The sequence below is a fragment of the Solea senegalensis genome, linkage group LG8 (assembly GCF_019176455.1).
Source record: "Solea senegalensis isolate Sse05_10M linkage group LG8, IFAPA_SoseM_1, whole genome shotgun sequence".
NCBI lineage: Eukaryota > Metazoa > Chordata > Actinopteri > Pleuronectiformes > Soleidae > Solea > Solea senegalensis.
The window spans coordinates 24,527,707-24,599,795 of NC_058028.1; the positions used below are offsets into that span (position 1 = coordinate 24,527,707).

At 39.6% G+C, this 72,089-nt stretch overlaps 2 protein-coding genes and 1 non-coding gene across 5 annotated transcripts in view; all 3 read left to right on the forward strand.

Moving 5' to 3' along the window:
- The first annotated feature begins 3,467 nt into the window (after positions 1-3,467).
- zbtb44 (zinc finger and BTB domain containing 44) lies at positions 3,468-18,901 on the forward strand. Of its 3 annotated transcripts, none has more exons than XM_044032023.1 (6): positions 3,468-4,017; positions 9,640-10,743; positions 11,481-11,595; positions 12,397-12,548; positions 14,322-14,622; positions 15,999-18,901. In XM_044032023.1, exons 2-6 carry the CDS (start codon positions 9,678-9,680, stop codon positions 16,423-16,425), a joined length of 2,061 nt encoding a protein of 686 aa, XP_043887958.1. In that variant the 5' UTR covers positions 3,468-4,017; positions 9,640-9,677; the 3' UTR covers positions 16,426-18,901. The 3 variants fall into 3 exon arrangements, with proteins under 3 accessions (XP_043887958.1, XP_043887959.1, XP_043887960.1); XM_044032024.1 differs by having other exon boundaries at positions 11,481-11,565; XM_044032025.1 differs by having other exon boundaries at positions 14,322-14,405; positions 15,999-16,094.
- Positions 18,902-52,320: 33,419 nt separating this feature from the next.
- On the forward strand, positions 52,321-52,392 carry trnae-uuc. Its single transcript has one exon. It is a non-coding gene; the product is annotated as a tRNA-Glu (tRNA).
- A 7,769-nt stretch (positions 52,393-60,161) lies between these two features.
- The window catches only part of lg8h11orf53 (linkage group 8 C11orf53 homolog), a 12,187-nt gene continuing 259 nt past the window's right edge, over positions 60,162-72,089 (forward strand). The window contains exons 1-5 of the mRNA XM_044032614.1: positions 60,162-60,224; positions 61,486-61,586; positions 69,153-69,192; positions 69,657-69,961; positions 71,173-72,089. The exon at positions 71,173-72,089 is cut by the window's right edge and continues 259 nt beyond it. Coding sequence (XP_043888549.1) covers positions 60,215-60,224; positions 61,486-61,586; positions 69,153-69,192; positions 69,657-69,961; positions 71,173-71,604 — 888 coding nt within the window. The 5' untranslated portion in view covers positions 60,162-60,214 and the 3' untranslated portion in view covers positions 71,605-72,089. The remainder of the gene's footprint in view (positions 60,225-61,485; positions 61,587-69,152; positions 69,193-69,656; positions 69,962-71,172) is intronic.

Consider the following 72,089-nt stretch of genomic DNA (forward strand, 5'->3'; position numbering starts at 1 on the left):
GAAGCTGATGCAGTTAGGGAGGAACCTCCGTACAACAGGCAACAACAGTAGCTTAATGTCCTATTTTTAATGTTGGTCTTATTCCATTCACAGCTGTCTGGGCTTGGTAAATGTGAAAATAATAATGGACCACAAATACCAGTAAGGTCATGAAATCATTGCAGAATTTGGTTTGGTTAAATGTATTTAACAATTTATTTTTAAAGTACAACACATCACACTATTTGTTACTTTCATAGCCATCAGACTTAAAGAAAATGGAAAAAGTGGATGATGTCTGGGATTTTACCACAACTGCTGCTATGTTTTTTAGAGGTCTGTCGTTGACATTTCGTGCTTACTTACATTAAAACAGCTCAGTGTACACTTAACACCTGATACTGTGAGGAAACAGGAACAGGATTCATGAATTTTTTTGGCATTGACCCCATTCTGACCTGATATTAGCATCTACAGTATCATGAGTGAGTGATCCGATCACATGCAGACTACACTACCAATACATCCTGAATGCATCCTCTGATCTGATCACAGAAACCATTTGGAAGTACTATGGTATTAGTGCAATGGCTAGTAGTATTGCCTCACAGCAAGAAGTTCTCCAGTTCAGATCATAGTAAGTTAAAAAAAAATTGAAGTGGACATCTACACCTTACCGCCTGGAGGTCTTTTGCCATGTTCCCATGTTTTGTGTGAGTGGTTGTCTCCGGGTTCTCTGACTTCCTCCAATAATCCATGAGAATCCATCAGACATGTCGATCTAAATGTATCATAGGTGTGAATGTGAGTGTAAATCTCTGTACGTGTTGGCCTTATGATGGACTGGAGATCTGCAGGGCAGGGTGAGCCACACCTTTCTTTTTGTGTCAGCTGGGATTGGTGCCAGCTCCCCCCCACAACCTTCAAGAGGATGAATTGATTGAAATGAATGAATGAGGAGGTGGTTTGAAGATGCATGTGGAGACATTCCTGAGATACATAAAAAGCAATCTGTCTTCAGGATGAATTGGTGCCATCCTCTTCAGCTGACATCATCTGATCCAAGGTGGTTTCATGGATTTTTTGCACCAATCTGTGCTCATATTATTATCAACTGCCATTAGACCATTGGTGCTAGAGACTTTTGATTCAATCTGGCACCTCATCTCTTTTTCCTCTGCCTCACTCTCTGTCACTTGCACAAGCATGTGCACACAGATAGAGAGGGAGAGAGAGAGAGAGAGAGAGACTGTAGACACATCTGTACAGTCGGACTCCTTAAAAACAAAAATGTGTTCTTGAAACATCAGTGTGCACTTGATTAAAGAGTGGGGACGCCAGATCCCATCATGTGTTCACAGGACATGCACTTTCAGGTGTTAACAGCCACACTTAAGGCTGTCCATACTGATCAGGACAATGTCAAAAGTGGGTCTGAATGACGCCATTATTGATCAAAATTCCAAAATAACCTTTCAACGTTATGTAAATCAAGTGATCATAGAGAGAACAGCATGTCAGCACCTTCGCTGAACTCTGTCTACAGCCTCACAGTTAAATCTGTATGGCCACAGGAGGCTTTGTTCAGAGAGTGGCTAAGAGACTTGGACAATAAAGGACACAAAACACATGTCAGTGTCAGAAGAGAATTTCAGAGATGGAAAAATTGTCTCGGGTCATCTGACTGTCACACATGAAACGAGTGCTCAGGACAGAGAGCTGTGATCCCAAAACGTGAGTATTTTAATAACATGCAGATGAAACTGAACAATCAACTATTTTCCAGTGCTCCTACCTGCTACCGATTTGAAGATTACACCAGTGGTTTTCCAACCTGTTTGGCTTCTTCTATTTTTTCACAAATGGTGTGTAGTCTGGGTCACATTTCAGACGTCTGTGGACTGTCAACAGTTCCAACAGCTAGTTCTTTTACCCCCCTCTTAACTTCTCACATGTTTTCATTTAAAAAAAGAAAAAAAAGTTCAAATATCTCACCAAAAACTCAAAGAATAGACTAAAAGGATGAGAAGTGAAAACAGATGTATGTTTTAGAATATTGCTTTTCTCCTTTTACTGTCAGCTCCTCAGATTTATCTGGTGTCCTGGTGTACAAAACAAAAGTGCAGTTAAAACTACCTCCACCGTCTTCACCTGCTGCCCACACTGTTTAATTCACTGAAACATCAGTCAGTTGGACAAACCATGCTTTCTGTTTCCATGAACTCCAAAAACAGATCCTATGTCTCACTGAATAAACCAAAATAGAAGCCACAAGTCTATACTCTAAATTACATACAGAGAGCAAATCCCTGATCCTCGGTACACACCTGCTTACATGGAGATACAGAGACAGGCAACAGACCTATGTACTTTTAAATATATTTTAAATGAGTTAAGGATTTGAATACTTCACACCCAGCCTCTCCCGATTACTCTGCTCTAACCCCACGTTTCTTCTCATCTCCCTCATCCTGGTCCACTTTCAGTGCTTGGCTATTTTGTGCCATTCCAGCTGTAGTTTTCCAAATATTTGTTCCTACCTGCAAGTTTTTGACCTTCTGCATGTTTTGGACACCGCTGGCTTCTTTTTGCTGATTGCTCCTCTGCCTGCTGATGGTTCCTCTTGCTCTAGTTACAATCTGCCCTTGCTTCTGTTACCTGTGAATAAAAAGGAAGCATCTGCGTTGTGCATTAGTGCATTATTTTCTGAGCTGTGGCACAAGCTGTTTTCAACTATTCTGATTCTATGGTGCTGTTACGTGGCACCTGATGTCTGATCCAGAACATTAACTATAAATAGAGGTGTAACAATTACTCAGTGATCAATATAGACATATATAAGCCCATGTGGTACAAACAGTTTTGTTAACTTTTTGTAAATATCTGTTATTTCTTCAACTGTGTCTACCTGATGTTTTTGTGTTGCTGTTCTGTTAACTCAGTATTATGTCACTTCGCACGGTGACCTGCAGAAGAGATTCCATTTATTGCTGGGAAAGTGGCCTTTTTTCAATAGGGGTTAAGTTGATTCTTGAAGTGTGGTTGTATGAGTCACTGCAAAGACACATTGTGAACGAATATTTTGTTCAGATTTACCAAAGTGACTCAGGCAGCAGTGGACCCGCAGCTCCCATGTCCCTAAAAAGTCAGCTTTTCTCTGGACTTTGGTGCAGGGAGCGACAGTTTTACCAAACTTCAGTGTCCTTGTAGAAAGGAAGGAACTTTCAAATGGTGAAATAAAATAGCAGACATTTTCTTAGAGTATTGTAGACTGGCACAGGTCAAGACTGAAGTCATTTTTAATAACAATATATATTCATGTATTGTATTTTGGTGGTTTTATAACTATAATTGTTATGTAATCAATAGACTATGCATATTGTCTACTGTGAGACTTGTGTGAGGTTTCAAATACATCCAACCAATACACTTTATTTAAAAAGTCCTTGTCTTTATTGTGTCTTTTATTTTGCAAAGTAAATCAAATCAAAGCTACATTTTGTGAAGTATGCACACAAGTTTCACCTCCATCATGTACATGTCAGGAGCTGACCTTTTCTAAATTTCAAGAGTCTAGATGGCTTAAGAGAGAGTAAAAACATCTGAAAAGGTTAGCAGGAGGTCACACATTTGCATGTGAATCAGTGTTGACAAAGTGAATTCATGAGAAAGTATCAGAGTTGTAGTGTTGTACTTCCTGTTTCTTCCAGTACAGTACAGTGAGGGATGCGCGTTGCATTGTGGGCATAAAAATAGAAGACAGAAAAGGCAGCTGGGAGCACAAAGGACTTAAAAAAACGACACTTCGGAAACTTAGAATGCCAGCGAGCGAGTTGTGAATTCATGCGAGGGTTACTTAGTGACTGCGTGCTTTGGCGGGTGGCAGCGTAACAACTGCCTGAGCAGCGTGAGGAGGAATGTGAGTGAGCGGTGCGGAGCAGCAGGGCGCACCGCTGTCTCCAACCGTCGCTGCCTTTTTGTCAGCTGAGCTGTTCGCATCCAGAGGCCCGGTCGTGACCGCAGGCCTAACCCAGCAAGGTAAAGCGCTTCCATACACACTGTCTCGTTACTCTAATCCCGCCGCCTGCGATTGTGTCACGCTGCATTGTTGTCGAAGCTGTCAGAGGAAAAAACAACCAATAACGCCGTGACGCTTTGGCTAGCGCTAGCTTGGTAGCTAATGGGAGCTAATGTGCTGCAGCTGCGGTGATGTCCACGGTCAAACCGGGGCCGTGGCAGAGTGGCTTTCAGAATAAATTACTTTGTTTACACTTGTTTTGAAAGTGTAAGTTCGCGTTTCTGTATATTATAAGAGTGTATGTACGTATCAATGAACCGAAGTGAAAAAATATAGACCAACATGTAGTGAACAGGTAAATAATGTCAAACAAGACAGATCTGTTGGTGGTGAAAACAAAAGATCCTTTTTCGCTACATTTTTAGCCACAGTGTATAATAATGAATTGTTGGTACAGCCAATTAGACAATGTTTTAATAAATTGATTTAAATAGATATACATCATTGAAGTGTTATGATATTTACCTTTCTTTTATTTTGACAGTTCAAACCGGATGTGCTTTTGGTGGTACTTGACGCTTTTAGCTCGCGTTTGCTTAGTCGTGATTGTTGCTAGAAACATGTTTGTAATGGAGCTTGATCATCAGATATCATGTAACACAGGCTTGTCTTCTCCTGTCTTCACACTGTGAACACTTTTTTGACATTCCAGTCTGGCGTTTGTTCCTGCACAGCGTCTGTGGTGTCTTTGTTAGGACGTGATGTAAACAGAATAAAAGTATAAGGGCTAAGAAGTACGAAGAAGCGTGATCAGTGTGTTAACCAACCCTCGTTGAATTTAAATAATTTTGAAAACTAAAAATAGTTAAAACCCTGTCAAAAGTCTGACTCGTAATCAATCAAAACACAGGAAACATTTATGTATCAGTTCTACATACAATAAAGTGATCCATGATAAAGAACAATTCTAATTTTAAAGAACAATTTTAATAGATGGCTCATTGTTTTTAAATCTTTTATTTTTTTATAAAATAAGTGTTGCCTCGTAGTGAAAGTTGAAGAAAACAATTAATTCTGGTTTTAAAATTCTGCATAGACAAATCAATAAACACTTGTTCACCAAGCATTTTGCAAATCTTAGGCAAAACATTCCAACATGTGTTTGCACAGTTCATAATTATGGTATTGCTACACATTGATCCTTATTGAACAACATTATATTGCAGTATATATTGTTGTTGAATTATTGCCCAGCCTTGGATACAAGTGAACGTTTTTCTGTTTGATTTTGTGGAATATTTCTCTGTTTAAAAGCATGAATTGTATCGGACAGTTTCTTGAACATTTACTCAAGGAGCATAACTTGGTCTTTAATAATGTTGATATATTTATCATGATTATATATGTATGTATGCATATGTTTTATGTCTCTTATCAGAAACTGCAGAAATGTGTCCTGCCTGTGATCTAAAGCTATATTACCAGTGGTCTATATCGATGTTTCAACAGTGGAGATGAACTGATTAACAGATTTTCCTGCCATATTTACAGTATGCTCATTAAAGTGACTGTGCTGTACTTATCAGAAGCATCTGCTGATTGTCCTGTAAGTGGTGGAGGTTTTGTGTTTTTTCTTTCTCAATTGTTTTGAACATGTACACCTAAAAAAAATAGACTCTTGGAAAAATAAATCCATATTCATTTTCCTGTATAAGTTGCCTTGCCGATTAACTTCACTTAAGAGTGAGCCAGCTATGAGATACAGGAAAACCAGAGATAAACCCAAAGATGGATGGAAAACCCACTAATCCCAATTTGTGATACAGGCTCCGGCTCTATTGCCATAATAAATATATCTGGTGGATTTGGATGTTTTTTTTTGTTGCTGACGCTTGGTTACATAACCAATGATTAATCAGTTGATCTTGTAGTGTATGAATTGGCCCAGGAAGGCCTTCAAATGGCTTACTTTTCTGACCCAAAGACGGAAAGAGAACACAGCAGGTTCTCAGTGTACAGTTTAGTGGAACATAAACATTAAAATGAGGACAACCTGCAACCAGGGAAAGGTTTTCAGATTCTATTTCTTGATGAATTTGTCATCAGAATAATAGTATTCAGTAGTTTCTGGTTATTGAGAAAAGAAAAGAGGAAAGGCAAGAGTCTGGGACTGAGAGTAGGGACTTTAAATATTGGGAAGATGACGGGAAAAGCTGGAGAGTTGAGTGACATGATGCAGAGAAGGACGGTGGGTGTGTGTCCAGGAGACCGGGTGGAAAGGTAGCAAGGTGAGACGCTTAGGTGCAGGTTTTAAGTTGTACTACTATGGTATTGATAGGAAGAGAAATGGAGTAGGGGTTATCCTAAAGGAGGAGTTTGTTAGGAATGTCCTGGAAGTGAAAAGAGTGTCAGATAGACTGATGAGTCTGAAGCTTGATATTAAAGGTGTGATGTTAAATGTTATTAGTGGCTATGCCCCACTGGTGGGATGTGAATTAGAGGAGAAGGAAACATTCTGGAGTGAGTTAGATGAAGTGATGCAGAATATCCCCAGAGGTGAGAGAGTGGTAATTGGTGCAGACTTCAATGGACTTGTTGATGCAGGAAATAGAGGTGATGAAGAAGTGATGGGCAGGTTTGGTATCCAAGACAGGAACACAGAGGGACAAATGGTGGTAGACTTTGCAAAAAGGATGGAAATGGCTGTAGTGAATACTTTTTTCCAGAAGAGGCATGAGCTGATAGGGTAATTTATAAGAGTGGAGGTAGGATAGACGATGTAATCTGAAGGAGATCAGTGACTGCAAAGTAGTGGTGGGTGAGAGTGTAGCAAGTCAGCATAGGATGTGGTTTGCAGGATGAATCTGGTGTCAAGGAAGACGAAGAGGACAAAGACAGAACAAAGAACAAAGTGGTGGAAGCTGAAAAGAGAGGACTGTTCTATGGTTTTGATTTGATTTGATTTGATTTGATTTGATTTGATTTGAAAGGGACCATGTGCAATTAAAAACATAAATGTCACCATTTGATGCATTACACCAGAGTTAGCCTTGGGCTAATTTACATCTGCAGTCCCTACCTAAAGATAAATACAACACAGGTAAAAACATCAAATATCACTCAGCAGTTTTCAGGGAGGAGTTGAGAAAGAATCTCAACTCAACTAATCAGGGAGACAGGTAGGAGAGTACTTGGTGTGTCGTCTGGAAGGACAGTAGATAAGGAGACTTGGTGGTGGAATGGGGAAGTGCAGGAGTATATAAAGAGAAAGAGATTAGAAAAGAAAAAGTGGGACACTGAGGAGACTGAAGAGAGCAGGCAGGAGTACAGGGAGATGCAGCACAAGGTAACGGTAGAGGTGGCAAAGGCCAAACAAAGGGCATATGATGACTTGTATGCTAGGTTGGAAAGTAAGTAGGGAGAGAATGATTTATACAGGTTGGCAAAACAGAGAGATAGAGATGGAAAAGACGTCCAGCAGGTTTGGGTGATTAAGGATAGAGAGGGACATGTGTTGACAGGTGCCACAGAAGTAATGGGAAGATGGAAAGAATACTTTGAAGAGCTAATGAATGAGGAAAATGAAAGAGAGCAAATGGTAGAAGAAGTGACAACTGTGAACCATGAAGTAGCAGAGATAAGTAAAGCTGGAGTTAGGGGGGCACTGAAGAGGATGAAGAATGGAAAGGCAGTTGGTTCTGTTGATATATCTGTGGAGGTATGGAAGTGTCTAGGAGAGGAGGCAGTAGAGTTTCTGGTTAGACTATTCACCAGGATCTTAGTGAGGGGATGCCTGAGGAATGGAGAAGAAGTTTGATGGTGCCCATTTTTAAGAATAAGCTGAGATGTTCAGAATTGCAGTAACTACAGAGGAATAATGAGCCATACAATGAAGCTATGGGAAAGAGTAGTGGAAACTAGACTGACAGCAGAAGTCGGCATTTGTGAGCAACAGTATGGTTTTGTGCCTAGAAAGAGTACTACAGTTGCAGTATTTGCTTTAAGAATGCTGGTAGAGAAATACAGAGAAGGTCAGAGGGAGCTGCATTGTGCCTTTGTAGATCTGGAAAAAGCCTATGACAGGGTGCCAAGAGAGGAACTATGGTACTGTATGAGGAAGTCTGGAGTGGCAGAGAAGTATGTTAGACTGGTACAGGACATGTATGCCAACTGTGAGACAGCGACGAGGTGTGCTGTAGGTGTGCCAGAGAAGTTCAAGGTGGAGGTGTGACTACATCAGGGTTCCCTTCTTGTTTGTGGTGGTGATGGACAGACTGACAGATTAGGTTAGACAGGAATCTCCATGGACTATGATGTTTGCAGATGACAGTGGTTTGGTCATGTACAGAGGAAGGATAGTGATTATATTGGTAGAAGAATGCTGGAATTGGACCTGCCAGGCAGGAGGTCTAGAGGAAGACTAAAGAGAAGGTTTATGGATGTAGTGAAAGAGGACATGAAGTTAGTTGGTGTGAGAGAGGGGGATACAGAGAACAGGGTGAGATGGAGGAGGTTGATTTGCTGTGGTGACCCCTGAAGGGAGCAGCCGAAAGGAAAAGAAGAAGAAGAGTATTTTCTGGTTATTCAGTTTATTATAACCTTACAAAGAAGCAAACAGAAGATGTCACGACATGGCCTTTTTAAGATGTAAGATTGTCATTAATCTGATCATCAGCCGAAGGACTTAGGATCAACAAGGACCAAGGATCAACAAATGATAATAATTTGAATTTGTTTTTATAATGTCACCTTGAGAAAATAAATCCTGAAAAAAAGATACCACCCCTTTCTCTGGTTCAGGTACTTAAAAAAACACCCTGATGTATCATGAAGATCCAAAATGGAGATCACGTAGATGGATAAAGCTCCTTCAGGAGACATTATAGCCCTATGAAAACCTCACAGTGAAATCAAAGCTCCTCTCTATTAGCCTGGTTTGCTGGTTCAGGTTAGGCACTCTCTCATTGCACCACCACAGCCTAGGTCTATAATTCACTTTGTCTTCACTGGGCCAACATACCCCAGGAGTATTTTCTCTTTCCTCGGTCTGTGTGTGTGTGAGACGGAGAATTCGCTCTCCCTCCGAGAGCCCCTTCTCATGAGCTTTTGTTTGATGGAAAATCTCATGCCTCAAAGAATCCACATGTCTCGCAGACAGCTGCTGAGCATCCTGTAGTGCACTGGCCTCCACATGCGTCTGGCTCGCATCGCTGCTCATCTGCTTTGATTGTTGTTACATAACTTGGCATTTTTTTCTCCATGCCCCCCCTTTACCTTTCCTTCCCTCCAGAGCTCAGAGAACACCTTAGGATTTCTGTCTACGTGCGCCCAAGGCCTTCCACAATGAAGTAGACTTTTATCACCTTTTTGAGACTGATATTGTTTGACAACTTGTTTTTTCTTTGTACTTGGCTGAATAGGAGTCCATTGTGATATCTGCTATTTCACACCTGTTTCTCTAATGCTGGTTTAGGTTGTGTCAGGTAATCATTGGACACTTAATGATTCTTTCATGTCTAGTACTTTACTGTATATAATAATGCCAAAGCACAACACAAATGTTTTTTCTTATCCTACCATGTCATATGGTATAGGTTTTTCAGACTCAACTTGACTATTTTTTTCTTCATCTCCCCTTGTAGGAACCATTTCCTGGACAAAGTCAAGAGGTGACTCCAACATGGGAGTCAAAACCTTCACCCACAGTTCGACCTCCCACAGCCAGGAGATGCTGGAGAAGCTGAATGACCTACGCAATCAGGGTCACTTATGTGATGTCACCATACGTGTCCAAGACAAGCTTTTCTTGGCCCACAAAGTGGTCCTCGCCTGCTGCAGTGAATTCTTCCGCTCCAAACTGGTGGGCCGGCCGGAGGAGGAGGACAAGTTTGTATTGGACCTTCATCATGTGACTGTTAGTGGCTTCTCTCCTCTTTTGGAATATGCGTACACATCGACCCTCTCCATCAGCACGGAAAATATCATAGACGTCCTGGCAGCAGCAAGTTATATGCAAATGTTTGCTGTGGCAAGCACATGCTCAGAGTTTATGAAGTCAAGTATTCTGTGGAGTCCGGGTAACAACAACAACAACAACAACTTGACGGCAGACAAACCACATGAGTCAGCACAAGAGAGTGCCTCATCACACTGTGCCCTTACGCACTTAGACGGCAGTGTGTCGCCCGTGTCGTCCGACTGCAGCGTGATGGAGAGAAACGTTCCCATATGCCGCGAATCACGACGGAAGCGCAAGAGCTTTGTAACTATGGCATCACCGGAGAGTCCACTCAAATGCACCACACAGGTCGTCACCACCTCGCCTCAGATCCCCAATCCGTCCCCTTCATTCTCAGACAGCACAGCCCAGCCAGTAGAGTCCTCCCTGGCCTTCCCATGGACTTTTCCATTCGGCATTGACCGGCGGTTCCATCCAGACAAATCAAAGCTGGTGGAGAGTCCTCGGTGTATAGAACAGGGCACTTCAGGAGCCTCAGAGGTGGTGGTTGGCCGGCGTCTCAGTGACTTCCTGACATGTGAGAGCTCTAAGGCTGTGTCGTCACCAGTGCCAGCAGAAGAGGAAGATGTGAGGGTGAAAGTGGAGCGCCTCAGTGATGAGGAGGCCCAAGAGGCAACTTCTCAGCCAGTAAGTGCCTCCCAGAGCTCACTGAGTGACCAGCAGACAGTGCCAGGGAGTGATCAGGTGCAAGAGGAGCTCCTCATCAGTCCACAGTCTTCCTCTATAGGTGGGTAATTGTTCTCTCATTTACTAATCAGCTGTGTTGAGAGTTATTTTTGCATGTTTCATGTTGTCTTAAAAAAATGTTCTCCCAAGTTTCTCTTGCCACATTCTTACATGAGTTCACTAAGACATTAACTGGAGATCACACTATGGAGCTGGAAGGAGAATCTCTGGACAATATTTGCCAAGACTTCTTGGGACATTAGCCATCATATACACAGCCCCTCCAGAAAATCTCCAGACAATCTCTGGAGAATATCCAGACTTCAGTGCATCTCAGGAAGCAGCTTTATAATTCACCCTTGGTCTAAACTTACATGAGTATATACAATATAATGAAAGAAAAATGACAGCGGTGTGTCAGTGTGACTCATTCTCACACTTTTACAGTTGTATCTGTATCCTGACCCAGTTATCCCTGTGTAGCGTTGTGGGACATGCAAACAAACCTTCGGTAGTGGGTTTCTATTAGTGGAAAATGTTCTTGTTCAGTAGCTCAAACGCTGTATCAAAATAGATGGAACATGGAAACATTGGTAATATGTTTTTCCATTAAGTGTTGAATAGCACAGTTGGTGCATTTGTGTCCAGCAGCATCAATCCATAAATGGGGGATTAGCCTTCAAAGTATTTGATTATTAGCCTAACTCCATCCACAATGACACACTCTCGGCTTTATTCCATAGTCAGACATTCAATAGACGCCTTCCATACGAATAATTTTCTTTTGTATCTTTTCAGGGTCGATGGATGAAGGAGTGTCTGAGGGATTGCCATCAATGCAGAGCACCTCTAATGCTGGAGGACATGTAGAGGATGATGAAAGGTATCATGATTTGTTGCAACTTGCAGCAAGGCAAGTCACAGGCAGCACATATAACACATGTAAAGACTTAAGGCTCATCCCTGTGTGTATCAGTCATACTTGTGTAGATAAAAGATTTAGTCATCATGTTGAAATGGCAGACATAAATCGTTAATATCTTGACATAGATATTTAGGTTTTTAAAAACAAATTGCCATTTACTGAGAAGTAATTTTTATGTGTCAAGAAGTGTCTTAATTAACATGGAGTGGATGCTATTAATTTATTCTGATACATCACCCATTTTCAAGCTAGAATGCCACAGCCCAGTTTAAAGTCTGATAATAAAATCTCATTGCCCTTTACTCCATGACTTTATGACTGCTGATAATTGATGCTGAATTACAAAATTGAAAGTAAAAACATATATATTTTCATGACCACTCGCAACCCACACTTTTTTCTTTCTTTCTTACGTTTTACCATAAATCTGCACCCAGACATGCACCTAAGGGCAGACATTTTCAAATTGTCCAGAGGAGCTAAATTTAAAGGTTGCAATTGTTACTCCGGACATTTTCCGGCACTTTTCCTGCCAGCCCCCTAGTCAAACGTCCATTGAAAAAAGTCTGCATTAGCTTATGTGAGAACACAGCAGGATTATCTCTGGAAAATACTCAGCCAGCGAGTGGGCGAGTATCCTGCTTCCTGTATGCTCAACACATGCCCAGAAATGTTCCTGCTGTTGTGAAGCGTCTGTGCCAGACAACCTCCTGCTGTGTTCTTCATAAAGGCAAACTGGAAAACGCTTAAGAAAAGCACATACAAATTTTCAAATCTTTTGTGTCTCAGGTTGGAAGGTATTCAGTATCCATATCACCTCTATATCAGCCCTTCAGCCCGACCTGGAACCAACGGCCCTGACCGGCCCTTTCAGTGTCCAACCTGCGGAGTCCGATTCACACGCATTCAAAATCTCAAGCAGCACATGCTCATACACTCCGGTAGGTGAAATGGAATAATTAAAACTTTGCTAATAAACACAAAAATATTTTATATGTGTATTGTATCCAACAGCAATTTATGAGTTGAGGAGCTAAAGTAATTTTTCTGCTAAAGATCAACAAGAAGTAGTATTGTGCAACTTTTGAAAAATAAAAACAAAAAAACAAGAACTACTAATTTATCATTGCAATCCGATTGCATATTTGGACATACTAAATCAAAATTCATGCAGCACAGAGACAGAGATTTTTTTTTATTATTCCACACATTTTCCCTCTGTATCAAAACCTAGTATATGAGTATGAACTTTTGTCTTTAGTCATATTACTAATGTCCCTCATCAGTTGCTCTTTAACTACTGGTCAGGGGTTCATATATTCATTTTTTTCAATTATTGCAAAAATACTCCAAAAAGGGGCACAAAGGGGTGGAAGAACAGTGCAAACCATATATAGGCTGTGTGTCTCACATGTGAGGACATTCAGAGGACATTTTTGAAAGTATGCCTGTTCTAAAATGTCTTAAATCCTTGTTTACTTTTGGATGATGTAGACACTGAACACATTATAATGTTGTCCTCATTTATGCACATAACAATTCTGCTGGATTTAATGTTGCATCTGTATTCATGTGTAGTGACACCTGACATGATGTGAGGTTATAAAAAGTGTCATAAATAGCATTTACTGCCTCATAGAGAAATTGAGTTGCATAGTCTTTTTCAACTTTGAAAAAAGCCAAAGACCTAATTCTTAGCCTGTACTTAGCAACAGCATTATGCAAGAGGCAGATTATAGATTTTAATCTCTATCAAAACATTGTCTGCCTGCAGTGGGAAAAACAACATGAATGATATCAAAACATTTTAATGTGCAGTTTGATTTACATTGTGGATAAATGAAAAGCAACATTTTATGTCAAAAGCTGTAATTCTAAAGCACCCGTGGATAATTGTGTTGTGTTTCGCAAGCCTGTTTATAAAAGGCCAGGCAGTTCGAAGTGCACACTCATGGGGACATGAAAATGTGCAGAAACCTTTCAGTTCAGTGCCAAAGCACACGTCTGCTATTTGGGAATAAATTATAAAATATTTCTGAGCAACTGAAAGATAACAGTAATTATGTACGTGTGTTCACTGCAGAAAACTTGCACTTGTCTGTCTGTCACCTACAACATAGCAAAACATGGGAAACTGTGAACGAAATACTTAAACATGAATGTACACTGTATTTGAGTATATAAAACTGAGGCACTATTAGCTGTGATTAGCTGATGCAACACCGTCAAAGCCTGAGAAATATGTAAACATGTATTTTGTTGTGTAAAATGTAGCCCGATAAAGCCATTTATCTGTGAATCTGTTTTGGTAGGCTGTTTGTGAGACACATAAACAAAGAAACTAAGAAAACTGCATTATAGATTCAGGACTTAGTTGCTTTTGGATCTGATAACAAATTGACTACACATTTACATTTTATGATTTTTTGTTTCAAATCCTTACCTATAACTGTTGTTATCAATAGCAATTTTGCTAACTGACATGTAAACATAAGGTTAAATGAAACTGGCTTCCTTTACTTTCCAACATCTTGTATGTAGCTCAGTGAGGAGTGGATGAGGCTCTTTGGTCCTGGGTTCCTGGGCATTCAGGAAAACACTGATTTGGAAAACAGTTGAGACTGACTGTGTGGTTAGACCAACACACACACACATACTTGTTTGCTGCTACTGTGCAGTCGAGCTAAGCATAGTTTTTTCTCCCCTTCCCTCAGGCATTAAGCCTTTCCAGTGTGACCGCTGTGGGAAAAAGTTCACACGGGCCTACTCCCTAAAGATGCATCGGCTGAAGCACGAAGGTAAACGCTGTTTCCGGTGCCAGATTTGTAGCGCCACATTCACGTCCTTCGGTGAATATAAGCACCACATGAGGGTCTCCCGACACATAATCCGCAAGCCGCGGATTTATGAGTGCAAAACGTGCGGCGCCATGTTCACCAACTCTGGCAATTTAATTGTACACCTGAGGAGTCTGAACCATGAGGCATCCGAACTAGCAAACTACTTCCAGAGCAGGTGAGGAGTTCGGGGACACTGAGCCCATTATTTACTCAGATCTCACCTGGATTAGATTTTAATACCTGAGGTTAGATTTGGTTGTGTACAATTGTTTTTAAGGTTAATGCAGGTGATGTGAATGCTCAGACCACGTGTATTTGGCTTAATTTATTGGTTAGTTTTAATGTCATTTACTTGAAGGAGTATTCAGACAGTTTGGGGAATATTCTTGGTTAATTAATTTCCTTTCCAAGAGAGGGATGTTTTGGTTGATGTTTGGTTCTCATGTGTCTATGATAGAATGTGTAGCTGCAGCAACAGCAGTGTTGAGACGACAGAGGGAGAAAGCCCAACTCTGTCCAAACATAACACTGCCTACCTGCTTTTTTTAAAGTTCTTCAAAGCAAAGCTCATATTTCATCCAATAACTGAAGAGAAAATGCCAGTTCATTACACACAGTTGTTCTGTATGTCTTGGCTGGATAAATTGATCTCCCCTTTTTTTCATAAACAAACAACAACATAATGGATTGTTACCTTTGGACAGACCCATACTAGGGCTAAAGGATTTGAGGAAAATGTGTGATTGCATCTTTTTTGGACAGATATTGCAATTGTGATTTGAGTTGAGATATGATGTGATGGAGATTTACAACACGTCACTATCAAATTAGTAACTCCACATCATATTGCAGGAACAGTTTCCAACATGTATGAGTTACGTTTTTTATATTTGGATAGAAGATGTAAAATAGTAAACAAAATATATAAAGAACAAAATAGTTAAAAGTTTTACTTTATCTATGTAATAGCTATGTTCTCTGTTCATGAAGTGCACCAGCTGCATTTGCTGAAGTAAAGGTGTTTAAATGTGTGGTCATACAAACCCCCAGAATGCACAACCTTTTTTTGATTGTTTTGTAGTGTGTGTGTGTGTGTTTTCTACATCTTTGAATGTCCCTTAACCCTTGTTTTTACCTGGTCCACAATGTCTGAACACAATGTCTTAGCGAAGTGTGTTGTTATTTCCTCCACTTTTGCACGTGGTGCACTCTAGTCCTCACAGGTCAGCAAACAGGACACTGACTCCTTAAAGTTTTATTGTGTCTGCATCCTTGCCTGAGATCATAACAGTATGGAAAATTCTCTGGCAATGCAGTTGCTCAGTCTCCCAGTCTTCACATAAAAAGAGATATTAACTGCACTGGTTTTTGTGTAGTTTGTATTTTTCTTGCTAAGTTGCTGTTTTCTAGATCAGTTTGTCAGATTCAGCCATTGTTTGTGCCACAGAGGATGGTGACACTTGATCTTAACATTTTATTCTGAACAAAGTCAGCACATGAAGTTTTAACACAAAGCACAGTGAACTCAACATGTCCTCTTCATCTTTGCAGTGATTTCCTCGTGCCCGACTACCTGAGCCAGGTGCAGGAGGAGGAGGAGGTGCTGGGAGTCCAGTATGAGCTGGAGGAGTCCCAGCATCACCCAGTCTACCCAGGCAGCACCTCCACCTCCAGCACCACCGCCGCCTCGTCCTCCTCCTCAGTCCAGACGCCCGTCATCTCCCAGGTCTCCTCCTCCACCCAGAATTGTGAGAGTTCCTCCGGCTTCCTGTCACCTGAGCCTCTGGAAGCCCCAGCCTCCCTCAAGATGGATGCTGATGGGACAGCAGCAGTTAGGGAGGAGACCAAGATGGACAATAGTGCAGATGGCAGTTCCCAAGGGGCTTTTGAAGAAGAGCAGCAGCAGCAGCAGCAGCAGCAGCAGCAACAGCAGCATCATGCCCAGGCCAAGGAGCTGGTTTCTATCACCATCGAATGATTCAAGTCTCGCACTTGCTCATCATGTCTTATTTCGCAGCCATGTCATATGGGGAATATCTGTTGGGAGTGCCATGATGGCTTACAGCGACGAGTCAGACACACGTTGAAGCGTGAACATATGGAGCCATCTGGACGCCATGACTTAAGTTACCTGAAAACTTCAGTTGCCTTAGTGTTGCTTTCCACATGCAACTCAGATGCACTTATTTGACCTAATGTTTTATTCCAAACCAAATCCAGCAAAGGAAAACATTATTTCATTATTGCTGTGCCAATATGATTCCTGATTGGTGACGTGAGATTTCAGTAGATTATAGACCCTGTCTTTAGTCCATCCCCAAATTGGAATTTCAAAGTAATGAGCAGCTTTTCGGAAGGTCATTTTTTTTCCCATATGACGTGAATGCAGTGCTAGCTTAAGTCATTTCTGTCTTAGCCAGTTTGAGGTCTGTTAAATCCAAGCCTTGCTCTATTTTTGGAAAGTGCCTGAGTTCCCATGTGTAACCCGTAGAGGAAGAAGAGCTCTCGTCTTTGCCAACGGCGACAAATCAAGTCTGCAAACTGAGCTAAAGGAGAAAAAAAAACCTACTTGTATTTTATTTGTAGTTTGTACGGGCAGAGACTCTGTTATTCCTTCAGTGCCGTTGCTATAGGCAAACTGTTCAATGTCAACATTATCTATATTGCAATAGCTTGTACTGTAGTTTTACTATTTGAATGCTGTGTAAGTTCGGTGTTGTGAAATACGTCAGGTGTGTGTATGTGCATTTTTTAATCAGTATCAAGACAAAAACATTTCATTTTTAAATGTTTCAAACTTGAAATTGTATTGACAGAGTATTCCCTTTTAGATGTTTGTGCAGTATAATTTTTCTGACCTATTACGTTTTTTTTTTAATGAACACTGTTTAAATCAAACTAAAAAAAACTTAGATCAGCACTGATGCATTTTGTTTCTTAATAACTTTAAAAGATCTGACCAAATTTGATGTAAAACATCATTATTCATTTGACTTTTCAAGGTTTTTTCATATCTACAGTTGTTGTAGCCACAGATGGGTTCTAAAAATGTAGCATTTCAGCCTAGTTTGAACGTAGGCCTGCTTGTCAAATTTCAATGTCAAACACACTTTGTTGTTGTTATTTGTGATATCCAATAAGAGTCTGGTTGTCCTGGTTAACCAAGGTACACTGCTGATGCTCTGAGGCGCTGCATGACTGTTGAAGTGATTTAGGTACATCACAATTGTCTTGGTCTTAAACAATTTATTTTTGTGATTACTCGAGATTAGTATCAATATCATTTTGTCCCAAAAGTGTGTATTTTTAACTACCAGCATTTCCTCATGCTATGTTTTCATAAACGGAAAACGCTACTCTGAGGAAATCTCCCTGACTAAAACGATTAGAAGTGACTGTTCTGCTGACAGGGAAGCAGGAAGGGGATACTGTACACATAGAATGTGATGACTTTTTTTCGGATGACAAAGACGTTGTGTTTTGTTTTGTTATAGTATTTCTTTGGAAGTAACAGTAGCGCGCTCGTATGTGAATGCAAATACTGTGAGACGTATCATTATAAATGACACATTTAAATATGCTGTGTAAGCAAAGGTCTTATCCATCACCCGTAGCTGTTGATGTTACTAATTTAATTTCCTTTTTTAGGTCAAACCTCCAACTCCCTGTTACCAGTGTTGTTTCTGTGTTGTGTTCTGTACTTGGACATGCTTGTGCCTGTATCTTGAGAGGATAATGATACTCGTGGTGATGATCCATGAGTTGAATGCTACTGACTGTGAATGGATGAAATCTTTTATTTTCTGTTGTCCCCTGAGAGAAGAACCAATGGCTCAAATTTAGGATTCTCGCAGCAGAATGTATGCCCTCACATCGAGGGTTGATTGTAAATGTAACGATGGATATTGCTGTGAGAAGGACATCAATGTGACACAAGAGCTATCGTAATAAGAGCTCGTGTTACCCTGTGCCATCCTGTCAGTCACTTTTTCAAAGTTGTGCCATTTGCCCCTTTTCTATGTGGGCACATATCAAGCTTTTTTCTTACAGGACCAAATGTCCTCTATCTCATTGGGGATTTGCCATGGCAATCAAAAACTGCACAGAATAAAATCAAGAGATAATCATTTCGAGTGGTCCACGCTATTTAGCAAAGGGGTCCTGCTGTTCCGGCCCTGAAAACACTGTATGATGTTGTGCTTTTAAGAGGCTAGCCTTAGTAAATGGACCTATAAACTCAAGTTGCACAATTTCACAATTTTGAAAAAAAAAAAGAAAAAAGAAAGGTTTTCTATTCTCCATTTGTACGTCATGCTTCTTTTGTCATCTGTTGCTTTGAGTGTCTGTATTCAAACGTTTTTATAATGAAATGCTGCTGTTTGTCGAAATGCAAAGTGCCCAAAATATTTTTGTGAACCAATGGTGTGCAATAAATGGACAGGTGGTGTTTTAAAGGTTTTACTTTTGTCTCTGGAGGACGGATTATATGTATATATATATATATACATATATATACATATATATATATATAGATAGATAGATCGATATACATATATAAAAAAGAATGTATCATTTAGTTTTGTTTCAAATGTGACTGAAGGTGAATCAAACGGGCGAGGAGCCCATTTGATCTGTGAAATAAGGAACAAGGCTTTGGGATCAGAAGACTGGTTCTTTTCAGCTCCTTCTTTCTTTTTTCTTTTCTAAGGTTGCATGTTCATATTGTTGTGTGAAGTGGAGAGCATGTCTCCAGGTGGTGATCTCTTCTGTCAAGGCCTTATTTGTCGATGGCTCCTCACCAAGCAGAGCTTTGATCAGTTGTTCAGCATGCTCTCTTCTCCTCTCTTCTGTACGCTTTCCCCTTTATGTGCAATGTTTCAAAGTATCTTGATTCTATACAGGACACGCCTTTTCAATGTACACTTGATGTTGTATATGTTTTCCAGTCCTTATGGTTTATTTAAAAGTTTAAAAATATAAGGAAAAAAAATCATGGTAGCTCTTAATAATGGCATATATTTTTGGTGACTTTTGTATGGGTGCTGTTTTATGGCATCTTTGGATATTCTTGTTAAATGTGAATAGAACAGCTTTGTCTTGGAGTATGGGGGGCCTTCGTAGTCTTCACTATGTGAGCGTCTGCAGTGTGTGTATATGTATATATATATATATACATTATATACACTTGTACTATGTTACGTATTCTTTATACTGTAGGCTACTTGATAACAACCTGCTTTGAGACAGATGTTGTATTTTGTGTCTTTGATACTGTATTTAAACTGTAGTTTGGAGAAAACTATACAAAAACATCCCAGATAGCAATGCAGCCTGCACATTGAATAGGGAGAACTGATGTTTGTGGTGTTGAGTGTTTTAACTGGATCATATTCCACGGTTGGCTTTTAAAAACTGACAAGACCACTCTGTATTTTTGAGTTTATGGTAGTTCTGAATCTTTACTAGTGTTCTGGCTTTGCAGTCCTGTTGTTATTAAAAAAAAGGAGTCATTTTTGTAAAAGTAGAACATGTAAATAAAACCAAAAGTTCCAAATATATCTAAAACTTGTGTGAAGTTGTTTTTTTGTCACTGTAATACATTTGAATTTATCCCTGTCACACACTAGTGATGGTTTTATAATGAAAGGAAACTGATCAAAACAACCTACATGTTAACATAAGAAACTCAATTATTTGTTAAGGTTTTAACACTTTTAAAACCTTGTGAAAACACACGTGGCTGATAGGTGCATGTGTGTGTAGTTTTTCTTGTCATAGAGCTCATAATATACAGAATGACATACAAATATGCTTTGAATTTACATGATTGTTATACTGGTACACTACCATCTTTCCTTATTTGTCATAATACTTCTGTAGTGACTGCGTACGTTTTTTTAAATATAAACAAATGCCTGTCACATACTGCCAAATTATTCATCGGATGTTGACATATTAGATCAATTCTTCTTTCTGTGCACTGCACACAGGAAATTATCCTTTTTTTCTTTCAAGACAGAAGGAGGCAACAGCAACTTTGTGCTACTAAAGTAACAGGTTGGATTATATTTGTCCCGTCGGCCCCTGCATACACACACACACACACACACTCCCTCACACAGGTTTGCACATATCAATGCTATGGGATTACATCCTTCAATAGTGCCATTTTCTAAGTGTACAAGCACAAGCAGGGAATGGACTAATGGCATATTACAACCGACTCGTCTTGGCACGGCACGGCACGGTTAAGTTGTGTTTCCACTAGCATAGTACCTGGTACCTTTTTCAGTACCTGCTCTGGCGAGGTTCCAATCGCGCTGAGGTGATACTAATATAGCTGGGTAAATATAGTAGATATAAGGAAATATAATTATCATCAGAACAACATTGTATGTCTGTGTTTTCCAGAGGTATGTTGAATATAATGTGTGACGTCGCCCGACTGCCGGCCACTGATTGGTCAAGAGTCAAGCCGAACAATGCCAAAAAAAGACCTTAAGACAATCTTAAAAATGTGGATTTATCTCCAACAATTACCAGGGAAATGTCTCAAATCTCAGTATTTAACAGAGGAGTCTGGTGTATTTAGCGACAGTACTGCTGTGTCTGTGGAGTCTGTGCTCGGAGGAAGTACTGAACGTACACATGCAGTAATAATTTGACACCCAATCACATTATCTGTGTGTTAACATGTATTTTAAACTTAGTCAGACTAACACAATAATTCGTTTTCTTCTGCTCTGTTTTGTACTGCTGAAAGTACAAATGTTACATTGTGTCCGTTTATGAAGACCAGACGCACAATAATAACATCAACAACGCAAATCGAACAAAAATAAAATGATGCACTGCAGCTTTCATTTTTTTTCGTATGAACTCCACAGACAGTGAAGGGATGGTAGGTTTTTGTGGGAACTAAATGTTCCTGTTCAGACCTGGTTTAACACATGTCTTGTGTGATCTAGTCACAAGTAAACAGTGTTAAGTACAAATGACAAGTATTGTGGTAAAACAGATTGCAACGTGTCCTTTTTATGACCGTTCATAGGTGTGTGTGTGTTTTTTTTGGCAGCTCTTGCCTTTATGAGATAGCACAGAAGTGAGGTGAGGGAAGAAAGAGACGGTGAGTTGAGACAAAGCTCCCCAGCCACATTCAAAGTAGGAACATTTGTGATTTATTGCATGGCAAGAGTCTTACATCCCCAAGGCACGAGGACACCTCAAAATCCCTCATTGTAACCATTTTCTGCCAGAATTTGGAGCAGTAAACCCCATCACAGATGTTCTGAGGCTTCTGTGAGGAATTAAAGTGGTCAAAACATCGTTATTATGCTCGTGAACATTCAGTGTTTTAATATCCTGCGCTCCATGCAGGCCGCAGGCCCAGTGTAAAGCAGAGTCACATGTGCATTGCACCCATCATCATTTATGCTCTCATAGGTTCTGTCAACACTAAGACTTCATCCATTCATCTGAAGTAAAGCATTTTCATGACCAAACATGAACAAATCACAACAATGGTGAAAAGTTAGAGCACAGATTACTTTTGTTGAACAATGAGCTGAAATTAAAACAGAAAGTGAGTTTTAATGGAGATTTTCAAATGTTCCCAGTGAATGCCTCTGGAGCAGAGTTGACGCATTTTCAAACAAAAACATAGTGTCGTTCAAAATAGTTGTGGCTCAGAGAAAGTGTTCATGCTGTTTATAGACAGCGGTCTTTATTTTGGCTTTTCTAGTCTCGACGATCACTCAAAGCTGCTTCACACTACCGTTGTGCCCTTCACTCATTCATTGGATTCATCTTTGTCTAGTTATCCTTCCTGCATCATTGTGTTTAGTCTGTGTGCTCCACAGTCCTTGCCACTTCAATTTGTCGGTCTGTAAGCATACCCGCATTAGTCCCTGTCTGTTTTTCCTTTTTTAAAGTAAAGACAGTTTGACTGGAAACGTACCTTTGTTTAGACCGGCTTCCAAATCCCCACTCCAGCCAACTGTAACAGTTCAGCAATGATCCATGAGTGATGTTCTCAGAACAAGTTGATCATTCAGATTTAAATGGGACTGTGGGAGGAAACCAGAGAACATGGGGAGAACCTGCAAACTCCAACACAGAAAGGCTTTGAGGCAACAGTGCTAGCCACTAATCCACCGTGTGTGTCTCCAGTGTTAACACTGTAGGTCGTTTTACCTTTATCTTTTAGGCTCGTGCACTTTTCTTTACATGACCCAAAATGAATGAAACCAGTTTTCTTGCTCCTTTTTTCTGTTTTCAAAGGGATGTATTTAATATATTATATTATATATTATATAGAATATTAATAATTGTATATACAATACAGTATATTATAATAATAATTATTATTACCATTATTATTAGTAATAACAATAATATAATAATATATATATATGAAAATAGATATATTTAGAATGAAATTTAAAACATGGCATTAACTTAAATGCTTTCCATTCACATTGAATAAAGTGCCATGAAGTATTGCCAAACTGCATTGTGGGTCCATTGCTTGGCTTTGCTCTGCAGCAGAAGTGGAGGAATGCTGCTGCTCTCCTAACTTCCCATAGCCGACCCCAGCAACAAGCATCAGGGACATCCACTGTCCAACATGAGAGCGTCGTGTACGCGTGAGTCAGCCATGAGAAGGATCCTGTTTCCTCACTACTTCTTTCTTTTTCTCTAATCTGAGCAGATAGATGGGGTCAGCAGTTTATTTGTAGAGCTGACTTTTATTTGGAACATGTAGATTGTGCGTGCACACACACTGAAGGTGAATCCTCTCCCCAAGACCGTTTGTCTTGGGGATAGTGGGTTGGACTGAGGCTTTGTTTCAGACCCAGATGTTCCCATAATCCGCGATCGATCTATAAAGCAGGTTCAACACACACTTTGGGGTTCAAGACATATTGTTCCAATTAATTTGTTAGACTTAATGGGCCAGGCTAATGTCGTACAAACCTTATTTATGAACTCCTTTTCAGTCATGGTCAGTCCTTTGTTGTTCACAGGCTCCTAACCCATGGAAAAAGTCTAGAAAGCATCACATTTTGGCAGAAATGCCTGTGGAAATTTTGAAAAGTAGATCACCATGATGCAAGTATATTGATATTGGCAGGTTTCAGTGAGGCTTTGTCACCTGAACAGGGCATCAATTTGTTTTGATCCAGAACCTACAAACCTGGCTTTGATTGCATTTAATTGATTCATAATCCAATACCGACAGGTGCTGGATTGTAGCCGCCTTGGCCTGAGATGGATGACGCTGTGCTGAGAGTAAGAAAACACGTACTCAATCACACATTTGCAGAGTTGCCTGATGTTAAAATAAAATCTAGTAGAATAAAAACTGTACAAACAGAAGCAACAACAGTCCTCTCTTCCTACTCTGTGATGTCCTGTAGGCTGTTCCCTGCCAGGAGTTCTAATTATGCTATTGTGAGGTTTTTCCACTCCACAGTCCCCACCAGGATGGTTACTGTGGAACTTCACACGCACAATAAGCCACAATAATGCACCTCTTGTTGGGGACATGACCACATTTAGAGACGTCAAAATACAGTTAAAAGAATCAGGAATAAAAAGCATTTTCTTCCTGTGTCAACATTTGCTCTGTTAACATTTCTTTTATATAAAACCACACTGGTTTTGTGTGGAAATCAGAATGTTCCGAGACACAATATCAGTTTAAGAGTTCTCTCCTGCTCCATATATTCTATAAATTGTTGTGTAGATGGTAGCCTGCTTTATAGGCTGCTTAATTATGGGTTTAAACATCCTTATGTCAGCAGAAATACTGCATACGCAGGGATTTTAAAGTCCAGTGTGGAACATTTAGGTGGTTTTTAAATGGCAGAATACTGTCCATAAGTGTGGGCAGTGTTCAGTTGGTCGGTATAAGTGAATAATCACTTGAAAATCATACTAGTTTGTTTTTTGTAGCCATATAATTATAATTAATTGTTGTGTATTAACGAAGCGGCCGGCAGTCTGTTGACGTCACCTTTTAGTCTCGGCTCAGCTCACTTGGAACCTCGTCAGAGCAGGTACCAAAAAAAGCACCAGGTACCAGGTACCAGGTACGGGAAAGCAAAAGAAAACCGAGGAGTGCTCGACCTATATGATGGAAAAACACCATTTATGTCTCAAGCTGGTTCCTGGAACGGGGGTCGTGCCGGGGACTGTGCTCAGCTGAATATGTGTCAGTGCCTCAACCACACTCACTGTATGTCTGTTGGCTTGTGATTTAGTCGCTGCTCCTGCTACTCCTGGTTTGCTTACAATATAAAATATAACTTATATAAACAGCCATAAGTCTATGGCTATTACTGTGTTTAGTCGTGTGAATCAGTTTTCCCTCTGCACATCTAAAATAAAGAGATAAAGGACATTTAATGATTATTAATTATTTTAAATTGGTTAATCACTGTTGTCTATTTGTATTCCTGTGTCACACAGCACACTGGATTAAAGAATATATGCATGTACATGAAAACAGCACCCAAGGAGGATGCTCTGCAGTTTAGTGGCACCACTGTCTCCCTAAGAAAACAAAGACTCAGCCAGGACCAAATATTTTTCTGCTAATCACGTGCTGTCACAGTGAGCAGCCTCTGAGGAATACATCTGTTTCTTCTTCTACGTTTGTCTTTTTTTCCCCCCTTGATTTGATGTCTGCTGCCGTCAAAGCGAACTACTTTCTTAATTTTCCCACAGTTAAAATAGTCTCTGTAAACACCGAAGGTCCCAGTTCTTGTGTTGTATTTCACAACATAATATAATACAGAGTATGCAAATATTTACAGATCGGAAAAGGCTTTTTTTGGTGCTTTTAGTTTGATATTTAATTCCAGTTCTGTCTTTTATACTAAATGCTGTAACATTTGGCTGAAAAGGATGAGTCACATTTGATGTGGCTTCATGGGACGGGACAAGTCCTGACATCTTGGGACGATGCCGTGTCCACCACAGTGGAAAAAGTGAGAGCTATGTCTTTTTAAAAATAGCCACTATAGTGACAAAGTCCAACATTTAAGCTGCTTGTTGATTGAACTGTGTTTAGACTTGTTCTCGCACGATGAAGTGAAATCCAAACTGTGTTCATAGTTTATAACATAATGCATATTTTCCTTTGTGTCCATACTTTGTTGCATCTGTCACTTCCAGTAAGTTTCCATACAAGGTTACAAACAATAACCTGTCCAATAAACATGAATGCCGTGCGAGCGAAGTCAAAACTGTTTGTTTTTCTTTTAGTCAGCAACAATTTTCATGGCCAGGCATGTATTTCAATACTCCAAGACCAACAATGACCTTCACCTGCTGAATATATCAATCACTCACTCACTCAATCAATCAATCAATCAATCAATCAGACATTTTTTGTAAGAATCAAATATCAAAGAGCTAATAGACAGCGATGAGGACACACTGGAGACTAAAACTACTTCATACCAGTGAGTGGACAGGAAAAACAAATAATGATAATGCATTCAAATAAAGTAAAATATAACACATAAGAAAGTGATAGAATATTATGAATAAATGAATAATCAGTTCGAGGGTGGTGGAAATTAAATGAGTGAGGTCATATTCCAATAAAGGCTTCAATAATAGAGAGAAATAAATATATAGGACAAGATGGAGGCGGATGATCCACGCTGACGACCCCTTAAAGGGAGAAGGTGAACGGAAGAAGAAGAGAGAAATAAATAAATAGGAAACTATGTCTCCTACAGCTGCCCCCTGTCAGTCAGTCAGTCATCATCTAACCGCTTTATCCTCCACCAGAGGGTCGCGGGGGGTGCTGTGCCAATCTCAGCTACATCGGGCGATAGGCGGGGTACACCCTGGACAGTTCGCCAGTCCATCGCAGGGCCACACACAGATAGAGACAAACAACCATTCACTCTCACACTCACTCCTATGGTCAATTTAGAGTGTCCAATTCACCTAATCCCCACATTGCATGTTTTTGGACTGTGGGAGGAAGCCGGAGAACCCGGAGAGAACCCACGCACGCACGGGGAGAACATGCAAACTCCATGCAGAAAGGCCCTTGTTCCAACAGGGGCTCGAACCCGGGTCTTCTCGCTGCAAGGCGAGAGTGCTAACCACTACAGCACCGTGTGGCACCAAAAAGAGCGCAGGTGTAGTTTGTAAAACTATAATAAAATGTAACCCGTTCAGCGGTTTTCTGCGTCGGCGCTGTACACACGCGAACGATGAGGCCACACAAGTGTTACGTGGTTTGTGTTCTGCACAGGACAGAATGTGAGGTATGTGGAAATATGATCTATTTTTAAACTTGGGGACATGTGGTCAGTTATAGAAAACAGGCAGAGCTGTTGTAGGTCGTAGAAGTCAAGGCTTTTTTTTTCAGCCTCAGTGGAAAAATTGGAGCATTTGGTGATGATGCTTTAACTCGTCCTGTGGATACAGGGGATGGGAATCGAGAACCGGTTCTTCCTCAGAACCGGTGTGCATTCAATCGATTCCTCAGAACCGATAGTATGCCTGCTTAATGAATGAATCCGCTTATCAGTTCCGCTCGTTGCAAATGCCTCAGAACACTGCAAACATGGCGCAAACATGGCGGCGAGGCAGAAGCGCGGTTATATTTCGCGCGACAAGACGACAAGACGACACACTGCTACTTAGCGACGAGTCAGAGTCCGGCTGGCTCAGCGGCTGCAGCAAGTTGTTCTCGTGCACCTCGAGCTTCTCCGTTCACTGAGGCAGGGAAGAATAAAATGACCGAATGTCACCGAGCAGTCTGTGTTTTTAGTTTTTATGGCACATAATGACAGACAAACATTTATTTATTTTGTCTGGAACAATTAATGTGAACATCGGAGAGTAAAGAGAGTTAATACAAACAAACACATTTGTACTTATTCCCTCACCAAATGAGAATCCATTAGAAAATCGATAAGGAATCGGATCGATAAGCAATATGGATAATGGAATCGGAGTTGTTACTCGTCCCCACTGGTGACAGACTGGAGTTAAACTGGTCAAATATCCAAAAAAAGGTGAATTCATATCTCTTCTAAAGCAGTGACCATGTGTGTTGCATGAATCAGTTTTGTAGCTCATATTATTGGAAAGACACAGATCGGTGGAGGACACTGGGTTGAGCGGTTTGAAGACAGACAAGCTGAAATCAATCAGTTCCATCATTCAGAGCCCGAGTGTTTGGGCAGTTACCAACATGTTACTTTTTGACTGACAGCAGTGTTACATTCCAATCCAGCCACTTCTTCTTCTGCCCTATGACCTTATATGTCGTTTGTTGCAGTTGGTGCAGCACCAGTGAGGTAGTGACAGTGTCTGTCTTATTTCGTTGATTGATTGTGTTGCTCTTTGTTGACTTTTTTGGTCCAAAAAGAACAAGAAGGTTTTTCATCAGCTGAAACCCAGTCATCGCCTATCAAAGACAAAGGTGCAGCGTGTCTGGAGACGATCGAAGACAGTTGGATGAGCACATACAGTTTCACCCACAATGCTTTGCCTCTATTACAACCCTGTTGCATAACACTGGGTTCTTTCTTTGTTCCTCATAAACTTTTACAGCCGAGCCAGAAGTCTGCAGAGAGCATTACTGCACATGCCTTTATGTCTTGTTTACATTTCCGACTTATCTGTTGGACGTGCGTGGTCGGAGCGGGATTTTAGTCAGACCGGATACAGAGGTCTGAGAGGAGAGTGATAATGCTGCTCTGAGCCGTCCTGCCAGGAAAAATAAAACACTCTGCATGACTAATACACGTCATACATTCCTAATCAATGGAGAGGTTGGAATATTCCACAAATCAAATCCTTGCCAGATTCATTAGGCTTTTGTATCCACAGAAAATAATAGACATATAAAACTCTATTTCAAAAGTGACCCCGGGACCTGGGTAATGTTACTGCACCCACTCATGCCGCTGACATCTTGCAGTTATCCGTTATTTTTCCAAGACCCGAGCACAGTGATGACAGCCATCTGAAAATGTTGATTTCTCCCTTTTCCACAGCTCAGCTGTCCTTCAGTAGCTCCGCGCTACCAAATACCTGCTAATAGCAGCCGCGAGAAAACGTCTTCATCCACCTACAACATTACTCTGTCAGTTTCCATTCATCTTTTAATGAGCTTCTCAGCACTTTGCGTGATGTTTGATTCTTTCCACTACGGCTCTGACTTTATTCTGTTCTATGGTTTTGGAAAAGTCTCGTTTTTGGCCAGACTCAGAACACCCAGCCTTCATTCCAGTGTAAATTCCTCTGAGTCACATGATGTCCCTGAGTGTTGCTGGAAAAAGAGGAGGTAAACATGTGAGAGGGCCGTCCAGAGGAGCTTGTAATAAAGCAGTAGTTAATATCTGGCCCAGCTGAAGTGCACACGTTGCTCTTTTCAATACACAAAGCACACACTGCGGCTTTTTAACTGCTTTTGATTGACTGGGGCAAAATCCCTGCCCACACATGCCGATGATGCACGTTGCCATGGTAACCAAATGATTCCTATGGTATTTTGCTGATACAGATCTATTAGTGAGATGGATTTATTTGTCATCTCGTGCTTAAAACCTCATATTTGCTGTGGTCGCTGCGATGAATCCGTCACATGTTTGTTTTCACTGACCCACAACAAACCACACTAATGCACAATGACACCTTTTCGTCACAGTTTTAAACATGACGGCATTCTTCTTCTTTCGGTCAGCCCCAGCAGGCTGCACACTAAGAGGTGCAATGCTGCCCCCCACAGTCCAAACCTCCCAATTACATCCCGAAGTCCGTAATCACAGAATTTGTTCTTCCTCCGTATATTCAACATGGTTGGCCAGGAGGAAAGGATTTGGGCTGATTTTTGCCAGTTCAAATCCTGGGAAGGGTCAGTGGCAGGGGTGCCCAAGAGCAAGGCACCCAATCCCCTGGGCACAGATCGGTGCTGCCCACCACGAAGCTTGTGTGTGTAATTCTTCACCACATTTCAAGTCCATCAACACAAACATATTTCCACTTTTTCTTACCACTGCTTCCACAAACTACTTCTACTGTGATACAGCAGATTTGCAAAAGCTTTCAATAACAGTTGCATGTTGGTAAGTATGAAAATACATGTACTTTCATGAAAATGAAACCAGGACACCCAGGACACGGCTTCACACGGAGGATGCTTTTAAAAAATAACATGCAGAATATAGAAAAGCATACAGCTAATTTATTTCTTTTATTTCTTTTATTATCTTGTTTTTATAATGTAGCACTTTGAGGTTTGTTGTTCAAATGTAAAGTGCAATACAAATAAAATCTATTGTTATTATTATTATTATGAAAATGTTTCAGATTTTTTGATGTTAAAAGGCTTGAGAAATCTGTTTCAGCACATATTTATCTGCTCACCTCACATTTTCGATCAGTACCAGTGAGCCAATCGGTCACTTACATAAAAAAAATAAACTTCAATAACCTTTAATGCAACATGACTGCAACCCTGACATCTTATTTAAACCCTGGTAACTGAACTTCCCGCCTTCAAAAAACAATCACAAAAGCATTTGGTTTATTTCGACTTCAACTTATGCAACACCGAAACTATTTGAAAACAATGAGTTTTGAGTCTTTGTGTGCACTGTGTTGTAACTGTCTCTGTGCATCAGGCAAAAAGATTTCCATGTGTTTTTGCAGGAGTCTGTACAGAAAGGAGCAGTTTATCTTCAGCAGTGTTTAGTCACAGCTGAGATGATCTGACTGCAGTGATCTTCTCTGACTAAAAACAGTCCACTCACTACACTCTCGCTTTCATTGATCATGTCCATTTCTGTTTTTCTTTCTCAATTTATTCAATTTCAAGCCGACACTTTTTGGCTTAAACTTGTCATTATGTTGTTAAAGCTGATTACACAGTGTAATGCCAATAGAAAAACGACACCGTGCCCATTTATATTGATCACGATAAGTCCTTCTTTCACTCTGTTTTTCTACCAGAGAGGGGTTTCCATGGAAACATGTCGACTTGATTTATGGCACAAAGGGAGTGTGTTCTTTTGTGTACAAACCAAAGAAGAGAAAAGTGTGTGTAAATACTGTTTTTCTCTCAGTGGTGATTATGACACAACTCAGCACCGTTGTGCAGGAAGTGCTCTGGACATGGAAGTTGTCCGTTTCCTCTATAAACACAACTATTGTGTCCCTGCAGGTTGCAGGTGTCATTCGTCTTTGGTCTTTTGTTTCAGAGGTCGCTGCAGTGAAGATGCAGGTCATCGTCTACTGATTTATCCTCCACATGAGGGCTGCCGGACCGCTGGTGTCAATCCCAAGCAGATATAGGGCGGAATGGTACACCCCGGACTGAAAATGCATGGACACACAGCAAGAACATGCAAACTTCACACAGAAAGGCCCCGGGGGAACACCGGGACACAAACCAGCAACCTTCTTGCTGTGAGGCAATCGTGTTAGCCATGTTAGCCACTATGTGGAACTGCCATAATAATCATGGCTGTCAAAAAGAAACACAGTGTAGATGTAAAAGGGGCAATAGAGGGCAGTTGCCTTGGACATTATCAGCACCACATTGGAGAAAGGTGAGGAGAAAGAAGTTGTATGGATACTGTACAGTGGTCAGAAAATGGTGGTCCGTGGGCCAAAACTGGTCAACCAGCATCAACATCTGGCCCAGTACATGAATAATGAAAAAAAAACAAAAAACAAACATGCTTTTCTCCATGTCGTGCATAATTCAGAGCCTTTATTCTAAAACAAAGATCAACTGTATCACTAAGTTAGTTTTTATTAATCCCCTTAGGGAAGGTATTCCTCTGCATTTTGACCCATCCTAGAATTAGGAGCAGTGGGCTGCCACACTGAGTAGCGCCCGGGGAGCATTGGGGGTTGGGGGATTTGAACCTGCGACCCTGTGGTTACAAGTCAAGTTCCCTTTCCACTTGGCCACGGGCTGCCCTAAAGTGTGACACTGGTAACAAAAAGACAAGAAATAAGAAGATACCAGAGAGTTTACATAATATTGTGTACAAACTGATAAAGAGCGTTTTTCTTCTGCTAGTGGCTCCATTAAAGCGTACGTATATGAGGGCACTGTCTTCTGCTCAGTGCCACACACACACACACACACACACATTAGTGTGAAATTTGCTTTTCTACATGTTTGTTGAACAGAAAGTTTGATACTGAAACCAAAGCCGGGGAACAAACAGCAATGTTCCCCGGCTTTGGTCCACACTAAAGCGCACATACTTGTATTTGTTACCTTTCATATCATGAACACTAGTTTATGCCAGGTTAAGGTCAGGGTTAGACATTAACTGGTTCTGTTAGAGATAACACTTTGTGTTGTTTGTCCAAACGAATGGAAGTCGATGCAGTGTCCCAACAAGAATAGCGTCATAAACCTGTGTGTGGGATATTTTCTTAATCACTTTAATGAAAACCGCTTGGATCCCAGTGTTGAGAAACCATGTAATGAAGGAAATATAATAATGTCTGTATTTGTGATACATTTCCGTGTTATTTTTCTGTCTTTCTTTTCACCACTGTCTAATTTTACGTTAAGGATAAACCGCGCGATTGTCGGTACCTGCCATGCTCGATGTGGACAAATGAGTGCTTGATTGTGTTTTTCATTCCGATCCTGTTGTGTCTTTTATAGGTCCATGTGTCGAAGACAACCAAACTTCCCAGACCGAGCTGAAAACAGACATGGATGGCGTCGTAATTGGCGACAGGCGCAGTGACATCATGGCTGTGCTGAGGGGGATTTCAGCTTCAGATGACACGCTGTGTGCCACTACTGCTACATCTCATCTCCGCTCTGCACATGTTTGGCAATCTAAGTGTCTTCAATATCACATTTCTTTGGATGTGATGTTCTCACACGGCGTTTTCAGGATTTCTAATAGCTTTGCTTGGTGCTAGCATAGCCCTACTCTGTACTTATGCGAGCTTAGAACTCTCCATTCTTGTGGGATCTGTCAGATTGCATTAATTTCTGCTGTCGCTCTGTAAAGTTTGGTTAGAGCAGGACATAAATCTGCTCATCAGCTTTCTAGGAAAAGCATGTGTGTTTTCAGTGACCTGTGGAGCTTTCCTTTGTTTACTGGCAGGGTTTTCCCTGCAGTGTCTTCCCTCAGACTGCTGCCTTATATGGTCTCTTATCTCCTGGCTGTGGGCTCGTCATCGCCTGCCTGACTGCTTTTCACTTCACGCTCTACATACACAGTCAAAGCGTTAACATTCGAGCACCGCAGAGCTTCGTCTGGCTGCACACGCTGAAGAATAACACCGCGGTGCCTAGTGGTTCCAGAAGCCTGGACACAGTCAGAGGAGTAACGCGGAAATTGCTGCTTTGAAGTGAGGCCGTGTTGTGACGTCTCCGGGTGTTCGTTTGCGAGATAGTCACCAGGCATTTGCCACACACTCTCCTCGGAAAACGGTTCTGCAGGCATGAGTCAACCTTGGCAACGGCTTTACGAGGCTCCATGTGTCTCCAAAGTTTAAGACATGTCAATCCGATCGAATTATTTCTCTAATTGTTATGAGCTTATACCAAAGACCATGAATATGGTCAGCATTATTTGTTATAACAGCGTGTCCTGGGGTAGACATGACTGTCTGAACCTAATTTGTTATCAAACCTCACTTTCAGGAAAGTGAACTGAGGGCAGCTGGGCAAGGATGTAACTGAAGACGGGTCCCTTCCCGTCCACGAGGCTTCTTCGTGATTGTCATAATTGGTCCATGTTGGAGTTGGTTTCTGTTCATTTGGACTCTGGTTCATGCTGCTTTTGGATCAACATGTTGAATATAAATGTCGGTTCCCTTCACCAAATGTTCTGGATCTTATTTTCTGTTCTGCCCACCATTTTCATCAAAGACTCTTTTTTTTATTTGCACCATCAGCTCTGCATTTTGGTCATTTGTTTATTGAAAACTTGACATCTTCAGTTCTTACTGAGGCCCCGATCACACCTGGTACTAACGTCTGTATCTAATCACATCTGGACAGCTAAAAGTTGTGCAAGCAGTTCCTGAATATTGCGTCAAGACTGAAGGTGACTTAGCTTTGGGGTCTAGAACTCCCTGTACCAGTACCTGAGGCACCAGAATCACTTAACTTCATCACTTTATATAAAACACATTTGTTTCCAAGAGCACTGTGTTATTGCAATCTTGTGGTTTTTTTTTTTAATCTTCATTTTTATTGCCTGATTTTACTAAATCCACTTGTTTTAGCCAGTTTGAAGCTCCTTGTAACTTTGTTTTGAAAAGTGTTTTACACATAAAGTTAACTACTATACTACTATGGTCCATCTATACTGATAGATAGATGGACCAATCTTCTGGTTTTATACATTATACATTATAAAAGAAAAAAGAAATCTACATTATAAACTACATTAAAAATTCTGTCACTAATTTTATCAAACATGTGGGTTAAAGCTGCCGTTAATTTTAACCTGTGTTAAATATCTCTATATTCTGACAGTTAAAGTTAAAGTTAGTTTTTATTAATCCCCTTAGGGAAAGTATTCCTCTGCATTTTGACCCATCCTAGAATTAGGAGCAGTGGGTTATCTTGGATCCATATTGTCTGTATGAGTCACTCAGTCTCAGGTTGTGACAGTAAATCTAGGATAAACTTTTCTATTATTCCACAAGCTTTCATCCAGTCAGAGGCCAGAATTCCTGCTCATCGTGTTCATTAGGGGATGTAGGGAGGGCAATGCTGATGGAAAGGAAGTAAGCCAAAAGACGACATCACTGACAGCAGCTTTAATGTTGTTGTGGAGTTGTGTACAATTTGAATCAATAAAAAAAGACAGAAACTATTTCCTCAGCAAGTCATGGAACTATGGTAGCCTTCACATACCAGAGAGGATACTGACGTCAACAATGGCGTAGAGTTAAATACTATTTTCTCAACACTTTTTCACAACTACACCAGTCTTTCACTCACTCTTTGCCACGTTCTCCTGCCTCTGTATATATTGGGCATAAGTGGAGTTGTTTGTGTTAAAACACAATATACAAACAGTTATATATACATTTTGTATTATACTTTTGAAAACATGGTGACACAAGCATGACCTTTGTCTAAAGTACATAAACAAGGCTTATTCTAAGAACCAAACGATTATTATTTTCAAGTGATATACACTAATACAAACATACTTATAGGTTGTATATTATGTTATTATATATATGTGAGACACTGAAACCAGTCAGTGTGAACCATCACAGTATTGTGAGAAGTAAGAGACTCATGAAGTGAGTTGTGTGTCTTACTGTGGAAACAGATGTTGTGATGGTTTTACCAGTCGCTGATAATTCATTCAAACCACCTGTCATTTCCTGCTCCCTTTACAACTGGGTGGCAAAAGAGTGTATTTATTAAGCACTAGAAATGACTAATAATTTACAGTGAGCCTAAACATTCAACCTTTGTTGACCTTTGAGCTCCTGTTTAATGTGCAGTCATGTGCAGTGATACATAAACGCTAACCCCATTTACCCAGTATGGTACCATTTATCCACTGTGTAGAGGAAGCCCTTTCCAGTAAAAGCCCCTCCCTCCCACCAACCTGCACCGGAGTATCACTTACACTAAAGAACAGAGCTGACATTCATAAAGAGTCATTTTATGGCCCGGCACTCTGCGTATCCCATTAATGCTAATGCTTCTAAACAGAATGGTGATCACTGCAGGTGGCGCTGAGGAGAGCCAGCCTGAGCTCTATCACATGCCCCGAGCAGCAGCACAGAGTCAAAAAAAAGCATTACACTGGTCTTTGTCCGTCATTTATCCCGGGTTCCCAGAGAGGTTTTTAAATAGTGTCAACTTTTGCCAGAATCTTTTTAAACAGAGCACACAGTCCTACTTAGAACAGCAATATTATATTTAACAGGTACCAAGGAGTAGGAGTGGAGCGGGAGTGAAAGCTGAAAGCTTTACCATTATTAGTATGTCCGATATTTAAATTCATGTTTGTCAGTGCATCATTTTAGCTCTTTTTAGCTCCCAATAAATCTTGTAATAAAAGCGTATGAATGTGGCATTGTTGTTATTTGACTTTTACAACTAAAACCAATTATGTAAATTTAAATTTGTGAACAAAACCAGTATTTTGGATAAAATGAATAACATTGTCTCTATTGGGGCTGTAAAATGTCTATTATTGTGAGCAGAAATCTCATGTATTCAGTCACATCTTGGCAAGTAAAAGACATGATTAAAAAAATGATTTTGTGGATGCTCAGCATCGACAACATCGATTTATTTCATTTGCTAGCCAGCAGCTGTGGCATCAGAGCCAAAATGAAATTGAAGAACAAAAATAAAAGTCACATATGAAAGGAAATGAAAACTTCCACTCCATCCACTCCTGATTCCTGTTATAACCGGCCCCGAGTTTCCATTTGTCTGCGTGAATAATGTAAAGTTATGTAAGCAGGAGGAGGAAAGGCTTTGGGCGATGGAGAAATATAAAAGTTTCTGTTTCTCCCCTGCAACACAAACAAGGCATCCAAACACACCTGGATATGAAGTGTTGTTTCCCCTGCAGGGACGCTCTTTAGGTGGCAGTGAGTCACATATTCCTGCTATGTAACATGATGAGTCTGCTACGTCTGTGCAGGGTCACTGATCAATACCAGTAAGTCAGTGATTGCTTGGCCAGGTGTTGAGATTTCCATCTCTCAAACAAAAACATCTGCATCAGTTTTCGGGGACAGTATAATGTACCTATTATACTGTAGTCCACTAAGACATGCAGTGTGAGTTATGGGTCCTGTCTCTGAAGAGTGTGAGTCAAATTTGCACGACATTATAAAGCCACAAAAGCCTTGTCATGAGCACGTCCAAGTGCATGAATGTTCCAAAAAGCATCTGATTTTGATTAGCTTTTCTGAACCTTAACTAACAACAATAGACTTTGTGTCTACAGGTGGCGAATCACAATTTGGACCTGAATCCTAAGCACACAGTGGAACAATTTAACTACAAACAGCACTAATATATATATATATATGTATATAATCTGGCTAATTGCTGCTTGTTATTAGCCTGACTGATAAAATGAGACGACGAGAATCTCAATAAACTCTCTCAACTCAGAACAACCATGGATCAGAGGAGACTTTTATAGGCAGTAGGTCATTTTGTGCTTAAAAACCTTTGATTGTAAACGCAGAAAATCTGAAAAAGTCTTGACAAACTGAATCCATTTTTGTGAATGAGGGAGGTGGAGAGATTGGTGTGTTGATAAAAGGTAAATGCATGTGAATGAATGAAATAGAGACAGATGTAGAGAAGTAAGGATGGTGTTTAGAAATAACGTAATTTGTCATACAAATGAGAATCAAATCAAAGACAAATCAAATGGGACATGAGGCACACATCCCGCTGTCGACGTAAATGCTCATAAATGCACATTTTCTTCAACTGAATTTTTGAAAATTCCAGTTAAAAATTGTGATTCTTTTAATAAAAACATTGCTATTGATCCTGATCTGTTAAGGGGGAGCTGCATTTTGAGGACTTAAAAGAAAAACAGCAAGAAATAACTTGTAGAGTGGCCATTTCACAGCCCATTTTCAATTCTGAAAATCTCAATACACAACTCTGATCAACATGAACAAGAATTTCCATCTTAAAAAATGGCATTTAAACTTTTAGTCACAGAGTGAGGTAACTTCCCACACGGCTTACTGCAACTGACGATGACTAACTTCCACCTTAGTAGAGTCATCAGACCAGTGTATAGTTTATCTGGTCTTGTAACTACAAAATGCAGTGTCCATCATTCGGAAAGCCGGCTTTTTAGAAAACATAATTGCCAGAACTAGTTAAATAAAACATTATGTGTAATAAAACGCAAAGATCAATGGATCTCTTTTATCTACTGAACTCATCACAGGCCCAGCAGCTGCTGCACCTGTCAGTCAGAACCACATGTGAGTGATGAAGTCACATCATTGTCAGGTGGGTGCGTATTTGAGTAGCCACTGCTCTTTTAAAACATTACATTACATTCCCCACCTTTTAGTGTTTTGCTTACATGGTGTTTTATAATTAATGATATTCTTTTTTGATTAATGTGTTACTTTAAAATCACAAGTATTCAAAGAGCTTTGTCTGACAAAAAGAACAAAAGAGGCTAGAAAGAAGACAGAGTGAAGGCAACGTCATTAAATTGAATATTTAAATCAGTACATATATGGGGTAGATAGGTAATAGGTAATAAATATAAACATAATATAAAAAGAAACATACAAATATAGCTATTTTTCATGAAGGTATTTTATATTCACCTCCTTCAATCAATCAATCAATCAATCAATCAATCAATCAAACAACGAGAGATGGATAAATAATTGATGTATTATTTTATTACGTTAACGTCTTTCTGTGGAACATCAACCGAGAATGAGTCGGCCGTCATTTTATAGGCAGTAAACAGTTTCAAGTTCTCAAAAACACAAACAACAACAACAACTTAAGACAATAAAATTCTTAATAGTCTATTTTACGAGAGAGGGCACCCACTGGGGAAGCTGTGAGTGTGTGTGAGTGTGTGTGTGTGTGTGCGTGGGGATCTAACTGATGACTCACAACAGAGTTATTCAACGTAATTTCCAAGAAAGTGTTATTCTTGTAACAATACTGGGACGAGGTTCTTGGCTGCTCTCCGCTCAAAATCCTATTTGTGATCTATTGTTTTCAGCTGTTGCTAAGGACACTATCTGTGCTTCACAGGGAATCTATCATAGCCACACTATGGTTTCGTCTTCCTAAATAATCCCAGCGGCGCTCTCACAGGTGCTGGAATGTTTATGTGGCACAGGAGTATATGACAAAGTGAGAGTCTGTTTTTTTGCACTTCGCAGCATCATCATTTCATTCACATTCTGTGACGTGTTTACTTACCCGAGCTGCGAGTGGTTCAACCGGTTCACATCTGTGTCGAAAGCAGACTCTTTCGGGATGACAGATTTGTGACATTAGGCACGTGCGGCAGATATTAAAAGCATGCTTTCACTTTTTCCCTCATTAGTGCACAGCCATTGTCTGCAGGAGCAATATTTGGAGCATATAAGGGCTTTGTTTAAGCGATGCCGTGATTTCCAACCCACCAACCGACCATCAGAGAAGGGTCTGGAGCCGCTTTTTCCATTCTTTCATGGCAAAATCTTTCCATTGCATTTCTGGGAAGTCATGGAAAAACCGACCTGACAGCAGTGACAGTAAAATGCCTCTGACACCTGTGACATTTTCCAGTAGTCCCAGTGTCAGCCAGCACATGTGGCCAATTTATGGAGGCTAGAACCTGCATATGAGTTTCAGGGAACATGGCAGGGCATTTTTCATCGTGAGAGTTCATGAAGAATGTAGCCATGCGTTCTCCAGACAGTGTATGAATGTGACAAAACCTGAAGGAAATTCTCATTTTGGATTTTCCAGTTTATTCATCATAACTTTCAACAGCACCTGGACTTTGGCGGTTAATTACATGAAGGTAATAGTGCTTGTAGTAATAGTTTTTTTTTATTAAGAATGATAATCAACATCTTCTTTATGAAAATTGATTTTTAATGTCACATATGCAAAATAGAACTCCTTGTAGCCATTATTTCTTAAATTAATAATAAAATAATAAAATAATAAAAGATAATAATAATAATAATAATAATAATGATACATTTTATTTGTAACGCTCCATTCAAGATCCAATTCAATTCAGTTCAATTCAATTTTATTTGTATAGCACAGAATCACAACATACATTATCTCATGGCACTACACATAGTCAACATTATAGAGAGCAGAGAAACCCAACAATTCACACAATGAGCAAACACTTGGCATCATCTATCTATAAATTCCAGGAACATGTGTCTGTGTGTCTGTGTGTGTGTGTGTGTCTGTGTGTGTGTTATTCGCACAGATCACATCGGACTGATGGTCCGAGAGATATGATAGATAGATTTCTAACTTGATTTCTAACTCTCGCTACGGGCATGAGTCAGTGCAGTGCCAAGTTTGACGTTGTTTGGATAAATAATGCATGAGATATCGTTAAATACATCACTAAAAGAAGCACTACATTGGCTTTCACCGCTCTAGTGTAGCCACTCCCCCTCTCACTCACACAGCACTGTGAGTGAGAGGGGGAGTCAGGTGATGAAAGCAGTGCCCCCAACCACAGACTGTTCACCCCACTCCCCTCCAGGAGGCGTTACAGGTCTAGACCAGCAGGTTCAGAGGAAGCTTCTTTCCTGCAGCTGTCCATTACACACGTTAAAATGACACTAAACTGTGTAACAGTAACAATGAGTAACACACCAAACCAACAATTACTAAAAACACTAGTCCTTTTAACAGAAGAAGAAAATCTCTGACGGAACCAGACTCAAAGATGTGCAGCCATCTGCCTCGACCGGTTGGGGTGAAAGGGAAAAATGGGAGACAGATGAGAGGTAGGGGACAGAAAGGGGGGAGAGAAAGGACAAGAAGGAGGTGAGGTAGAGAGAGAGAGAGAGACCAGGAGCAGATATACAACAACAGTATTGTTACTGTATTAGACAAGACAGTTGTGAGTCAGCGATGACGTCATTTATACAAGCATTGAATTGTTAAGAGTGGGTAAGTGTTACTGACATTTACTGGTGAGACTGCAGACTCATCCCTAGTTTTCATCATGGGTGCATCAGGGAACTATGGTGGCCTTGAGATACCAGAAAGAATGACAACATTTGTTCTCTTAAAGTGCTTAAAGCGCTCACTTTTACATTCAAACCATTATACGAGCATAGTTTATTTAATATCTGCCAATACACCCTCCTCGTGTTACAGACTGGTCCTTTAAACCTGGGGTGGGCAGGATGTTTTTAGCTTCATTGATAACCAATAACTTAATCAATCACCAATCCCAATGTCTACACTGCAATGCAACTTAAAAAAGTCTTGCATACATAGAGCATGTGTCTGTCTGTAAATATATACAGTATATATATATATATATATGTATATATATATGTATATATATATATATACATATTTATATATATATATGTAAATATGTATATATATATATATATATATATATATATATATATATATATATATATATATATATATATATATATATATATGTATATATATATACAGAGAGCCTCCATCCCAAAACTTTAGTATTTAACTATCATGCAGCTTTAATGAAACTTTGACCAGCACCAGAAAAACAATAGAAGGTTTAATACATTAAAAGATTATTGATGACATGAATGCTGTATTATCCTATTTTCACTAAGGTTATACACAGACACTATACACTGTATAAATATGTATAGCACAGTATACTGTACACTTTCTTTGGCTGAAATTTCATTGCCCAGCTTGCTCATTTACTCTTTTTACTATTAACTATTTTATTTTTGGCTCATTCACTTCAGGCTATCCAACTGCAATTCTCATTTAATGTCACAAATGCAGAAATGTAATATTTTCTGTTTCTCTTGCACACATGAGCACACTATAATCCTATCTTGAACCTGAAGATTCTGAAATAATGACCATTTCTGATTAAATCCAACACTTTTCAGAGGCTCATAGAGAAGCTACAGTATGTGAAGAGGCTTTCAGAGTGACATTTTCCAGATTTAGAGCTCCCGTGTTGAGCACAATTAAAGTTCATGTTCCTAAAAGAATTATGGCACCTGTTTTAAAGGAAAGCAGTTGCACTGCATGATGTGATGTAGGCTTACTTTGTGCACTGTGGTTTTTGCTCTCTCTGCACCACTGCTTCTCAGTGATTTGTGGAAAAATGAGAAAAGATGCTTGAGCAGCAGCCACGATACATCAAAAGTGACTGTTAGAGAAGAATGAAAGACTGATTTTGTCTCCTATTGCCAAGACAGCTGTCTTATAGGCGCACACAATGCAAAGGTTTTTGAATACAACATACTGCACAAGATCTAACAATTGAAACATGTCTGAATCTGGCTTTTTGGTTCAGCACAGCAGATGTAACTCAAATAATAAACGTGTTTTTCCCTCTCCTGTGACATGTTGTGGTCACTCTGCAAAAGGCTGCTCAACAATAAAGTCGTACAGTTTTGTTGCATAAAATGTGGCACTGTGTCATTTTTCTGGCAGTTGGGAGTAAAAATTGAAATATAAAACAAAATAAAAACGTTTGCATAAATTGATCTATCCATCAGGCTGTCTGCACAGAGTTCTGCTTGTTGTCTTGGCTGATAAGTGCAGTGCAGGGGGAGGAAGAGGGGGAATGAGTCTCGGTCTGGATCCCTCCTCATCGCAGGAATGCGTGCAGGTTCCTCTCCAAAAGTGCTGACGTCAGGAATGGCCTTGAATTAAAAACAGCCAGTTTATAATAGAGATGGGGAGACGAGGAGGACAGACTGTGTATACAGCTGATCTGCTTAAAGGATCATCTGAGGTATGTCCACAGCACAAACACAACTTTTACGGTTTGAGAACATTTAAGCACACCTATTATTCAACTCCTTGTGTGAGGAATCTGTCACCATGAGGGATTCTATGATACACTATTTGTAGACATGAGCAATGGCTTTAAATGTCAGGGTTTTAAATGAAGATTAGCAAAATGTAAGGAAACATATTTTGACACAGTTGTTCCATTAAAATACTTAATTAAAATAGGCTGTTTTTTTTTTGGTAAAATCCTCTTCATGTCCTAACCAACCAATAAATAAAATATTTTGGAAAAGAGAAAGAAAAAAAGGCCTCGATGTCTGTAGCCGTTGCCATACTGTAATTAAAAATCATTTATTTCAGACCTGTCACTAAGAAACCATTCAATCAAATCAAATCTGTTAACATCTGTCCTGAATGATCATCTCATCCTCTCGTCCATCTTGATCATAAATCAAGTGATTCAAACAAGGTGCATGCATTGAGCAATAAGCCGGGTTGAAAATGCAAGCTATGCAAGCTACAGCACTATTGTTCTTTTATTGGTGTTTTTTTTTCTTTTTCCGGGGTTAGATTTGTTTATAATATCTTGAAAAAAAAGTAATCATTCATTTATATTTTATTTTATTTTATTTTATTTTATTTTATTTTTATTTTTATTTTTATTTTTATTTTTATTTTTATTTTTATTTATTTTTATTCTATTTTTATTCTATTCTCATCTCTTAACTGAGCTGTTGTGAATGTGTGTTTCCCCCTGGGGGAAGAATAAAGTCATTCAATCTTCAATCTTTATTGCCTACTGCTTTATCCTCCACATGAGGGTCGTGTGTGGCGTGGGTGCCAATCCCAGCTGACATAGGGCAAAAGGCAGGGCTCACCCCGGACAGGTTGCCAATCCATTAAAGGGCCACACAACAAATGAACTCACACGAGTGTCCAATGAACCTCTGCATGTGTTTGGACTATGGGAGAACCTGGAGAACCTGGAGAACCAGGAGAAAACCGTCATGCAACATGCAAACTTCATGCAGAAAGGCCCTTGTTTTTGCTGCAAAGGTGACAGTGCTAAACACTACACCAACTACATGTCCAAAAGTAATCATATTTGTGTAAAATGTCATAACATAGGCTACTATAGCTGGTGTAAGGACAAAGTTGCTTGAACCATGTCCTGCTCATGCTGCTGAAAACAGAAGAAATCATATTGCAATGGTAGGTACAAACAAATCTATGTACTTGCACTCAGTTTTTAACTAAGATCAGACGCATGCACATGAATGTGACCACAAACCTCTGAATATGGTTCTGGTGTTTGGGTTCAGACCTTTACTTAGCACTGTCCACTTGTGATCAGCTCATGTAAGTCCAGGTCTGAACGGGGTCTTACTGACCTGCCCATCTGTGTGCACACTGCCCATGCTTTCACAGTGTGTGACTGGAGTCTTCACATGAAGCTGGAAAGGCTTCCACTGCTGAAGCAGAGACAATAGACAGATGTTAGCGAGTGAGTCAAAGACAATGGCAGAGAATGTGCATCCAGAGTTGACAAATGACTTCCAGTATTTTGTGTGTGGAGCTTTGGCGGACAGTAGGGGGTGGTATGTGCTGTTGCATTTTTCTCAAATTGTGGCCTGCAATTACTAACTTTTCCACACTGTCAAACCCAAGCTGTGTCATGTAGTGGCCTTTCCCTTAATCCCTTAAAACCTATAGCAAAAACTGCATTTCATTAGGAAGTTTGAAGACATCCAATGATAATTTGATTCCATTAATGTGTGTATATAAATGTATATATTTATATATATATATATATATATACTATGGCATGCCGTTCAGGACATTAATCTTTGAATATATTGAATGAAACTTTGAATATATATTTATATATATATATATATTAGGTTATCTTACAATAAATACTGATATTGGGGGATGTAGGTTGTCTTAAATAACCAGATTTCATAAAAAACTATTAATATTTTTTCAATGTTTTGAATAACATGTTTTCTGCTTTTGGCCATGGTCGGCATGGTGTAAATTACTAAGTAAAACATTGCATTTCCATTACAACAGTTTGAAGAATAACAGCTCATGCAGCTCACACTGTAGTAGTCTACGTGATATGCAAATATACACGTATATCTTTGAAAAAACTTGCACTCAAGCCATTTGTTTTTGATTTTTTTTTCATATAAAAGATAATACAATCCATCATGTGCAGCGTGCACAGGTAGTTTAACCAAACAAACATAAGATAAGCAGAATATGTGATGTATCTGAATTCTGTCTGTACTCAGTCTTTACTCATTGACTTATCTGTGACTTGGCCTTCTTTTCCTCCCTTATGTCATATCAGCACTTTTGTAAACTTGCGCGCCTTAACAATACCCACACCTGTAGTAAGGTGAGGAGACATGTTGGGACTTGTGTTTGACAGTTTCCACTGGCACACGCTTGATTCATAGTGACAGCCTGACTCTTTCAGTAGCTAATAGGAAAAACACCATCAGCTGATTCATCAATAATGATTGTGGGCGAGACTGTTCCAAGTTATTCTTTTTTAAGAAAAACTCCTCCTACTCATACATCACCAGCTCCAATGCAATCACTGCTACTGCCTACACTAAACAAATGACCATCACGATACAAACAAAGACAGATGGACAGAGGTGCACTTCAGACATAGATGCATGGAGCAGGAACAAGTTGAAATTGGGCTAAAAGCCTTTATTCAAAAAAGGCTTCTTACAGGGCAATAAAACACCCACTGGTTTTCATTTTGAAGGTCCTCTAGTAGTAAAATGGTAAAAGTCTTATTTTTGGCTTTCCAAACATCTGGCTCTGTTGAGGTACCAAATGTTCTTCTGTCAGGAGCTGTTCCCTCCTGTGACACATCATAGGATGTTTTATGATGATCTTGCTCAAAGAGAAGAGAATGAGAATCCACAGTTGACAATGCTAGCAACTCCTCCAACACCGTAGCATACAAGCTTGTTCATCTCCATCAGTGACAGCTTTTGCATAATTAAAGGTTACAGCCATTGAGTCAGCACCCTCCACCTGCTTTGCCACTAATGATCAGTGTTGGGAACGTTACTTTAAAGAAGTAATTAGTTATAGTTACTCACTACTTGTTCCAAAAAGTTACTGAGTTAGTAAATGAATTACTATATAATAAAAGTAACTATTTGGATTTTTTTGTGCAGTTTTCACAAGTCAGTTGAAATGAGTAGAACAGACAGATGTTTGGACATAACTTTCTATATTTATTGCACGTCGACAGACGGCAAGATGTTTATCCTGCACTTCAAGTGTTATCTTTGTAAGAAACGTAAAAAGTTACACCATATAAAGTGCATTTAACTCTAGCAAATGAAATCAAACTCTCTCAACCTGAGACAACAAAAGTAAACTTTTAAACAACAAAAAAGTGTGTTTAGCTCTGTCGTCTTATTCTTAATGAAATAAATCAAACTCTCAATAATCAGTGTTTTTGGCAACTAACTTTGTAGATGCGTGTGCCATTGTGAGACGCTTCATTAAATTAGAATTGCTTACAACGGAGTTTTTGCTCCGGGACATAATGTACACATTACATGTACACATTACATGTACACATTACATGTACGTTCTTGCCTTTGATCACAATGAACATGAAGAAGTGATTTTATCGCCACAAACATCCTGACTCGCCCTCTCTGCTGCTTCATCGATTCTCTGTTTAGCTGTTGTGTGTGTGGCGCTGGAATGCTGGAATGCGTGAAACGTGACTCTGCCTTGGTCAATCATAATCGTTTACTTCGTTATTAACCCGCCTCCTCACTAGCTGTGAGCCAGGGGTGCGTTGGGATTACACAATAATTATTCAATCAATGCATAGTAACGCACCGCGTTTTACGTCCAGTAACGTTAACGGCGCTGTAACGACGGGAAAAGTAATTAGTTAGATTACCGCGTTACTGAAAAAATAACGCCGTTCTTTTAAATTCCAAACACTGCTAATGATGTAGAGCTGGGTGCTTCTTTAAGTTCCTGGCAGTTGACAGGCGCCTGTTACCCAGATACTCGGGCTGTGATCTATTTTTGTTTTTGATAGCCAAATCTTGCCAGCTGAGCTACGGTACACACAGTGAGGACGTTTTCATGCACACAGTATTAATACACACAGTTATTGACTGGGGTATGGAAGTATTCCGGTAACACTGTCATTCATGTAAACTTTTCCCGAATACAGCCGCTGGGTTATGCCAGTATTCGGACAGTTTTGGTGTGTATGAGTGTGTGTGTGTGTGTGTGTATTTTTACATTGAATTAGGTCTTATATATTGGTGTTTATACTGTCATTTTTACGGTAAGAGTATCACATATAAAGATTGACTGATGGATATTCACACATGTATGCACCTCACCCATCTGTGCATGTGTGTGAGCTTGTGGCTACCTCTCCTGCATACGGAAGTTTTTCCGTCCATTGACCATCATCAAATGTCATCATCATAACTTGCATTGGCCAAAGCAATGCCACGGGAGGGACGTCATTAAGAAGCACTTGTCTTCCAGCATGGAAGACGCAAAGTAGGACAATTGCTTGCAACCGCATTTGTGTTTTTTTTTTTAAATCACTAAAAGCAGGACACACAGAGAGGATAGAAACAGCTGCACCTTCACTGAAACATCATGTAAATGTTAGTGGTAATTCGGGTCAAAAAGGTTTACAATTTAAAGAGGAATTTTAGTATATTTGAGAAGCCGTGCCATCTGAAAATAGGGCTCTTCCAAATGTCATGGTGTAATACGAACACTGACTAAAACATGCAAAACTGTGGACGTTCCATCTGTAGCTAGCAGTGAGTGCTGCAGTCTGACAGTAACCATGAATGGGTGTGACCCTCTTGTTTTGTCAATTTTGTCAAATCTTGCATCATTTATCCAGGTGAGTAAACCAACACACACAATCCAGGGACCACAGTGAACACAAAGGAGTGGTCCAAGCAAACTTTGGCTCATGCGGAGAGAAAAAAGAGTGACTTTTGCACGACAAATGAATTGATGTTGCCAGGTCCAAACCTTATGAAATACAGTCATGGTGGGCCTATATGTTTTCATTCATAACATCCAAGCTCGCGCACAAGAGGATAGAAAAGGGAGAGGGTTAATGATGCCTGCTAGTGAAAAGAGAAATGTGTCGTGTACTGAGACTGAATCAACATTTGAACTTCTTCAATCAAGAGAGCAGACAGCTAATGGCTGCCCCCACTGTGCCGACTCCTCACACCTTACATAAGTCAGGGCCTGAAGACACATCTGGAAATCCACACCAGGCCTCAGTGCACCCGGAGCAAGAAGGTTTCTCAAATGGACCACACGTTGTACATTAGTTTGGTTTGGATATATTCTTTTTCACTCTTCCTGGCTCCACATCATATGCCCACTTCTTTCCACATTTTATTTCTCTCCTGGACTAACTCTCTCTCCGCTCTGTAGCATCGGATAACAAAAACCTGGTTTTTACATTACCTCAGGTGCTCCACTCACTAAGCAATGTTTTGCAAATATTATACATCACCTGTTTTTTTTTTAGGTTTTGTAATATTAGTAGTTGCAAAGATATCCTCAATATCCAATAAAGAGTGAATACAAGTTCAGATAAAGCTCTGAGTGAATGTTAAAAGCATAACAGCATCAGGTTTTAGGACGTTTTTTGTTGTTGTTTAGAAAGAGTCTTTATATTTTGAGGTTTTGAAGGAGATTTTAAAGGAGTTAAAAGTTTAGAACATCTGAAATGCATCTGTCATGGCTTTGGCTAAAGATGTGATCTCACTTATCATGACGCCTGTATTGTCTTGAGATTGTTGTGTTTCAGTTGAATTTGGTTTGTTTTGATTTCATGGCTTTTTAATACTTTTGCACTTTTGGTGGTTTATGTTACTTCCTGTTTCACTTTGTCTGCTCTTGTATCTTCTTTTGTAACCGTCTCAGCTTGTAAAGGGAAAATAAAGTACATTTTTCAGACAGCATACATTTAAAATGTCAGTCAACCAAAGGAAACCAAAATTATTAACACAGGGTCTGACGACTGAACTATAAAACCAAAAGACATAAAGCAGCATCCTTGTTCTTCGTGAAAAACAAACGTAAAATGAAATGTGTCCGTTTTTTCACCAGTGACAAATCACAAAGTTAAAACGACTGTCTCCTCCAGTCACCTGTGTTTAATTAGCACTACCTTCAGGTGAATTCATTCTCCCAGTGCTCTGCTCGTACATCTGCTCATTTTTCATTTCAAAGCAAAGATGCTGATAGGCCAGTGGTTGTTGGTTCCAAATAAACTAGTCTAAATCTTATAGAAACTGTGGATCTCCTGGGATTTTCACACACAGTCATCTCTAAAGTCCACAGAGGACGGTCAAAAAAAGACAAAGCATCCAGTAACTCTCATTACAACCATGACATGCAGAGGAGCGTCCATGAAAACAGACCATAAGGCAGGTGTGCTGCAGCAGAAGGTGGCACTCCTGCCACTTTGGTACCCTGGTGCTGTAGATCTACTTATTTATGGCTTTATCTTTTTTGAAGGCAAACCCTGGCAGCTCTGCAGCAAACCTGCTCCATGTATGAACGACACATGTGTGCGTGATGACATGCCGCACACGTGTCCACTGTAGCTCAGGTGTTACATAAATGAACGTATATCTTTTGACAAGTACCGACTTTGTTGCCCCCCCGGTGGTATTAACGGTAGAGGTCCTGCGTCAGAGAGTAACACGTACACTGAACTCAGGTTCACTGGGACCTTGTGATCTGCTCACTTCTCCAGTGGCACTTCAGTTCTTTTCCATTGAAAAGAAACAGATCACTGTTGGCTTTGTGTCAGGCACCACTGAAACACTGGAACACTGGGTGGCCTGACTGATTAATGCACCCACTATTCATGCTACTGTCTGACCTCATGGCACTTTGTGTGCATATATGTGTGTGTGGGGAGTTGTAATTCAATTCAAGGAGACTGACGCTGTGAAAGCTGGGTCGATATGTACCCATCACTGTGGAAAAGCTTTAAGATGTGTGAGTTAAAGCACTAGCTACAGTACCTCTCTGTCTCCCTCCCTCTATTTTACACACACAGCCAACACAATACACGCAACCTGTCACTCTTGCACATTCCTACGCTTCTTATATATTAATTGTGCGTATGTGTCTGCTGATGTCTAGCCACACCACGTGCTGACCTTTGATCCCCGACAGCATCTTGGCCTGTCTGTGAACTGAGGACAGCTTCTGTCTGTGAGCTGGAACTGCACCTGTTACTGTACAGAATGATCCAAACCAGAGGAGTCATGGGGTGAATATAAACATTTGCTTCTGCTTTTAATCCCCTAATTAGTCAAAACGGTGTGTGTATGAGAGCTGGATGCTCCAGTCTGACACACACAAGAATTTCATTTGATTTGGGATGAGCAAAGTGTTGTAACACTCGAGGGAGAAAATATGCTGTCAGTGTAGTGCAATCAGAGTCTAGACTGTGATGAGATCACACCAGTTGCATTCTGACCCATGAGTTCTTAGTAGTAATTTCTACATCATTACATAAGATTCATTTGCCCAGCCACACACATGTCCAAACCTGCCACTCAAATACACTTCTGAAGTTTCTCGGCTCTATCTTGCCCAATTTCACAACTTCAAAATGACAACTTTGCTAAATTAAAGCTGCATTGAGTGATTTTTGTTGTTGATGATTATTTATATTCTGCCTCTCTTCGATTTCATGAGCAGAAATCCTTCATTTGAAAACAGTTGCTCTGTCAAGCAATACTATCAGACATGACAGAGGGAGCGTCTGTGGGTATACAGCAGCACTGCAGGGGTAAGTATTTGTCCTGTCAAACTGCAGGACAAGCATGTTTTTTCGAGCATTAGAAAACACTGAAACTGAAACGTTCTACATTTATTTGTGTTCTAATGTCATACACAACCTGTTGGCAGTCTTCTAGCTTTGTTTGGTTGTGCCTGAGAAATAGAGAGTCACGTGGAGCTGATAGGCTTCATCAACATTGTGTGAACTCCTTCGACAATGGTTAGAACGTAAGAACATTTGTTCATATAAAAAGCTGAAAAATATACATTTTTACATATACAAAACATTTTTTCAAATGTGAAAAAAAATCTAATGGGTCTCTTCGCTGCAACATTTTGATGAAAGACTATGTTCCAAACACTGACCCAGACTTTTGGTCATGTAGTCAACTCGACTTTCTCCGAGTTAAGTTCCTCACTTATGAAACACCATCCCATAACTCACGTGATTATAAGTAACACACCAGACGAGACGTGTCAGATTATTTTAGCATGCCTCATGTTGCACAATATTGCATAAACAAAAGCATTTCAGTGTGTGATCGCGTGCCAACGGAGAACATGCCAGAAGAATCATTACATAGACCACATCATCAAAGCAAATAGTTTCTCAGTTATAGAGACGTCTGTTACGTTAGAAACATGTGAAAATAATCAATGTGTTATTTTTACCTTATCATTTCTCTGCCTAATTTGTCATACTTTCAAGACTGAAGGATAGTTTGTGACACATATGGTGAAGACATTTTAAAATTGGTGTTCAGGACACCGTCTGAGAACGCTTGTATGGGTTAGAGACACCAGTGAACTGTGTTGTTCTGTCACATGGAATCTGAATAATAGTAAACATGGTTGTTTGCTTCTTCGGCTGAAGTGACCAGCTGAAGAAAAATGTGATTAGTCATTTGTATATTATGCCAATTCATTGTTTTGCACTTTTCTCATTTACCCAGGATTTTTGAAAAACCTTGGTGCGTTTCCACTGAAATTACCCTGGGAAAAACTTTCACTCGACCGCAAACTTTCACCTAAACAAGCACCTTCTCGCAACTAGGGACTTTTCAGATTACCAGGAACTCTAGAGAGGCGGGGCTGTGTGTTGAAGAACGCTGATTGGTGGAGCACCTTTTGTAGATGTTTCAGCGTTACACCTGCAACCCACAAGACCTTTTAAAAGAAGAAAGAAGAAGTTATTCATTAAGATATCAGTCATTTCAGACAAAAGGACGTATAATGGGATCCAGGCTCTTTTGACCAGGTTTGCTGAGGAGTAGGTGGAGGAGTGTCGTTTTTCCGAAACTTTGAGGTGCGATGGAAACACAAACCACACAGATTACCGGTAGTTATTTACTCCAAGTAAACAAAATGGCAACTCATGGAATTGTGACAACACGTCATTTTTTTTTTTTTTATCTCCAACCTTTAGCTAGACAATATGCAAACACTCCACCTCCATCACTCACAACATTTGTATTATATAGTTTTGAAAATTGTTGCATTGATTATTGAATTTATTGGACATTGTTTACTATGATGGCATCTTCTGTGTACCAATTGTCAATTAAATATGTAGAAAAAAGTACATTATAAAGATCTTTGATGTATGGTCAGTCAAATAGTGTCCTAGTGTCATGATCCTAAACCTTGACCTCTGTTTTTTTCTTTCTTTGCGTGAAGGATCATTGCCAGAGCAGACCCTGCTGAAGGACTGTTGCGATGTGTAGAATTCTTCGTAAAATGCTTCGTACAGTTAATATAGAAGGATGCATTTTGTGTATAATCAGCACAGGAGCCAGTTTAAATCTTTTCACTTTCCATTGTTATGTCTTACACAGGTTACTAGGCAACTGACTGATTCCAACCAATCACCCATCCATCCATTGTTTACCGCTTTATCCTCTGTATGAGGGTCTCCAGCTGACATAGGGCAAAAGGTGGGATACACCCTGGACACGTCACCGTCCATCGCAGGCCCAACATTCGAAGACCATGCATTCACTCACATATTCACACCTATTTGCATTTGTGTACAATTGACTTCTGCATGTTTTTGGACATGTGGGAGGAAACCTGGAGAAAATCTGGAGAAAACCCACACACAAATAGGGAGAACATGCAAACTGGGAAGCTGACATAAATACTCAGCTAAAAAGGTAACTGTAATGGCACAATGTGCATGACCTCACTCTTCTAACAAGGTAGCATTTCAAGAGCAGTTTGTCAAGTACTCAAGTTTCTGTATGCAGTAGCTCAACTACATCATGTAATTGTTATGAATAATGTTATTATTATGGTTTGTGGTTGATTTCACTTCCTGTACTTACTGTCCCTGTCTCAGTAAACAAGCACTAGCAGGAAATAGATTTATTAAAAAATTTAGTTAGTATTAGGCATTTTCTAGTTGAACTATAAAATCTAACTTAAGCTGGTGACCAGTTAGTACAATGTTCTACCATCCATTTACGTTAAAAACCAAATTCTTGAATCTCGCAGAGAATGAATTCGGTCTCATCGTCAGTATAAAAAACCATCGTGTCCCATATGGTCTAGCGGTTAGGATTCCTGGTTTTCACCCAGGTGGCCTGGGTTCAACTCCCGGTATGGGAACTGTGTTTTGTGCAGCCCTTGAAGGTTTCCCCTGTGCAAGGCACCCAATGCCCCACTGCTCTCCGGGTGCAGGTAAGTGCTGAGCACAAGCCGTGTGTGTTCACTACTGTTGTGTATTAAGGATGAGTTAAATTCGCCATCACAAATTGTTGTGAGTGTAAAATAACTAAACTTAATTCAACTTTGACCAAGTCAGTTTTTCACAGTGACACACTACCCTGTTCAGTTTCTGCATAATCAGAATACCGTGTGTCTCTTTAGGAAGAATCCTTGACTTGTGATTGATTTAAACATGTGATTTTGCTTCTCATGACTCACTGACCAGCAGTTCAGTTTGGATCTGTCCTTCCTTTTATGGTAGCTGCCCGTGGTAATAGTGTAAATATTGAAAGGTGTATAATGATGTAGCTCTTCAGTCTCTCCCCAAATGACCGATCAAGGAAAACAATGATAGTGGGAGATTCATATGAGTCATCCTCCTTGAGCCAAAGTGATATGAATATTAGTGCAGGCAGGCCCTGAATAAACATTTATATTACCCCACTCAGCAAACTACATCAAGCAGACTCTGAGGAATTCAAAGTATTTCTCTCGAGTGTGACGAAACACTGTAGTTTCCAAAAAAAAAAAAAGCAAGTGGCTGAGGCTCAGAGACATACCAAAGATTTACTAGATGGAATTTAATTTTACGAGAATCATCCATATATGTGCATGATACGCACACAGAGAATCCTCCTCCTCCTCTGTCTGAGACAGAAACCTCTGTCCGCTGGAAAGTTCCACGCTCCAGAACCTGTACCACGGCCATGTCCTGTGATAAGAAAGGTGTTCATCATTATGTTGACAGAAAATATACATGAGATATACATCTTCACTTGTTCTCGATGTGTTTTCATGTAAGATTTAAACAGATGAAACTTTCGGAGCCAGGAGGCTGAAGGACTGTTTGTCCTCAACATCAGCTCATTCTTATGTAACAGGACGACACCAGCAGCAGAATCACTTACAACTACAGCATGTCAACAGTCCAGTGTTCAAATTACACTTGTTAATAAAGGTGACGTGAGTATTTTTGATTGATGTCCATCAAATTCATATCTATATTTCAGTGGGAAAAGAAATAAACAGCAGTATGTTTGGTAAAAGCTGCCATCACTCATGTAAAGATACTTTGTTTTTTTTTGCATTCAGATTTTTAATTTAATTGATTTCATGTAAATAGTGGATCAACATCGATGAGAGAGATGTCACTCAAAAAAAATGCAGAAAATGGAAAAATGTCAACTGCTGGTTTCTAAACCTCAAAATGACAGATGTCAAATGAAAATGATAAGAGACACTTGCGTTTCTTCAGGGGTTCAAAGAAAAAGAGAAAATACTCTGTAATGTTATGACTGATGCTCTGAGCGGCCATTTTATTAATGTTGTTTAAAAGAATTAGTATATATTGCGAAAGAATGTTAGCTTTGGGATGTGCAGCTGTTTCTGAAAGGTTAAGAGCCTGACTGTGAACACTGCGTATATTATCTGTCAGACCTCTGAGTTACTGTAATCTAACAAAGGCAATAAAACCCAGAAAGAATGTTTAAAAGGGATTGTTCACTTTCTTGCCAGGAGTAAGATGAAAAGTAGAAAGTAGGCTACTACTCATGCCTGTCTTTTATTTTAAGCCATGGTTGGTTAGCTTAGCTCAGCATAATATAATATAATATAATATTATATATATGTATATATATATATATGTATATATATATACATATATATATATATATATATATATATATATATACATATATATACAAAAAGCTGTAATGTGATTATTTCTTAAAAAAACAAACAAAAAAAAACACTTCCTTATTCTGCTTTATTTGTTACTTCTGGATTTACTCTATAATAGTGAATGTTTGCTGCTGTAAGCAGTTGTAAGAAGATGAAATAGAATCTGCAAAGAATGACCAAGCTGGCAAGGGGGAAAATTGACATAAAATTTAAAGCCTGTAAAAATCGATATTGTTTTTGAAGACATTATTCAGCTCCAGAAGCACGTTCTTGAGCAGCTTTGGTGCTGGAGTGTAACCAAAGCCCAACCAATGTAGATGAGTATCTAGTAATGTTGTTTATTGAACCAGCTCCAAATGTTTATACTGTGTATGTAGCATTTAACGTTTGTCAGAGTCCAGCACACCTTGCCCTTTCACCACTAATCTTCTGGCTCCTGCTCATTCAAAGTGGAGGAGAATAGAGAGCAGAGATGCTGCAACTGGAGTCGTCACTCCACATCACATCAGCTTATTTACTGGAAGACACACTATCACACTCCAAACGACTATGAACGACAACTAAAAGCATACATGCCACCTCTATGTATGCACAGATGTAGACACCCCCGTGGTGCACCCTCACCCCATTCGGTGGCACAGACCTGTGAAGGGCATGCTTATGGTCATAGTTGGCTGGGACATTGCTTATGTAGCTTAAGTGATGTGATGTTCCCCATATCCACAGCTGTTAGGTGCACTTACTCTGACAGAATACACCAACAAACTCCGCTCTACTAAATGGCAGGACATGATGAAGCTCTGCGTCCGTCAATCCTGCAAATATTTCACAATAAAGCTTTGTGAATTGATTCAGGAAATTGAAATGCTAGAGTGCTTTTACTTTGAAATGGGTCACAGGTCTTGTGCTTGTAACTTATGCGGCAGATATAGACACTGAAGCTGCACTGAGAGGTCATTCTCTCAGGTCTATTCTTGCTGAAAAACTCCTACAGAGTGGCCACACAGATCTGGTTCTCAGATGCATCTCACATAGCCCGCTCTAATCAGTTAAAACCTGCGCCTTCATGAAAAGCAATTTGTTCAGAGACTCATCCAGTGTGGCTCTGGTCTAATGTAAACACTGTTTTTAAGGGTGCCTCCTTTCATCTCTGGGGCCTCAGGCAGTTGCCCGCCTTGCCCTGTTGCAGTGCCATTGGCAGCAAATACAAGAGCAGAGTGCAGAGACAATGACTGGCAGATACGTTTCCAATAAAAGAGCTCGGGCTGATAAATCAGCCTGACCTGAGCACAGTCTGTTCTTTGTTGACAGTGGAGCCTAACAACATCAGCAGCAGCAGCAGCAGCAGCAGCAGAAGTGTGTGATCAGACCAGCCCAGTGATAAATCATGACTCAGCAGGGCAGCATGATAAGTAAAAGCTGTTTGGACAAGTCTACATGACAGAGTGATGAGAGAAAAGGTCTGCTCAGTGTATGATGTAATGCATGTGTGTGTGTGTGTGTGTGTGTGTTCACTGTATGCTCATGCAGCTCTTTGTTGCCCTCACACCATTGTGGAGTCGTGCTTATTATTATTACAACTCACTTTCAACACACTGTCATTGCTGTGTCGGTGTTCGAGTACTGTCTGGTTTGACTTGTCTCTTACTGTCCTCTAGTGGACACAAAGTAGAATAGACGTGATTCAGCTGCAATGCCCAAGTAGGTCCACTAGAGGTCAGCATACAGACAACACTTGATAACGGATGCACAAGTCACCAGTCTAGTGAGGATTGTGGCTTTAACCATAAAACACAATATTTATAGAAGTATTTGATATCCTCATTTGCTCTCCGACGTGATTGTACAAGAAAGCCAACCACGCCCCCTGTCATGTACCTGATGTACCTATAAAAGGCCAATACAAGTAATTGTTCTAATTATTGTCCTCTTCTTAATTAATACTCTGTAAAGGAACAGTGGAACTAATATAATATAGTAAAATAATATAATAATGATTGAGTAAAAGGTTGTTTCCACCTCAAAATGCTCCTTGCATGTGTGACAGGGAATGTGAATCAGTGAATGGCATACCTGCAGTGTTAAGTGCTTTGACTAGGAAAACCTCATATAACCTTACATTTGTTTTTACCATTTGTTTCTGTCTCAAAATGACAGTTTGGAGATAATACATCTTCTCTTTTACCAGTTAGAAAGGACCCAAACATGACATTTTTCATTTGCCAAAAAATGACTGCAGCTCTTACTTATTAGACTGACAGCTTATTTCTTCATGAAATGACTGACTGTGGTATATCTGACAGATTATAATCCCCCTCAGTTTGTTTTACCTGATTAATACTCTGTAAAGCCCCAACATAACTAATAAAATACAGTTTCTCATTTGCCAATAAGTTGTTTTACACATTAAAATGACCAACTGTATTCACATGTGAGTGTCAACACAATGTTTTGATTCCATTCACGTGTGTTATATTTTAATAGATTAATGCAGCTTGTTGAAATACCTGCAAAGGGCAAAAACAACAAATACAATACAGTTCTCCAACGTCCAAAAGGTGATTACAGCTCATATGCTCCCTCTATTTCAAAATTACTCAATTTCATTCTTAAGCATTATAAAGAGTTTCTCATTTATTTGTAGAAATAGCCGCAAATGACCACTGCGTTCAATAAAATCCATTTCACATGCCAAAGATGGTCCTACCTTGTGACTGAAATGTTTGTTTTCTGCCATTCAAATGACTTCAATTAATTCAAGCAGATCACAGCTGACCCATTTATCTTTATCTGTTGAAATATGTGTATACGTCCAATTAAATGTAGTGTGTCAAAACACACTCTCCACAATTGTTTCTGATGACATTTTTTTTAAACTTTTAAATCATGTCAAATCACATTGATTTTATGTGAATGTATGCGTTTTATACCAAGTTTTTCACGGTCTGTTGTTTTGGCGCGACATCTCTTACCTTATTTGTTCAAGATACTTCCTGCAACACGGTCAGTTGAGGTCAGTCCACCATTCAAACTGTGGGGAGCAGACGTTTAATGCTCCTCGGAGTTTATCAGGAAAAGTAAATTAACCTTATCAGGAAAAGAAATATGAAAAAGTCAGCCAAACAACCTGGACAGCCCCATCATTTTACCTTTTGCAGAATGAGACACTCGACGTGCTTCCTCTTGAGTTCCTGATGACCGTTGCAGAGAAGAGCTGTGGGATGCACAGCTCTTCTCTTATCTGAGGCATAACTGATAAAACGTCTAAAAGCAGCCAGCAGCACATATAATTTCATCACATTTAAGTACAGTGAACCATTAAACTGATATTTATGAGGAAGTTGGCGCCTGTAATTCACTGTAAACACCAGGCCTGACTCAAATGTGCCCCATTGATTCATGTGGACTGTGGTAAATGGAAAACGCTTGGTGTGACTATTCCTGTGAAAGTCCCAAACCCACAGCAACGAAGCAAGGAGGAAGTACTCAGGGAGCGCAAAACACCACCAACAAGTCAACACACTCCCTTATCTTTAAAGGAAATGTTTTATTACATACATATACATATACATATATACATATATATATATATTGTTATACCTAGTAGTTTTAGTTGTTGTTTTTTTTAGAATTTTACATTGAAATCTATTTTATACTTTTTGAGTTGCTCAGCTCACAAACAAACAAACATGGCCAGAAACAAAACCTCCTGAAAATACATGTTGACAGTTCTAATGTCTGTGTCCCTTTTGTTAAATGCACAGTATAGTCATTTGAGCTTAAGGTCTCTAAATCAAATCAATAAAAAAATACCTTTTGTCATTATTACTGTGAATTTTGATGACGTTAGGAAACAGCATGGGATCATGGGAAGTGTTGTCTTGTTTGGTTCCCCTGTGTGAGCTTTACGAGGAGATGGCAATGAGTTATCGTGATCCATTAGTGACAAATACACACAATAAAATGACAAAAAAAGGACAACAAACTGTCCAATTATTGGTACAGAATATCTCCTTCCCAACTCTGGTGTTTTAAGGAGTTTGCTCCTGAAGTTATAGCAGAGAAGGGTAAAGTGGACGATGATGTCATTAAAAGGCAGTGAAAATGAAATGGTCCTTGAAAAGAAGTACGGATTTTTATGGATTTTTTGTGTTGGAAACATTTGAGTACATGACTCAACGAAATATACAACAGTCTGTGTTACATTTTGGGGGCCCACATGGAAGGGTAGTGGTTAGTAATGTTGCCTCACAGCAAGAAGGTCACCAGTTTAATCGTGGGCCTCTCTGTGTGAAAGTATTTTCTCCAGTTTCTTCCCATAGTCCAACGATGCAACCTTTAGTGTTACATACTGTATCTTTAAATGGTCACGGTTCATGGTCAGCTAACGGTAACTAGCTAGTTCACTGTGTTGGTAACTACAGTTCCTCCTGTAGTTCCTGGTGAGATATTTTGGTATGTTCTTGGTCTAATTCTGGAGCCTTCTACAGGTGGACTTAGCCTTAATCAGGTGCTCATCAGAAATGTAATGCATATTTTGAAGGATTTAATCACTTAAACATAGCCATCATTTTGTTGTTGTAGCAAATGAGCCTTGCTAAAGCGTTGCTTTATTTTTGTTTCTACAGGAGCCCGAATGGACGAATGTAAGAATTTAAGAACAGAGAACACCATAGCTTTGATTACGAGTCATTTGCTCAGTATTTTTGTAAAGGAAACTTAACCAAAACAAAGGACCTTCCTTGCCACTTGTGCAGGACATGAAGTTTCTGACTCCAAGGAAGAGGTGAGACTGGACTAATACTGGCATCCAAACGTTTAGTTGGGAGGAATCGCTTAATTTTAATGGAGCTGCAGAATAATAGAGAAAGCCAGGAATCTCCTTTGATTTCTCCTATAGAAAATAAAATGAGGGATTTATTTTGTATTAGCTTGTATATAGGACAACCTAAATAAAATCGAAATCTAACAGATTTTCCTATTGTTATTATGATAATAAACTTGATTTTATTATTGATTTAACATTATCTAACAATGTTGCAAACTGCTTTACAAGAGTCAACAGGAAGTTGGCATATCCACATAAAGATACAGTGATAATATTATTAGAATAAATGTATAAAGAATACACAAATGAAGCAGATGAAACACCTAAAACAAACAGGAATGGCAGACAATAAATATGTGTAGATAAAAACAAGATTGTAAGACATGATTTAAAACCAGTTGTGATTTTGTAAATGCAAATATCTCATTTACAAAAAGTCAAGGGCTGTCTTTGTGAATTTCTTACATCTATTTGTGACATGTTTAGTGTTTTATTACTATTAAGTAAAAAGTATGTATGCTGTTCTGTTTTTTGAAAAAAAAGAGAGCATAATTTTGCTTATCAGAGCTCTGTTTTTTCCTTCTACATTTCTGTTATAGGAGTCATGTTTGTTTTGTTTATGGTTCACACCTCAACTTATTGGTTGGAGTAGAAAAACATACTTTACAGTATAATGTGTTTTTATCTCCCCAAATTTACCCCTATCTTCCAGAGATGCCAAAGCTCAAACTGAATGAAAAACATTTATAGATGTATATATGTACAGTTTATTACACGTGTGTGTGTGTGTGTGCGTGTGGATGATGCATATGGCTCAGACAGACCTCCCCACTCTCCTCCATGCTCCTGATGCTCCCAACCCCTAATCTCAACTACAGATGCAAATAGTCGAAAAAACGTCCCTACCAAACATTTGCATTTAAACAAATAGATAAAGGTCATTTTGAAAAAAGTTCCTGCCCATGACTGCAGTGTGAGGTGGCATGTTCCATGTGTCCCTGCCCTCCTCACTACACAGTTAAAGCTCCCATCGTGGCACGCCACACTGCTCAGTATGGTGCTGCACACTGGGATTCAACTACTGTAGGCAAATACAGCAGGCGGGAGAACAGAGAGGCCTGTCTGTCTGTGTGTGTGTGTGTGCGTGCGCTTGAGTGTGTATGTGTGTGCGTGTGTCAGTGTGTGTGGGAGTGTATCAGACTGCACAACAGCATCATGGAAACAGGTGAGACCCACTCATTCATTTACAGACTCGCTCTGGTTCTCTTGCTGCTTTAAAATGCATCTCTTATGTATCTTATTTCATATATCATTTATATTTCAGGGTATTTGACTTGATACAATTACTCTATTATGATGCATGTTATATGTACATTTACACGTATAATGTGTGTTTATACAATGCATATTAAATTTGGCATTTAATGTATATATATTTTGCCTATAAATATGAAATAGGTTATACACACACAAATATATTAGTTTGATTATTATACTATTTAATGTACCATGTTTTGTATATTTTGCCTATTATGTTTATATTTTCAGAAGTATCAGTTTAGTGTAAAGATAGAAGGTAACGTCCATCGTACAACAACAATAATATATAACATATATTTGAATATAGAATTTTAAATTGATATTTGTTTTTAATATTTGCAAGAATGTCTGAAAGTGTTAAAGATCCATTCAATTATCTGGAATCTTTACCTGTCTTTTTTTTTGCAAGCACTCATAGTAATGCAGTAAATGTAATTTTCATGAATGCATCCCATAATATCCTTAAATCACACTATATATATATATATATATATATATATATATATATATATATATATATATATATATATATATATATATATATATATATATACATCTCCCTGGTCAGAGATGTGTTCTTAAATTCTCCCATAATCATCTTAGTATTTCATTCTTGTCTTTTAAATGCACTTTTATAGGCAAATCACACTGTCATCTCTTATGAATATGTCTATTTTAATTTATAATTATATTTAATTATACATTATAATTATTTAATTTATAATTTACATTATAATAAGCCTTACTCTGTGATTTGCTTCATGTATTTCTGTTCTTGTGTATGAACAGTTGTATACAAATACACTTGCCTTGCTTACCATGATGTACACTTGCAGGATTTCTGATTGTTGTTTGATTCTCTTGTCAACTGTGTTTTGTGTTTCTAAAACCATAATGAGCCCTCTAGTGAGTGAGTGAGTGAGTGTTTGTAGTAAATTTGGCCTTTTTAGTCCATTTGCATTGACCAAACCAAAGGCCATTTCCATGACATTTACACACCAATCCCATAGAGTCATTGGCCGATATACATAAAACTGTGCAACATTCAAATCAATGCACATTTGTGGGGATGAATGAAAATTTGTATGAAGTTGTGTTTCAAGTCAAACTGTTTCTGAATTTGTATCTGGTGTGTGATCATAAAAACCTTGTCCCCTTGTGTCCAGACTACTCTAAGCGAGTGTACCAAGGCGTTCGAGTGAAGCATACAGTCAAGGACCTGCTGGCAGAGAAGAGATCCAGACAGACAAGTGGACCCAGATACAGTGTAAGCACACTCTCCTCTAAACTGCTCTGCTTTTGTCCCGTCACTTCATTTGTCTCCTAAATCAAACAGTATAACCGCAGCTGACATTCTGTTGGGCAACACAATTAAGAGGTCGCTTAACAAAAAAAAAAATCTCTTCTCCTTGTTTACATTCGGCTTGTTTTGTGGAGTAACGATGCATGGTTCATCCATCTGTCTCCGCTCCCCTCGAGCGCTTGCAAAGCCAATCTGTAAATAGCCGAAAGTGCTGTGTGCAGAGAGACACAAAGCGCCAAGGCCCATCCTGACCTCACAAAAGAACGCTGACACAATGCCCGCAGTGGCAATGGCCATGATCACGCAGAAACTGCCCCGAGGTGGAGGCACGGCTGTGGTGGGGGGGGGGACAGAGGCTGCCTATGCAAAGTTTGATCCACGCACACCTGCCAGCTGACATTGTCGTCTGCTGTGTGCAGGCCGCACACAAACCTGCTATTGTTTTCTCAGAAACACAGGCCATCACACACACACAGAGAAAAATAAATCTGCTTTCGACGTCTGCGTGCACAAGCAAGACTGGCTTTTCATTTTCCACAAACTGCCTGTCAAAAGGCTTTCACAGAACAGTATTGACTGTTTGGTTTGTGTTTAGCATCGGCATGTCCACTCTATAGACATGCAAGCCACGAACCACACAGGCACTGATGGGACTGTGTGAAAGACAACAGAGGAAACATAATTAGATTTGACTTCTTTTATCATTTAAAGTCCGTGTGCAAGTGTTTTGTAACCTCAGTACATGTTGCAAAGTGATCACAAGCACCAGGCTGATGCACTGGAATTAAACTAAAATATCATCATTGGAAGTGTTGAGCAAGATACTGTGAGAAGTTACTTTTTCTCTCTTTACATATTATTTAATATGTACGTCAGCACTTTAAAGAGTAACCATATTACTTCTTAATTTGTTATAAAAAATGACTTTACCCTTAAAATCACAAAGTGACGTAAGACAAGTTTCTTTTGGAACTGAATTCACTTTATTTAAGTTTATGTCAAAACTGCAAAAATGTCAGGATCTCAAAATAAACTAAGTTTTCAGTGTTTGGCATATTCCCTCTGATGTGATCTGCCATGACTCAGTGACTATTTTTGCTTAGTAATAATAATTCAATTACTCTTTTGTAAATCATAAATCCCTTACACCACATGTTTCTGTGGAGTGCGAAAAGTTTGATGACAGAAACTAATGTTAGCACAACTTTGGACAATGAATGTAGTTATTAAAAGCCGGGTTCCTTAGGAGTTGTTTTGAAGACGACTATAAGGTGTCACTAATCACTAATGTCAGGCTGCTCAGAAGGATTGTAAGCAGATGTATTTGAGGGTCCAGGATGGACTAAAGTGGTCAAGGAGGTCAGACAAGAAGGAGGAGGATAGTATGTGATGAAGGATTTGACTCATTGTAGAGGAGTGAGAGGAAAACAACAGTTTCTTTTTTCTTTATTCATACACTGTATGAACAGTATAGGAAATACGGATCATTCTCTGGACACGTCGTCGTCAATGTGTCCAGCGGCATCCGTATGTGCACAACACTCAATCATCACAACGTGAAGGTCTCTGCAAGTGTTTAGTGTGTCCAGGAAAGGACGATAATATGCTCGGCTTAGACTTTTAGATTGGGATTCTGATTTATATATTTGCTGGTATGAATATAGAACTTTGCTAGAATGCAGATTAAATGAAGAATGTAGTTCTTTTTTTTTATCCATAATCATAAATAGGGCGACTTTGCCATGTTTCTGTCACAATCGTCTTATTCTTCTGTTTACTGGCTCCTGCTATTATCCAGTAAGGGAGTGGGAGGAGCTGTGGCACGTGTGACAAGCACCTCAGCCGACCTAAGCGCGACTGATGGTATAGTCACATTATCTTGGTGTTTTTAGCCTTTCTGTCAGACTAACATGTTCACATGTATTCTAGAGCTTCAGTTGGACTAACACAATACATCTTTATTTTCTAATGTCATGTAAATGTACTGAAAATAATGAGGCAAAACAATACAGTACAACAAAGGCAGAAATATGTAAATATGTAAATAAATATAATGTAATTATGATATAATGCTTTATATTGCCTGTATTTGCCATGGCAGCTCCATCAACCACAAATGGCAAAGAAGGTCAAATAGGAGATTGTGTAATATTCTAAAAAGGGTATTGTTTTATTTTATTTTCTCTCAGTGAGCCCTGAACTGTACATCACATTTTGTCTGATAGTAAATTCATAAAACAGCTGTCGTCTATGGTTTTATACCGACACATTTGATGTGTATACCTTATACATCTTTGTCTCATATTCTTCCACACTAAGGACAAGGTTGACCGTATTCTAAATAACCTTCTAAATGTCCACACTGACCATGAATTGATCTTCTGAATTGAGCTTCTGAAAAGGTTTGAACGTGTAAACAACCACAGCAGACGTGAGGCTTAGGTCCTTTTCTTCACTGAAGGAACTGAAGCCAGACTTGTTTGGAAGTCGATGAGCTCCATGTTGAAACAATAATCTGCTGCGTGTGGAAGCAGCAGTGGGTTCAGAGAAGACACTAGTGTGTCTGTCAGGGGTCAGTGAGTCCACAGATGACACTGTAACAACAGCTGAAGTAACCAGCTTGTGCCTTGTTGTCTTGGACAAAGCAATAAAACCTCAGTGACTGCTGCAGTGACAGTGTTACATATAGGATTTTTACAGTGTTATGCTAGAAAACTCCAAATAAAGTTGTCCTTTCTTTCAAAAAGTCACATCGTTAAACAAAAATACAGCAACATATTCCTTCTGATTTTAAACATTACATTTATAAGCAATAAAGACACATGCTCAGGCTGAGCGTATACAGTCTGAGTTTTAATGACTCTTCTCTACTTAAGTTACTTTTCTTATTATTCTTACATATATTTATTGAATGAGATTTCACAGTGCAAAGTACTTTGAAAATCGAATGAGGGTTAAAAAGGATAAAAAGTTTAAATTATAAATACATCAAATAATAGATTGGTCCTTGCTCAGGAAACTGAGTGAACTACACTCTGAAGTAAAGGCTTGTGTATTTCACTGTCAGCTTGTTTACAAAGAGGAATGTTCTGTTGTCGTAAGCAGCCGAGAACTTACATGTTCCTCCTGACTTGATTCCCAGATGTTGTGGGGAAAAAAGTCAGTAGAAGACAGTAGAAGTAGAACATTGAGCGTTCTTTATTCAACTTGCTTGTACTGAATTGTGAGGAGAAGACGCCAAAGTATACAGGTGACTTGGTTACTTCTGAGTCTTTGAGGGATTTGTCCAAACGTTGGCCCTTGACACAGGTGTCATGTTTGTTTCTGGTGTCTTCACACCGAGAGGTGAGGTGTCTTCTATCTGCAGTATCTCTGCCAAACAGCAGTTACTGTGTTAACATGCTAAGATTCTCTAGTTTGTAATGTTTCTTGACCACACCATGGTCAGAATGTGTCTGATTCCAATGTAGGTCTCCTTATCTGTTCAGCTGGTGTGATCTGAGGTCACAATGAAATCCACTGCATCGTTTTCATCCACATCAAACCATTCATGTGCTTTGAGTAAAATAAACATACAGACAAGGGGCAGAAAACTGTGTGAAACAGCATAACAAACAATTACACAAGTCAAAGGTGTAAAAAGGTGGATTGTTTGAGGGCGGTGGACAGTAGATCTGGCTGTTAGCCTGAGATCTGGTCACACTGCTGTGTTCGAGGCCGATTTAATACATATAGCTATTTTACTTTGCTGCAGACACGGGGAGGTACATCAGAGCATTAGCAAACTAACTGCGCTCCATTTAAATCACAAATGTGAATAACACAGATATGTTCTGAGGGTCTGTGTATAAAATAAATGAATATTATGAAACAGTATGTGAATTTAATTGTTTCCAAGTGTTCATTTGTAAAGGGAACTCTTTGAAATTCATCCAAACGAAAACATTTGAATAACCACTGACAGCCCACCTGTGCTATACCTGTGTAATTGTTGTTATATATATATAATTTACAGTTTCATGGCAACATAAACTGACATCATCAGTACTCAGGCTAATATATTCACCTGGAGGAGGATGTTGGTTCCCCACTTCCACTCCTCAAGATTTCGAAGTGTTGCTATTTGAGCGTGTGTCCATTCATTGTGTAGAGCATTTATGAGGTCAGGCACGGATGCTGGACGAGAAGACCTGGCTCTCTGTAATCTCTGTTCCAGTTCAGCCCAAAGGCGCCCGATGGGACTGAGGTCAGGACAGAAACTCGTCAAAACCATGTCTTGGTTTGACGAGATAAGATTGTCCTTCATTGGAGATAAGCCTAATTGAAACACCTGAATTCAATACTTAACAGTTGTGACCAAATACTTTTGTTCATATAGTGAATGTAAAATCTAAACGGCCACATTTGGCCTCTAAAATGGATCCTGCAAACTTAAAGTGCAATTTTAAACATTGGAGAGTGTGGTTGTATAAGATGCTGCACCTTTATCTGGCATCACACTGTGTCGGTGCACATTCACACACAGAACTGTGCTAGAAGCTCTGTTATTGTGGGTGGGTTAGTGGTGATTTTAAATGTGCTAATGTAAGTGAAGCTGATCCCTCACATTGGTTTATAATAACCCAACAATGACGTGTGTGACACTGTGAGGAAAAATCCTCATCTCTTCCTGCCACCAACAAGGTGTTTTTGTGCCGAACCACACAGTCAAGACAGGATCAGTCCTACTTCCCGGTTTCCTTCCTAAACATGAGCTCACTTGTCTTTGCGGTTTGCAGAGAGCGTACAATAGTAGCATGTGATTGTGAGTATTGGTTTGACCTGCAGGTGACTGTTCCCGTCAGTGTAGAAATGTCTCATTTATTATCTCGTTTATTGTTCTTTTGCATCTGGAGCATAATTCCAGCTGAAACAGCAGCCAGTTGAACTGATGCTGTTCAACAACAATCCACTTTCATAGAGCTTTTCTTCCTGTTGCCAATCATGATGCAAAGTCAGTGACCACTACGCCTGCGTGTCACTTAAAGCTCGTGACTGACACAGAGCATGCTGGGATGTCAGTTGCTTCATTGAACCATGCAGTTCACCTGTGTGGAAGCATCTGTGTGGGTTATTCAGGTTGTTCCTTTAGTTTGTCGCCCGTCTGTATCTGGCCTGCACTTCAGCACCTTTTCTCTGCAGACTTTACTCACACATGATTATAAACAGCACGTGATGCTGCACAGAGACACACAGTAACTAAAGCCGTGCACGTCTTTGTGTTGGTTAATGCTTGTCTTTTATCCCCGGCAATAAAAGGCCATTGAGAAAGAAGAGCAAACTCTGACCACAAAGTGACTCTGTTCATGTTGGAACACGGAGCAGCATAAATATACAGGTCTTACATCATCTCTCTTCACTGGGAACATTTGTATTAACGTGGACTGCCCAAACATGCTGGCGTTACATAAATGAATGCAGTGTGACGGAGAAAACTCAAGTCTGGGACTTTGTATAATCTCAAATGAGATTAGTGATGATTCTCAGGGTAAAGGTTAACCAGGGTAATTCACAGCAAGAACACACCACTCTGAACTTAAAGAGGGTATATGTAGTTTTTGTTGTTTTTTTTTTTTTTAAATAGATGAAATAAACTGTTTTAATTGAACACATTTTGCAAGTTTGGCACCAACTTTAATTCCCCTTCTCTAGTGAATAAAAGCATCTCCATCTTGTCTTTGTTTGATATCTATAACCTATTTGCAAGTTAGCACGTTAACCAGCTAGTAACATCTTCTTACTAATGTTGGTGGAGATATGGATACATGTATATATAGGAACTTTTAGAAGTAAAACTTTTTGGTCATTATTGTTCATAACGCTGCTAAAAAAAAGTTAGTAATGCTTTAAAGACATAAGTCGACATCACTGTATAGTTTGGTAGAAAAAACAGATCTGCTTTGACACTGTGGGACTTTCTCTGAGTTATAAAAACTAGAAACTACAGCTGAGGCTGTCATCAAGAAATCTCGTGTGCCGGAGAAAATGTACACAGGAAATATAACACATGAATATTCTTACAAAATATTCATACGTTCATTTATTTATTTATTTATTAAAGTGTGAAATAGGCACACCTTAAAATATTTCTCTCAAACACTGTTTCTTTTGCACAGGAAGGAAGACTTTTTCTCCAAAATGAGGCTCAATAATAAAGCCTTCATCATGACCCTCAGCCCTCCTCTACCCCACACACACACACACACACGCACACACTCACAGTCTGAGCTTGAGTGTGCTGATTTCCATACACAGCCTTCAGAGATGCAGTCAGCCATACCTGGGCCACATGAGGAAGTCTTGGCACTGGCAAATCACATTCAAATTCTGCCCTCAAAATTTGCTTGCCTCCCGGCCAACGCCGGCTTAATATCAACTCGTTCATGCTAGCACTATGCAAACACACCTATCCTGTCCAACCTTGTCCTTGTGTCCCTCTGCAGTCTATGTATGTATGAGGCTGTTTCCATAGCAACAGAGTCAGAGGGAAGCAAAGTGTTGTGTTTATTATAAAAAACAACCAAAGAGACTGAATTAATCTTGATCAAATAAGTAAGTCAAATCTATTCCTTATTCAATATAATGTGGGTAAGAAGGAAAAGTGTAATAACTAACAATAACATGGTAACTGTTTGTTCTGTTCTCACTGTAATAAAAGGCTGTAAAGCAATAACTGGCCGACAATGTAATAAAAATGTCGGATCAAATGTTATATATCATTTTGTCCATAATATAATAAGTTATTGCATTATTGACTTATTGTACGTGGATTTTAAACTAAATATTGCATTAATGATCAATACAAATAATAAGCATTTTTTAGTGACAAAATTAGATATTATGTTTTATTAGCCTACATTTATGGTTATTATCAACTTACATTTTTAACTGGAATGTATATGAACTGAAAAATTACTTTTAAAAACCTATACAGCGATAACAACTGAGAGTTGTATACAGAGTATATGTATATTTTAATTACAAGAGATAAAATAATGTATGATTATGATGTGTATTAGTGTGTAGCTGCCTCTGTTATTATTATTGATTCCATGTTCATGTGTAATTCCTGCTGCATGGATGAGCCTCCGCTGTTCGATTTAAAAAAAAAAACAAACACTCCTCTGATTTGGAGTAAATAACACAACTAGAATTCATTTCTATCAATAATAGTTTGGACATATACAACATGTACTTGGTTACAGTGTTTTCCTCTGTGTTTGTTTCATAATTCCAGTGCTAAGTCAAATAAAAGGTGAGACAATGAAATCAAACTTGAAATGAGAGGAAATGAAATTATGGAGCAAACTTTTAGAACAAACGGTCAAACGAACCCAATTTATTAAACATTTGACAATGATGACAACTTGTCCACTCTTGAGACATTTGTGTCCCTCCCTGGTGATAATAATATGTCTATGTTGATTTCTATGTGACTGAAAGAGCCATTCGGGTTCCAGACTCATTTCAAGTGTCATTTCTTTTCCACAGGGAGGAGCGACCACTTCACCTTCATTTGTCCAGATGCCAGGTGAGAATCATCAGATCGTCACTGACTCCTATGTGTGTCTTTTCATATAGGGACGAAATATTACGACCATCTCAAACATAAATCTTGAATATCTGACTATTTTTCTGCCATTTCTGTGACACTGCTTGCGTTTATAAAAAACATACACAAGTTAAATCCTTTACTGGATTTAATGGGATATCTCATTTTTTAAGTAAAGTATTGCATCCCAGTGTGACGTAAAAGACGGGAACAGTACATGCATTTTAGAAAGTGTCTGTGTTTTGCCTTTCTTTAAAACAGAAAATCCCACTTGGTGCTTGACTAACTTTACTCTGTTGCCTCACAGGCGATTATTTAGCTCATTTAAGCAGTCAGTGTCTGCTGCTAGTTGGGTTATTATTGTAGAAACCCACTTTCATGTGGCTCAATTATTTGGTCACCTAAATAAACCCATGAACGGCTGATTTCTGACTGATTTGCAGGATCTCACATGTTGCCCAGTTACTACGGCATGAGGCGTCCCTTCATCTCCGAGTCAGACTTCTGTCCATCTGCCAAGCAGTTCTCCCCTGACATCTACTCCTCCTCCCTCGGGGGTAAATCTCTGGGCTGCGAGCCGTCCACAATGAGCAGCTACTCGTCCCTCATCGACAGCTACTACCCAGAGGCCTTTGGTGATTACCGCAATGCCACGGCCTTCTCCAGCTCTGGAGGTTCCTTCCTGCCCTCGTCGGCCCTGTCATCCCTGCTGCCTCCCTTCAGTGGAGAGTCCTCACATCTGTTTCTGGTACGATTTTTCATCCAAAACTCAACAAAAAAAACAACAACAGTTGCTCGTGAAGATAAAGAGCTTCTCACCAAAGTATCGTTGCTCTGGTTTTACATGAGTCAAGTCCAAGAGAATAAACCTGATGATGTCATCAGATCTATCACGTGAGATGTGGGGTTTTAGGAGGATGTTTGAACATTGTCTCATTTTAACATGATTTAATGAACAAAGTTTATTTCTTTAGCATCAGGAATAACATCCGTATCCATGTTGAGTCACTCTTCTGACAGACCTGATTTGATATTTACTTGCTTTTATCCCCGTTTATTTATACTCTAACTGTTGACAGTATATCTGGATGTGATTAACTATGGTCAGTAGAATTCAAGGTGCCTTTCTAGCTCCTTCTATATTAAACTTTAAAGTCGTATTTTTACGGGAAAAACAGCACCCAGCCCTTTTTCCTTTGCATTTCTTTTCCAAACAACGTCCAGGTTGGCACAGCGCACGGTGGTGTGTTCTTTACTACTACGGTTGCCACGGTAACTCGCATACAGATCAAAGGAAGGCAAGGAGCGGTAACTGTCTCCACCCATTTTTTTCCTTAATTTAGTAATACATCTCTAACATTTCTCACCCAAACACCACCAATCAGCACCGCACACACTCGCTCACACACTATGTCAAAATGTGCCCTTAATGCAAGAACATTAAATAAAATATAGAACATAATAAGAGTAACTATTACACATGGAGTGAAATAAACTCCATGTTTCTTTATTGGAGGTTAAAAGAAAGTAGAAGAGTGGGTGACAATCTGCTTGAATCTTGAGATGTGTGTGACAGGGTTGACCTGTAACATCTCTCAGAGGTCAATAGGTCAAAGAGGTCTAGTATTAGCCCCATGGTCTTTGTGAGTGTCAGGTTATTTACTCAACAACACTGACAAACGACTTGTGAACTTTGAATGTGATAATATTTCTCCTTCCTCCACCTCTTTTTGTTTCAGAGGTTTAAGAGATTTAAATAATATCTCATTTAAAAGGAAGAACTATTTGAAGTATCACTTAATACTGCATGAATGCTCTTGTGTACTTGGCACCAGTGAATCAGAGCAAACATAAATGAGTTCATTGTCATATGGACCCTGCATACGTAGTGGACACTTCCTTGTTTCGTGACTATATGAATGAATGAATGACTCATCCTCTCCTCTCTTCCTGCTTCAGAGAGACTCATGGGAGCAGTCAGTTCCAGAGCCAGGATCCCAGGTGGAGACTCTCTGTCCGGACAGCCTGACCGCCATCAGTGTCCCACCCTCCATGCCCAGCCCTGAACCTCCAGAGAGTCCGTCCCAATACCGGTCCAACGGCCGAGACTCCCCCATGTGCTCCATCCCCAGCAGCCAGCCCTACACGCTGCACCCACTGGAGGACGCCCACTACCACTCTTTAACCACCAGCAGCTCCTACCCTGCTCCCTCCTCCTCCTCCTCCTTCTCCTGCTCTCCATACATGAGCAGCGACCTGGTGTCCAAGATGGGGACTGAGGACACCGACAGCCACGGCAGCCTCCCGACCAACGGTGAGGCTCAAGCCTCGTGGGCTAAAGAGGACGGGGTGAGCCCGTGGTCGCCGTACGAGATCAGGAGGGCGTACTGACAGGAGGACAGGCCACAGGTTCAGGATTTAGACGGAGACGGAGGTTTCACAGACAGTTACACAGATGGTGTATGTGAGATTGTGTTGATAGGACATTTTTAATGCATTGCCAATATAGTCTATTTATATGTGTGTTGTTTTGTTTATTTGATTTATATGAAAAGAAATTGAAATAATGGACTCGTTCTTGGTGTATGATATGAAGATGTGTGGTTACATGTTACATGTTACATGTTACATGTTACATGTTACATGTTAAAGACCCATAAACATTCTGTACACAGTTGGGGGCTTCTGTGGTTTCCAGTTGCTCAGCTAATTCAAAAAAACAAAAAAACAAAAACAAAACAGAATGTAGTCCTGTGCAAAGCTCCTAGATCACCACTAGTGTCATTTTAGCAAAGTTGTATTTACTTTTCAGTCAATTAAGAAACAACCAGAACACACTGGAAAATAAATCATCCATTTTATTCTGGCAAAAGTCA

Excerpts from the sequence above, each read along its gene's own strand:
- zbtb44 (XM_044032023.1), top strand. The coding sequence starts at position 9,678 with ATGGGAGTCAAAACCTTCACCCACAGTTCGACCTCCCACAGCCAGGAG. Across the intron at positions 12,549-14,321 it reads GCACATGCTCATACACTCCG|GCATTAAGCCTTTCCAGTGT; the intron begins GTAGGTGAAATG and ends CCCTTCCCTCAG. Across the intron at positions 14,623-15,998 it reads GCAAACTACTTCCAGAGCAG|TGATTTCCTCGTGCCCGACT; the intron begins GTGAGGAGTTCG and ends TCATCTTTGCAG.